The sequence below is a fragment of the Macaca mulatta genome, chromosome 1 (assembly GCF_049350105.2).
Source record: "Macaca mulatta isolate MMU2019108-1 chromosome 1, T2T-MMU8v2.0, whole genome shotgun sequence".
Taxonomy (NCBI): domain Eukaryota; kingdom Metazoa; phylum Chordata; class Mammalia; order Primates; family Cercopithecidae; genus Macaca; species Macaca mulatta.
The window spans coordinates 157802624-157874712 of record NC_133406.1 but is presented as its reverse complement, the minus strand read 5'-3'; positions in this window follow the sequence as shown (position 1 = coordinate 157874712).

Sequence of the window (72089 nt, the reverse complement as noted above, 5' to 3'; positions counted from 1 at the left end):
AAAAAGAAAGGAAAAAAAGAAAAATCTTCAACAAAGTGACCTTTGTGTTCAGTATTAACCATCAAATTATTTTCCTTCAAACTACAAAAATAGCAAATCGTATTGTATAGAACCTCACAAAGTTTGAGATAAATTGGATATGTGTTACCCTTCAAAATGCAACCATCAAATTCTGAAATTTGGGTGATTTCGTATCCAATCAAATTGTGATCTAGTGAAGGGCAGTGTTCTCCGCTAGAAAAGCTCATCCTGTTTAATATGACACTAAAAATAGTCTCATTGCTTTGACTTTTCTTTAGCGCATCCAATTATACACTTAATCTTCACCACCTTATAAAAACCAGTAAGAAAAATCAGGATTTTTTTTTCTAAGTACTTAACATAGGGCAGTAAGGTGCTAGTCATCTTATAAGATTACCTTGTTAGATTACATGGTCTAAACCTAACATCAGTCCTACAAACTTTAGGGATAAGAATCACAATTCCAAATTGACACATAGAGGGAAAAGATTCAGAGAAGTCAATCTGTGCTACTTTAGGAGGCAAAACTGAGAATCAACTTCATTTGTCCACTTCCATAGCCCATATACTTAGCAGCACACTCCACTGTATTTTATAATCAGGACAAAACAAGCTGGTGGATTTCTGGCTTCCAGAAATATTTGCTTTAGAAGGCAATCCTCTCTGTGATAGTACTGCAAGTATGGTGGCTCATTATAACTGCACAAGGTTCTTGCTATGAACTTTACAACTTAGTGCTCTCATAGTGATAATGACTGTTATCCATGATGGGGTGTTTGTTTAACTAGTTTTGTTAAAACTGAAAGGCCAAGGGTTATAATTTAATGCTGTCTATTTCTAAGACAACTGTGAGAAGAAAAAGAAAATCTGTTTCAAATACAAATCTAAATGAATAAGGATAGACTAAATTAAATATATTTACTAACCCATCTTGGATGAGGTCATTCCCAGAGATATTGTTGAAAAAGAAGCCATTTAACACTTAACTTCAGATGATATGCTAATTATTTTGTCCTGTTTTTAGAGCATACTTAGGGAAGGGGAAAAAGTTTATAAATCCTCAAGTGACCAAATAGAGGTTAGTGTTTTCAAATATTAATAGCAACTGGAAAAATATGACATCACCGTGTGGCACAGTTGATGTGCAAACTTCAGCATCACACTTAAAAAGTGCAGAACTAAAGTATCAGTTTGCATGCTCCCAAACTAAGTAGTCATGTGTCTTATCTCAAAATCCAGTTATATACAGCTTTCCGCTGTACTGACTGGGGAGGACAACAAAGCTGAAGGAATTTCCTGAATAAGAAAGAACAAATGGCAACCGTGTTATGATACCAAAAGTGAAAAATAATTATCTTAATAGGAGCTTTGATATTGTGGAAGATGAAAAAATATCAGGCTTGCTTTGAGCATGTTTGTGAAATTTTATTTGAATTAGTAATTTCCTGGCATTCTGCTAACATAGGTGGCATTTGCATATAGAACATTTTAAATGTCAATACAGTGCTTCACAGAAGGCATTAAACATAGAGTGCCCTCAACACATAATTTTTAAATAAATAAAAGGATAAAAACACTAATACAGTGAACTTTTCTTATTTTCTACTAAAATTACATTTCAGACTATGTTACATGGTTCTGAGAAGCTTTTTTTTTTTTTTTTTTTTTTTTTTTTTTTTTTTTTTTTTTTTTAACCATGGGACATGTTTTGAATGTTTTGCTCTCTTTTGTGGCAGAAAAGGCCCATTTTGTTTTGTTTTGTTTTGTTTCTGCAGTTTGCACATGTTGAACATCTGGATGTTATAGCATCAAAGTCAGTTGACACAGCAAGCCAATAGATACTATTTTTGCTCATAACCAAATGAGATGCATAATTGCCTTTTATCAAGCTTCTTCTTAACTCAGTGAGTAGAATCAGTCTCTGATCAATAAATAACAAATCATCTGTTTCATAAATCAGACCTGTCAAAGCAAAGCAGCTCCTTGTGCTGGGTATACTCTTCTGTGTTAGCGCAGGCCTGGTAGCATCTGGTTAATAAAAAGGACTTCTTATAGTTTTGACAGTTGTTTGGATATTCCATTTCAGCGCTGTTCAAGTTTACTAGCTGTGTTGACTTTCTATCTTTCCTCCCCTTTCTTCCTCTATACCTCTGAGCTGAGACTCTCACCTCATGTGAAGGGAAAAAAAAAACTGAAGTGGAGAAGGAAAGAGCACAAATGGGTTTTCAGTTGCCAGTTTGATTTTCTTTAACTAAAACCTTTGCCAAAATCACTGTATTTCTTCTAGCTACATACAGTTTCCTACTCCTGAAATTACTGACATGAATCAAGTGGTAATAACTTGTAAATCCATCTTATAATTTTTTATTTCACTTTCTTTCTCTGCAAATAAAAATAACAGCTAACATTTATGAGTGCCCTTCTTGCCAATCACAATTGGCTTTCAAAACTAAATTCATTTTTTAAAATTCTCATTAAAACTCTTTTGAAATAGGCCGGGCGCGGTGGCTCACGCCTGTAATCCCAGCACTTCGGGAGGCCGAGGCTGGTGGATCACCAGGACAGGAGACCGAGACCATCCTGGCTAACACGGTGAAACCCTGTCTCTAATAAAAATACAAAAAAAATTAGCCAGGCGTGGTGGTGGGCGCGTGTAGTCTCAGTTACTTGGGAAGCTGAGGTAGGAGAATGGCGTGAACCCGGGAGGTGGAGCGTGCAGTGAGCCGAGATCGTGCCACTGCCCTCCAGTCTGGGCAACAGAGCGAGACTCCACTTAAAAGATGAGAAACAGAGATTTACTTACTTGCTCAGGTTCATGTATGTAGCATTAGAATCCAGAAACTCAAATTCCAGAACCAATACTCTAAATCACTGTTTTTGCATATCCACTCTTTGTATCTACTGAGAAAAGTCTGCCTTCCCATCCTTTCCAATGCAAACCTACTCCTTCCTCCAATGCCCAGGCTATTTCTTTAAGGCATAATTCCTCACATTCTAGATTCATCCAACTTCCTTAGGTCTCTAGGGGTGTGATTTATGCCCAACTACATCTTATTTGTTCTTGAATTGTTCCCTAGTTTATTCATGCATGAATCCCAACATACATTGTATATTCTTTTTGGGCAAGAACCACATTTAACTTCCTCAGTAGCCCTGCAGCACCTGGAATAAAGCAATTGATCAAATTTATGATTAAAACGAATTTATGTGACATTTGTATTTCCTATTGCTGCTATGAAAGGCCTTGAATGTTGTAAGTAGTTTGGCTTTAGAGTATGTTATTTCTAGAATACTTAGCATTTTTTACTCTATATGCCAGGCTTTTCAAGCATTTCTGGACTAGAGTTATATTAATGAGTTACTAAATAAAATGATTTTAACAATATTAATTCAGTGGTTGAGAGTGGAAGTTAATGAAGCACTCTACCCACATCGCTAAATTTCTGTTATGATGAGTGTTTGATATTATTCATCATGACTGAAGATTAGCTAAGCTTTTCCCTCTTTTCCCCTCCTTTCAAGTCATGGCATACATTTTTAAGTCTCATATTCGAATATTTTAGGGATGACAGTTGCGTATCTTGTTTCCCTGCTTTACTTATTCTAGACCACAAGTAAAACTCTTGCAAATACTCAAAAAGGAAACAAAATCATTTCTTTTTTCTCCAGGGTGTCCGTCTTTTGTTTTTCTTCTCTCTATTACATCTCTATTCATTTCTCATTTCCATTTCATCCTTCATTTCATTTTTATCTAAAATCCTTTCTTACAACACTTCCTTGCCAGTTTTGAATATAAGTAGTGGATTTCCTATTAGCTATGTATATATATATATACATATACATATATGTGTGTGTGTGCATGTGTGTGTAGATAGATAGATAGATAGATAGATAGATAGATAGATAGATAGATAGTTAAATAGTAGCAGTTAAGGTCATGGACTTGAATCAGACTGCCTATTTAGCTGTGTGAATTTGGGTAAGTTATTTAGCCTTATTTTGCTCAGTTTTCTTCCTAAAGTAAGGATTGTAATACCCATCTAATAGGATTGTAATGAGAATTAAGCAAGCTAATATTTTTAAAGCATTTACATCAGAACCTGACACATTGTATGTGCTATAGAAGTGTTTGCTAAATGAATAAGTAATGTTAACTTTGTATTGAGAATTTATTCAAAGCCTTCTGTGCACTTATAATCTAAGCTTCATAATACCGGTACAAAATGATAATATTGCATTATATTTATTTCACAGTAAGTGACAAAGCATAAATCGAAAAAGAGACTTAGAAAAATTTCCGATTTTTCTCACTGTTTTTCCTCTACTCTAGTACTCTTACTGCACGATTAAAACACTATGTTTTTGAGGATATGAGGCAAATCATCTTTTCTTCGTAGTCTTATCCATTCTTTTACATCAAAACAAGCAATTAAGTTTGATAAGTCTGTGTTTATGTATCTTACTGTATTTATTGTGTATGAATCTGGATCCACCCAATGTTCTATTTGAGTACAGAGCACAGAAAGGCTTTGGGGTTCAACACTGTGTATTGTATGAACTCTGAGAGGCAGCTAATTGTACCTGGCTTATGCTTCTTTTCTTTTTAGCTTTCTGGTTTTGGCATTATTGGGATTGTCTATTCTTTTTCTCTTGAATGTAATCCGTCTTTGGGGAACAACACAGCACAACTATTTCCTACTACTTTATTGTATTCTTTGAACTTAATTTAATTCTGATTAAATCTGGCTTCTGCCTCATCCATTCCATTCATTGACTTCCCAAGTAATAAGTCACTTTAAGCAACATTATATTCACTGTGCTTAGATAATCAAAATCAATAGTTATCCTTTCTAAATCATAGAAGGTTTCAGGTATTTTTTTTTTTTTTAATTTGGAAAACTTCAGAGTTAAAGTTGATCTCAAATGGCATTCACCGGGCAGTTTCACACAAATAACTCATGGCAGGTGCATAAATATGGGCTCTCTTCATCCAGTTCAGTGTGCCAGGGCCCATTTTTCTTATCACTTACAGTGATGCTTTTCGACTGAGCCAATTTGTTTAGCATGTCTTCATTCAGTGAGACTGAAATTTCTTCACCCTCCAATTGTCTGGGTCAATGTCCTTCAAAACAGAATCCTTGGCTTTTAAAAATTCACCTCATAGGTATTACACATTTGTATCTACATTGAAAATTTTTAAAACATGTAATGAACCCTAGTAAACTATAAAAGGGACATATTATTATCATATTCCAGTTGTTTCAGGATGGTACATTTAATGATTAGAAAGCCAGATTGGGAACACTAAAAAAAAGTGTGAAAGTCTAGAATCTAATATAGATGCGAGAGTTGGAATCTTATTTGAAAAGGGAATATAATCAAAAAGAGTCATTATTTATCAGAACTAGAGGTCAAAGAAGGACAGTACAAACATTTTTAAATTTTTCGTCACTTTAAGATTTTTTGGGGGGTAGTTGATTATAAACCTAGTAACTTTCTTTTCTGGTGTTTTAAAATTCATTTTTTATCCATATTTCTGCTTTTACTCCTCACCACAAAGTCTCTAAGTTCACCTGATTTCTATTTTCATTATAGAACAATATCAAAATATCAAAAAATTAAAGAATAATTTAATAAATGCTGGGATACCAACAACAAGCTTTATAAAATTATAATGTTTATCATACTTTCTTCAGATTTTTTTTCTTCTTTCTTTTTTTGAGACAGAGTCTCGCTCTTGTCGCGCAGGTTGGAGTGCAGTGGTGCGATCTCGGCTCACCGCAACGTCTGCCTCCCGGGTTCAAATGATTCGCCTGCCTCAACCTCCCGAGTAGCTGGGATCACAGGCATGTGCTATCACGCCTGGCTAATTTTTGTATTTTTAGTGGAGATGGAGTTTCACCATGTTGGCCAGGCTGGTCTGGAACTCCTGACCTCAAGTGATCCACCTGCCTCAGCCCTCTAGAGTGCTGGGATTACAGTCATTAGCCACCGCGGCCAGCCTCTCCAGATCTTTATAAGAGATAAAACATTACAGATATATTTGGAATCTATTATGTGTCTCTCCACAATCCATTTCCCTTTCTTCCTTCCTCCAACATTGTCATCATCCTGAATTTGTTGAACACCATTCCCATGTGTATGTCTGGACTTTTACTATACATTTGTGTAGCCATCATAAGGTATATTATTGATTTGCATGTGCTCAAGTTTAGATAAATTGTATCATAATTACATAAATGTGTTATTTCACAAATTGATTTTTATTATTCAACATTTTATTTGTGAAACATCCATTTGGATATGTGTAGCTCTAATTTGTTCATTTTAATAGCTTTCTGATATTCAATTACATGCATTTACCACAGTTTACATATTCATTTTCCTGTTGTGAGATAATTCATTACAATTTGACCTTTGTATACAATGTTGTAAAAAATGTTCTTGATTGTGTTTCCCTGTAGAAATACAACAGTAAAGTTTTTCTAGGAGTGGGGTTATTGGGTTGAAGTGTATACCTTTGTTCTCCGGCAGATTGTCAAATTCCTCACTAATACATGTCCATTTATATGTTTATTTTCTGGCTATGTAAGTTTGTGCTTCTTAATATCCACACCATCTTATCTTTGTTATTTTCCAAGCTGATGAATATAATATTGTCTTTTCTAAATTTGCATTATTCTAATTACAAGAGAAGTTGACTGTAGCTGTGAAATGCCCTTCCTTTCAGCCTTTGCTCATTTTTTGATTGGATTTGTCTTTTGCTTTTGACTTGGAGAATTACTTTATATATTCTGGATATTATCCCTTGGTTGATTATATAATTTGCAAATATCTTTTCCCAGGCTATATCTTTGTTTCTGCTGCATTAATAAATACAACATTTCCTCTTGTATTCATATATATCAATCTTTTCCTTTATAGCTTGTGAATGTATTCTAATATATCCTCCCTTTTTGGCTTGTGGTTTCTGAGTCCTGTTGCAAAATCCTTCTCCATTACCAGTTTTTAAAATACTCTCCTAAGTTACTCTAAAAGTCTAAAATTTTGCTTTTTGCATTTACAAAGAAAATTTATTTTTCTTGTATGGTATGTAGTACAGAAAATCAAATCAGACTATTTACTGTTCTACTAATAATTCCCATGTTTAGCAGTCTCCAAAATCTTAAAATCTTAAGTCCCTCACCCCTTGGAATGGTTTTGTCTTCCTTATCTGCCTGTCAAAATTTATCTATCTTACAAAATCCTATGAAATACTACTCCCTTAAGGAAAATACTGCATTCTCAGAGAATTAGCCCATAATGCCCTTCCATTAGCCCTTTATTTGTATTTCACTTCAGTTTCTGATTCATTTTTATGTAGTGTTGATTATTGGGTATATTTTTAATCTTTGCTAATAGGGGAAAGAACTCAGCTCACATAGGGACCGCTTGTTCAGAGCAACTACACCGTGTGTGTGTGTGTGTGTGTGTGTGTGTGTGTGTGTGTGTGTACGTGTGTGTGCACGTGTTTAACAGCTTTATTGAGATAATTCATGTAACATAAAATTAATGTAATGGGTTTTTAAAAGAATATATCCGGAACTGTGCAATCATTGTGAAATCTAACTTTAGAACATTTGCCACCCAAAAAAAGAAATTCTATACCTATTGGCAGTCATTCTCCATCTTCCCAATCCCTAGGACCCAGGTAACTACAAATCCACTTTCTGATATAGGAGGGTATTGTTTAATTTTCACCCACTTTGTAAATTTCCCAGATTTCCTTAGAATAGTGATTTCTAGTTTAATTCCACTGTGTTCAATGAATATAGTCTACATGACTTCAGTTCTTTTAAATTTATTGAGGCTTGTTTTATGGTCAAATGTATGCTCATTCCTGGAAAATATTTAACGAGCATTTAGAAGAATGTATATTCCACTTTTGCTGGGTGGATTATTCTGTAGATGTCTGTTTGGTGACCTTGTGTATAATATCTCTGTTGATTTTCTGTCTTAGTTGTATTATTCATTTTTGAAAATGAGACATTTAATTCTTCAACAATTACTGTTAATTTTTGTATTTTTCTTTTCTATCTACTCAGTTATTTGCTTCAAATATTTTGGGGCTCTATTGAGATGTATATGATAAATTAATCATTTTATTATTATAAATGTCCTTTTTTGTCATTATTAAATATTTTCATCTATTTTGTTTTTTGTTTAGCCATTCCAGCTCTCTTTGGTTAGTGTTTGCATGATATATATTTTTGCATTTTTTATTTTCAACTTTTAAATTTTTTAATCTAAAGTATGTTTATCGTACATAGTAACTGTTGGATCATGTGTTTGGTTCAATCTGCCAGTGTTATTTTAATTGTAGTGTTTAATACATTTAAATTTAATATAGTTACTGATAAGTTTAGATTCACATCTATTATTTTGCTATTTGTTTTCAACATTTGATATATCTCTATATATTTATCTATTACTTCTTTATTTTGTGTTCGGTGGATGTTTTCCATTATGCCACTTAAATTACTTTATTTTTTTAATATATGTTTTTATTTATTGTTGTAGTCATTGCCTGGGGATTAAATTAGCATCTTAAAGTAAACTACTAGTACTAATGTATTTTCAACAGTATACAGAAACTCTGATCCCCACTCCTTCCTTTCTGCTATTATTGCCATATAAATTGCATCTTTATACATTAGGAGACCACCAACACAGTTTTATAATATTACTTGTATTATACTTGCATTTTAAATTAGGAGAAGAAAATAATTGCAAACAAAAATGTATTTATACTATTTTTCACATTTACCAATGTAGTTAACTTTATGATGTTCCTTATTTTTGTGTGTGGATTTGAGTTACAATTTAGCCTAAAAAGTTTCTTTTAGAATTTCTCATAAAACAGTTCTAGTTAGGACAAATTATCTATATTTCTCATTTTAAAGAGTTGTTGCTGGATATAGAATTCTAGGTTGCGAGTGTTTTTTTAAAAAATGTTTAGAATATTGAATGTGCCATTCTCTTGACTTATGACCTTTATATTTTCTGATGAGAAGTCAGCTATTAATCTTATTGAAGATCTTTTTAATGCAGTATGTCATTTTTTTTTTCCTTTCTGCTTTCAGGCTTTTCCATCTTTGGCACTGACAGTTTGACTATGATGTACCAAGGTGTGGATGTCCCTGAGTTTATCCCATTTGGAGTTTATTGAGCTTCTTAGAAATGTAGAATAATTTTTAAAAATCAAATTTGTAAAGTTGACCACCAGTGAATTTAAAAAATATATATATTTATTATACTTTTTAACTCTAGGACTTCTGTTTGTTTCTTCTTTTATAATTTCTGTCCCTTTATTGTTATACTATTTGGTGAGACATCACTGACATAATTTCTTTTAATTCTTTAGACACAGTTTCTTTTAGTTATTCGGTCGTATTTATAATAGCTAATGTGAAGTCTTTATGTAGTAAGTTGAACATATAAACCTATTCTGAGATACCATCTATGTATTTCTTTTTATTCCCATTGTATGGGTCTTACATTCTTATTTCTTAATGAGTTTTATATTTTTTGCTTAAAAACTGTACATTTTAAATATTTGAGATACTATAATCATAACCCTCCCCACCAACCAGCGTTTGATGCTGTGGCTGTTTTGTTGTTATTGCTGCTATTTTTTAGTTACTGACATTCTTGGACTAACTGTATATAGTTTGGGTTCCCTGTAGTGTGCATTCACTGAAGTCTCTACTGAGTCATCTTAGCGATCAAGTAATAATTGGTCAGATTTTCTTAGCTGCCTTAAACCAATAGTCTTTCACCTTTTGTTGAGGGATTCTGTTTGTTGAGCCCTGTCATTGCTCAAGGATTTTACAACCTCATGATTCTTTACTTCTTGCTTGGAAGGGCCTCAAAATCAGCCAGTGGTGAGAGATGGAGACTCTCTCCTTTCCTGAGCAACCATCCAGACAGGCATCTCTGCATAGACTTCTGGAACTCCAGGCATGTATCCCAACTTTGCAAAGCCCCTATGGACATCTTGTTCCCCAGATCTTTTAAAATTTTTAGTCAAGCTCTTATTCATCTGAACTGATAACTGCAGCCTTAGGCAGCTACAATGTTAAACATTTTTTCCTGAATATTTTCCACAAAGACTCTGAACATAGATCTTTTCCTATAGAGGTAGTTCCCAGACAGATCAAATAATGAGAAACTGCCATGAATGGGGCTTTTCCAGGGAACTGCTAGACAAGTCAAATAGAGACAATTTTCTATAGATGAACCTTTTTTTGAGGTCCAAACCTGGTTTACTAGCTCTGATAATTGTACAGCGTCTGGTTTTCACGGATACTATGATTGCAAGGCTGATAGTTTTCAAGAGTTCTGTAGAAGTATGAAGAGGAAGAAGGGAATATATAAAGTTAAAATGTTACAAATTCTATTGTTCTGACTAAATAGAATAAACATTTTCTTGAATAAACATTTCTCAGATCTTTTTCAAGTCTTTGGTTAATTTCTAGAATTTGAAAAAGTTATTTTTGGTAACGTTTTGTCAATGATTCTGTTACTTTTTTGGAGGGATGGGTTTGTGGAAGACCTCACTCCACCATTCCAGAAGTCCTATTTTCCTGTCTTGAAGTTTTAACAGCACTAAAGATTTTGTTTAACTCTACCATCTATATTTGGAATGAACTATATTTAAAAGCATTTGTTCAGAGACTAATAATGCAAAGAAGTATAAAAGCATAGTAATAGCTTTCAGCAAACTTAACTTTCTATGGGTATAAGTATGACCTAAATATAAATAGTTAAATATGAAAATAAGACAACATATGCCAAGTACACACACATACACACACACACCCCTTGTAAATTTAAACCGGACTAACATGAATATTAGTGTTCAGATTATACCAGCTCTTTAGAGTAAAAACCCAATCAAGGTCAAAGATAAATTTAGAAGAAAATAAAGGTCACAGAACACCTGAGGGAAATTATCCCTTGGTAAGGACTGGGATACCATAGCACTATAGTGTTAATGTAAATATGGCCATGTGTGGAACTTGTAACTATGGGTACTAGGGCTCAGAAATTAATACTCCAAAATGAAAGCTTCAGAAGCAAAGTCTCTGACATTCTCTTGCCCTCCTGGCTCTTGCCCCTCATTCTCCCTTGAAGCAAGCTATAGAAACTAGAATTCCTCTTTCCCAAGGCAAGTCATGGAAACCAGAACCCCTTTTCCCCAAAGCCAACCATAAAGCCTAAAATTATTACTCTGACTTTCCCTCACCTTTCTTTGTAACAGCTGGCCATAAAGAAATTAGGACTCCTTCTAGAGGGGTCCTGTCCCATACACAAGAGGGAGGAATGTTATACAGAGAAGCCAAGAAGAATCTGAACACACAGGCCTTGCTGGGTTCCCCACTCTATTTCCATTAGTTCATACTATTTGTCCAATCACATTTCTACAACAGCTGTCCCTGCTTTATAGAAGCTAAACATAAAAATTGATAGTTTCCCCTGTATCTTTAGAGTCTCTATTCTGAAGTCTCCTCTGTCCTGTAAAACTGTGATCAAATAAATTTGTTATGCTTTTCTCTTGCTAATCTGTCTTTTGTTATAGCCATAACCTTAATGATAGGGACAAAAGGAATTACCCTCTTTCTGCCCCTATACGAACATTCTGAATTATTCCTGAGTTTATATAATAAGTCATACAATTTCACCTCACATAGTTCCCTATTTCTATTTTGTAATATAACAGTCACTGGGCAACTCACAGAACATCAGGAAGTAAAGAAGTAATTTTTAATAGAAATCACAAAGGAATTTTGTTTCAGGATACAATATGTGGTTTTACCAAGTAGGCTAGAATTCTGTTTCAATACTATTATTCTTAGATATAACATTGGAATATTCTGCTATAAGAAGTAATCAAGACACTACTATTAGTCATTTTAAAATAATTTGAACAACATTTCTGCTAATATTATTCTTGTTAAAGACTAATGTGCTATATTCCTGGTGTCACCAGTACCTTGTTTATTACAAACTTCTCTTCCATCCAACACTAATTTTTTAAGCAATTACTTTCTAAACATAATGCTATATTTTAGCTTTCTTGGCAAATTGCCAGATAAAAACTTGTCTAAATTCATATTTTTCAAAGAACTAAAGGCCTAATCTAGATTCAAAATTTTGTTTCAAATGGTCCCTTACTTAAATGATGCTAACAAATGACTGGTCTTTATCGTATGTGAATAACTTAAACACAAGTTTGCTAAGTTTAGGTACGTATTGATTCTTTGGTTTTGAATTTATTTTCTTTATATCACAAGTCATTTGTGATCTTGAAAACATCTGGCTGTAGCTTTTAATTTTCATAGCTTTTAAGAGCTAATCATGTCAATGAAGTGACATGAATTTTATATAATTATAGAATTCACTTATTCAAAATTATAGAATTTTATAATTCAAGAGTTTGTAGAGATCACATAATCTAATTTACTCATTTCTTCTATGAGATACTGTTGCCTGGAGAGCTTAAGAGATTTGCCCCAGGGTACACAGTACATACAATTTCCAGGCTAAAACCAATTCTTCTCTCTCAACTGCATCCTAATAATATACTTGTTTTTCAGAGTAATAATATTTATTTATTATTATTGAAATTGAAAAAAGCTGAAAGCTAAAGCATTTAAATAATAGTGGTTTAGTTCCTTAAAGAGGCCTGGAATTATATTTGAAATAGTGGAAAGCTCTTAGTAAAATTGTAATCAAATAAGTTTTTTAATTATTAGGAATAAAGTGAGTTTCATACTCATTAGATTATATGACACTGTAGAGGATTTAAAAGATATAGACAAGTTTGACTTTTACTATGTGGTAGGCAGGATAATGAATGCCCAACGATATTGACACGTTAATCCCCAGGCCCTGTGTATGTGTTCCCTTACATAGCAAAAGAGAATTTGCAGATATGATTAAAATTAAGAAGCCTGGGATAGGGAGATTATTCTAGATTATCCAGGTGGTGGGCCCAATCCTTAAATGTGAGAAGCTTTTCTGGCAGATAACTCGAGATATGGTGTGGCAAGGGAAGAACTTGACTTGGTGTTGTTGGTTTTGAAGATGGAAGAAGAGGCCACAAACCAAGGAATGTTGGTGCCTTCTAGAAGCCACTGAAGGCAAGGTTAAGGATTCTCCCAGAGAGCCTCCAGAGAGAAATTCAGTTCTGTTGATACCTATATCTTAGTGCACTAAGACCTGTGTTGTTGAATTTCTGCCCTACCCAACTGTAAGAGAATACATTTCTGCTGTTTTAGCCATAAGTTTGTGACGATTTTTTACAGTAGCAATAAAAAACTAATATATACCACAAATCCTCATTCTATCAACATTGCAGGTACACTGACTGATTACATTTATTCCAGATTTAATTCTATTTATCAAATAAGAAATATTTTATTTGAAACCTAATTTCAGAATAATGCAGGAAGAAAAAGCAGTGTGGTTACTGTTGGGACAGCTGTAATTTACAAATCTGTTATATGAAACCAAGAAAAAAAAATAATGTGTACAGTTTGAGGTCATAATAGAACTAATCAAGTAATCAAGAAGGCTTAGACAACATGAAGAAATGTAAACTTTCACCTTTTTACTCTATTTCAGGCTTTTATAGAAAGTTCCAGTAAGCGAGGACTAAAACAGTGAAAGCTTGGAGAAATAATTCTTGGCTTGCAGTGAGGACTGTGACATGCCCTTGACCACATTCTCGGTAGACAGTTAAAGTCAAGAGATGTGCACATGTCTTGCTCTGAACTCCTGATTCAGAGTGTGTTTTACAGGTGAGCGGGGTCACAGCAACATTCTCAACCTTTAAGAGGTGACATTTTGAAATGTTTGAGTATAAGGGTCATTTTGTTTAAAGGGCTAATTTGTTCATTTGAAATTAAAATACTCATATTTTAATGAAAATTCATATTTCTTTCCATGAGGATGTGCAGAGTGAAGTTATGAAAGATGTGGATGTTCCAACATTTTCTAACTTGAAGTTTCTCTCTGTCTTCTTGTTTAACAAGAGGAATGAACACAACTATATTGACTCATGCCCTAAGTGGATAGCTGTGTGGCACTTTATGCCAAGCTATTGGCTTTCTTCAGTCTCTTTTGATCTATTTTTTCACCTCTCTTGTAACCTTTATGAACAGTTGAATGATGTGTGGAAATTGAGTTCATCCCCAAATCAATGCCATTGAGTATGCTATGTGATCTCTCAAATACTATATGAAAAGGGGAAAATCTCAGAGTTTCATTACTACTAGCTGTATATGTTCTATTTAGTAATATTCAGATTGAATTCCATTTTTACTGCAGATGTGAATGCAGCTAAAAAGTTGTGATTTAGCCTATCCTGCCAACTATTGCAGAAATGGGACAGATTGCACTGCTCTTTTTCTAATATCTACAATAATACTTTACACATTCAGTTCATTTTTCACCAAGAGATCTCAGAACTTTTTATAAATATTTATTTCCATATCACACTCCCTGTCCAGTGACTTTAAAATTTGTAAACAACTGATGAAATTGAGGCATTATTTTAATATTAAGATTCCATAGTGAGTTGGTGGACTGGGCTAAAACATAAAATGTCTCAATACTTTCACCTAAAGTTAGTCATAAATTCAATCTTAAGTTATAGAGATACTTTGTCACAAAGAAATGTGGTTTTTAATTTTTTAAAAATTTTGTGGGTACATAGTAGATGTATATATTTATGAAATACATGAAATGTTTTGATACAGACATGCAATGTGAAATGAGCACATCATGGAGAATACACTATCAAATAGTAGGTCTTACTCATTTTTTCTATTTTCTTGGTAATCATTACATCCCCACCTCCCTCCCAACCCCCACTACCCTTCCCAGCTTCTGGTAACCATCCTTCTACTCTCTACGTCCATGAGTTCAACTGTTTTGATTTTTAGATACCACAAATAAGTGTCTATTGAAATATTTTGCCAATTTTAAAAATTAGAGTATTAGATTTTTCCCCATTGAGTTGTTTGAGCTCCTTATATATTCTGGTTATTAAACCCTTGTCAAAAGGGTAGTTTGCAAATATTTCCTCCCATTCTGTGGGTTGTCTCTTCACTTTGTTGACTGTATCCTTTGCTGTGCAGAAACTTTTTATCTTGATGTGATCCCATTTGTCCATGTTTGCTTTGGTTGCCTGTGCTTATGAGGTATTGCTCAAGAAATCTTTGCCCAGACCAATGTCCTGGAGATTTTCCTCAATGTTTTCTTGTAGCAGTTTCATAGTTTGAGATCTTAGATTTAAGTCTTTAATCCATTTTTATTTGAATTTTCTATATGGCAAGATAGAGGAGTCTAGTTTCATTCTTTTGCATATGAATATGCAGTTTGCCCAGGATCATTTATTGAAGAGACTTTGTATTCTCCAGTGTATGTTCTTGTCATCTTTGTCAAAAATAAGTTCACTGTAGGTGTGTGGATTTGTTTCTGGGTTCTCTATTCTGTTTCATTTGTCTATGCGTCTGCTTTTATGCCTGTACCATGCTGCTTTGTTTACCATAGTTCTGTAGAGCAATTTGAAGTCAGTTAATGTGATTCCTCCAGTTGTGTTCTTTTTCTTAGGATAGCTATGGCTATATTGGGTCTTGCATGGTTCCATATGAATTTTAGAATTGGTTTTTCTATTTCTGTGAAGAATATAATTGGTATTCTCACAGGGAGAGAAATGAGTTTTAAATATTTGATTGTTTATTTTTAAATTGTTTTTCTCTTCTATGTCTCTGCATAGTAGAAAGATTGAATGGGCACTAGAATAACGTTGACCTATCCAAGTCAATTGGGCAAGAGGAAAATGGCTGACTTTCTAACATGGGTGAGATGTCAGCCATGAGATGGAGGTTGGCCAGGGTGCTAAGCAATTGGAAAGAGCCCTGTTTTGCATTTTTTAAATTAAAACTATCACTTTCCTTCCTCTCTCTCTCTCTAGCATTCTTCACATCTTTTATGATCTAAGGTCTAAAATTTGGATACAAGGTAACTCAACCACAGCGTGCACGTTCAGTGGCCTTGGCTATGTTCCCTGTATTTAACTTTCTCCCTACAGAGAGATTGACCATTTAGATTTGCTCAATTATGCACACACAAATGCTCAGATATATTTCTGTTTTTGAACTGCTGTTGAATTGATTTGCAGTCACAGAATGAAACTGTAGTTGAGAGCTTTCATAGAGAAAGTTTGAATAAACATGAGCTATTGACTGGATTTCCCCCAAAACTTGTTTAACACCGAAGTTCACATTCACATATTTTGGTGTATTTTTGTCTGTTTCTTTTTCTTTTTTTTTTTGCTTTGGCTTACTCTGAAGAGGGGCCCTATCAATATATGGAGCAAACGATACTGAGTATGTAGAAAATCACTGTGGTTTTGTCTGCCTCTTCCAGTTTTGTCTGCCTCTTCCAGTTTTGTTTTTATTTATTTGTTTTGTTTTGGTTATAAATACATGCCTCTCTTTACTGCATTGGTTCTGGTTTGGTTTGGAAACGTTGTCATGATGAACAGCCTATCTGAGTTTTAAATAGAAATCATTCAATTATCATATTTGAGAGTTTTTGTTTAATATTGGTCAAAAATAATTCTCGTGTTTTCCCCTATCCAAATTTGGTTTCTTAGAGAAATTACACCTTACAGAAAGTTGGTTTAGCATGTATTTATCCCCTGCTTATGCATTTTCATGGAGTCATCTATTTTCTAGGTATTGAAAAATGAATGGAACTCTGTTTTTGTAATCAACTTTTGATGACTAAGAAGATAAATATGGCAAGGCAATGAAATAAGCAAAATATTCTCCAAATCTATTTCTTAAAATAAATTGGTAAGCCAGAATCCAGTGTTTCTTTTACTTGCACATATGGAAAATTTCTCTCTTAAAGAGTATGAAGAAGGTATGCTAAGAACAAAGAATATTTCATACTTATTAAACATAGTCAAATCCAAAATCCCTATATGTCACAGAATATTATGGAAGAGGTGCTAGGACATTTTTAAATGATTTAGTCACCAAACATATGGTGTTTTATTGGTCTCCTTACTGCACACAACACAAGTTAATATTTTATGGGGTTCTAGTAAACTAATGGGCAAACTTTCAAGGAATGGCGCAAGTGTGAGTACCCAAATACTTTCATTACCAAAATTGGAAAAGTTACTAAGAATGAAGGGTTTTACAACAACGGAGTCAAAGTAATCCAAATCTCCCATTAGAAACTGATTTAAAGTGAATTCCAATAAAAATGAGTAAATCAACTTACAATGCTTATGCTTATCATCCTGTGTTAAATTGTGAAACCACACCTTGGGAACTAGAACTACCATATTTATCAGAATCTCTTTCATGATTTATTGTGATGACTTCATCATAAATATATTTTCACTTATGTCAGGTAAAATGCCACTGGACAAAGGTGTGTAGCACGATTGTTAGCTTTTCATTTCATGTCATAATATGCTTTTAGAAATGTGGCTTGAAATCCAGAATTCTTTTTCTCTCAAATGCCTTTTAAAATAGGAAATTAAATAAGTGGATCCACAGAAGAGACTTTTTAAGATGTTATTGGTAGTCGCTAAATATGCAAAAATGCTTATGGTTTGAGAAAGTAGGTATCATTCACATGATTCTAATCAAAATAAGTCTCAATGATATAGAAGTCTCAGGTAAAGAAAACTCTTTTCAATCTAAATTATCTATGCAATTATATTATTTCTTGATTTCACTTGAGAACCTTTTGTGACTGAAAATATTATTATTAAAATGGAAAATGGGAACACAGGGTAGTGGTATGATTGCTCTGTGGTCTTCATTGCGAGCTTCTACCAGTAGAAAACTAAGTTTGATATTTTACTTATGAAAGACTTCAAGCTAAAATTTGAAAAATAGTCTTTTACTTTTTTACTAAGTATTCAATCCTATTAAAGAGACTTTGTATATATATTTATACATATGCTCAGAATTCCCTCCAAACCTTACAAATGTTGTAATGAGATTTCTTTAATATTTCTGTGTTTGAATATCTGTCAGTGAATGTAAAAATGTACTTATGTTTTGAGTGACTTATTCCTACTGTAATACCAAAAATAAGCCTTGGCTTTGTCCACAACAAACACTGCAATATTTTTGTCTTTGTCACTCGCTGGGGAAGGGTTTGTACCTGGTTTGCTTTGGAAAACTTGTATTGAAGAGAAAAGTCTTGGATGCAGGTTTTCCCAATGTCTCATCATGTTCTTATTGTATTTATGAGTCTCTGAAAGTGGGTTGTGCTCCAGGATGAATGTTTTAGCATCCTCGAAGAAAGTTGGAGCATTCTCAGTGTCACCCTCCAATCCTGGAAATGTGATTTTTACAACTTTGTCATTCATAATAAAGCTTACAAGAAATCTTCTGGAGAACATTAAATATATATTACATGCCATGTCATCAGTGATCTATTTGTTTTCAATTTTGTTTTAACTTTTCAATTTGGCCAAAAAGTTTCCACATTTTGTCTGCCTTACACGTTCCTCTTGTGACTGAGAAATAGTCTTTAAGTTTGCATCTGTATTTGCTAACACATGCATGCTTATATCATGATTTCCATTCTACTAAAACTTTAAACACATTGAAGATACTTCTGTACTTTGTGGGGGAAATGCTTTAGCAGGAGTATAGACATGGACTCATTTTTCTCATATGAGAATTTCTCATGACCTACAAAGTACAGAGCAGTATAGGACAGACTGAGAGAGATGGCACTGCCAATAAGCTAATCACTTTCTACTCTTTCAAACTGATATTTCTTAAATATTTACTCACCACCAATTTAGTACAGTGGCTGAATTCTTTATGAAGGATAAGTAGCAAAGGAAGGCTAATGGTGAAACCTACTCCCTTGACCCACACGATTTAACCATGGTCCCACATGTGCACATCCTATTCTTGAAAGCACTGGAAGTGGCTTTTCAAATATTTCTTCCAACAATTGCAATCATTGACAATTTTTCTGTGAAATAGAATTTTCTCCATCTCAATATGTTCCCAATGTTACCTTAGCACCAAATTAACATTTTAAACCTCTTATAAATTGGCTCATAGACACAACTGGCCAAATTTTTGTCTCTTAATTACCCTGTGGCAGTGTAACAAAGTTTGAAGACCACGTGCTTTAGAATCAGATAACTTGATGGAAAGACAAGTTCTACCACATAAGAGCTAATTAATCTTAGAAAATTTCTAAACTTTTGTGGCCTCATATTGACAAATGTAGAAAAATCCTCAATAAGTTTTTATGGAGACATGACTCATCTGACAATTAATGACAAAGAAGAAGAAGAGGTCTGGAACACCTTGGGCTTGCACAGAAAATAAAGTATTTCTAGAGTAACAGAAATAACGGCAAGGTGAATAAACAAGAGTTAGCAGAAAAAAAAGTCAAGCATTAAAATGAATGTCTGATGATAAACCAAATCAAGGAATACTTAGTCTTGGTATAAATGTAATTTTAAAAATTTTACTTTCTCAAGTTAAGAAATGAAGAAGAGGGTTCCAAGATGACCGAATAGGAACAGCTCCAGGCTACAGCTCCCAGGCTACAGCTCCTACAGCTCCCCCACTATGTTGCTCCCTGTGAGCAACACAGAAGATGAGAGATTTCTGCATTTCCAACTGAGGAACGCAGCTCCTCACCAGAAATGGAACAAAGCTGGAGGGAGAATGACTTTGACGAGTTGAGAGAAGAAGGCTTCAGATGATCAAACTTCTCCAAGCTAAAGGAGGAAGTTTAAACCCATTGCAAAGAAGATAAAAACCTTGAAAAAAAGATTAGACGAATGGCTAGATATAATAACCAATGTAGAGAAGTCCTGAAATGACCAGATAGAGCTGAAAACTATGGCTCGAGAACTATGTGACAAAGCACAAGCTTCACTAACCGATTCAATCAACTAGAAGAAAGGGTATCAGTGATTGAAGATCAAATGAATAAAATGAAGCTACAAGAGAAGTTTAGAGAACAAAGAATAAAAAGAAATGAACAAAGCTTCCAAGAAATATGGGACTATGTGAAAACACCAAATCTACATCTGATTGGTGTACCTGAAAGTGATAGGGAGAATGGAACCAAGTTGGAAAACACTGCAGGATATTATCCAGGAGAACTTCCCCAATCTCGCAAGACAGGCCAACATTCAAATTCAGGAAACACAGAGAAGGCCACAAAGATACCTCTCGAGAAGAGAAACTCCAAGACTCATAATTATCAGATTCACCAACTTTGAAATGAAGGAAAAAATGTTAAGGGCAGCCAGAGAGAAAGGTCAGGTTACCCATAAAGGGAACCCATCAGACTAACAGCAGATCTCTCGGCAGAAACTCTACAAGCCAGAAGAGAGTGGGGACCAATATTCAACGTTCTTAAAGAAAAGAATTTCAACCCAGAATTTCAAATTTAGCCAAACTAGGTTTCATAAGTGAAGGAGAAATAAAATCCTTTTCAGGCAAGCAAATGCTGAGATATTTTGTCACCACCAGGCCTGCCCTACAAGAGCTCCTGAAGGAAGCACTAAACATGGAAAGGAACAACCGGTACCACTCACTGCAAAAACATGCCAAAATGTAAAGACCATCGATGCTAGGAAGAAACTGCATCAGCTAATGAGCAAAATAACCAGATAACATCATAATGACAGGATCAAATTCACACATAACAATATTAACCTTAAATGTAAATGGGCTAAATGCTCCAATTAAGAGACATAGACTGGCAAATTGGATAAAGAGTCAAGACCCATCAGTTTGCTGTATTCAGAAGACCCATCTCACATGCAGAGACACACATAGGCTCAAAATAAAGGGATGGAGGAAGACCTACCAAGCAAATGGAAAACAGAAAAAGTCAGGGGTTGCAATCCTAGTCTGTGATAAAACAAACTTTAAACCAACAAAGATCAAAAGAGACAAAGAAGGCCATTACATAATGGTAAAGGGATCAATTCAACAAGAGGAGCTAACTATCCTAAATATATATGCACTCAGTACAGGAGCACCCAGATTCATAAAGCAAGTCCTTAGAGACTTACAAAGAGACTTAGACTCCCACACAATAATGATGGGAAACTTTAACATCCCACTGTCAACATTAGACAGATCAATGAGACAGAAAGTTAATAAGGATATCCAGCAATTGAACTAAGCTCTGCACCAAGTGGACCTAATAGACATCTACAGAACTCTCCACCACAAATAAACAGAATATTCATTCTTCTCAGCACCACATCACACTTATTCCAAAACTGACCACATAGTTGGAAGCAAAGCACTCCTCAGCAAATGTAAAAGAACAGAAATTATAACAAACTTTCTCTCAGACCACAGTGCAATCAAACTAGAACTCAGGATTAAGAAACTCACTGAAAACTGCTCAACTACATGGAAACTGAACAACCTGCTCCTGAATGACTACTAGGTACATAACAAAATGAAGGCAGAAATGAAGATGTTCTTTGAAACCAATGAGAACAAAAATACAACATACCAGAATCTCTGGGACACATTTAAAGCAGTGTGTAGGGAAATTTATAGCACTAAATGCCCACAAGAGAAAGCAGGAAAGATCTAAAATGGACACCCTAACATCACAATTAAAAGAACTAGAGAAGCAAGAGCAAATACATTGAAAAGCCAGCAGAAGGCAAGAAATAACTAAGATCAGAGCAGAACTGAAGGAGATAGAGATACAGAAAACCCTTCAAAAAATTAATGAATCCAGGAGCTGGTTTTGTGAAGAGATCAACAAAGTTGATAGACCACTAGCAAGATTAATAAAGAAGAAAAGAGAGAAGAATCAAATAGACGCAATAAAAATAATAAAGGGGATATCACCACCAACTCCACAGAAATACAAACTACCATCAGAGAATACTATAAACACCTCTATGCAAATAAACTATAAAACCTAGAAGAAATGGATAAATTCCTGGACATATACTCTCTCCCAAGACTAAACCAGGAAGAAATTGAATCCCTGAATAGACCAATAACAGGCTCTGAAATTGAGGCAATAATTAATAGCCTACCAACCAAAAAAAGTCCAGGACCAGACGGATCCACAGTCGAATTCCACCAGAGGTACAAGGAGGAGTTGATACCATTCCTTCTGAAACTATTCCAATCAATAGAAAAAGAGGGAATCCTCCCTAACTCATTTTATGAGGCCAACATCATCCTGATACCAAAGCCCGGCAGAGACACAACAACAAAAAAAGTGAATTTTAGACAAATATCCCTGATGAACGTCAATGCAAAAATCCTCAATAAAATACTGGCAAACCGACTCCAGCAGCACATCAAAAAGCTTATCCACCATAATCAAGTGGGCTTCATCCCTGGGATGCAAGGCTGGTTCAACATATGAAAATCAATAAATGTCATCCAGCATATAAACAGAACCAAAGACAAAAACCACATGATTATCTCAATAGATGCAGAAAAGGCCTTTGACAAAATTCAACAGCCCTTCATGCTAAAAACTCTCAATAAATTCGGTATTGATGGAACATATCTCAAAATAATAAGAGCTATTTATAACAAACCCACATCCAATATCATACTGAAAGGGCAAAAACTGGAAGCATTCCCTCTGAAAACTGGCACAAGACAGGGATGCCCTCTCTCACCACTCTTATTCAACATAATGTTGGAAGTGCTAGCCAGGGCAATCAGGCAGGAGAAATAAATAAAGGGTATTCAATTAGGAAAAGAGGAAGTCAAATTGTCCCTGTTTGCAGAAGACATGATTGTATATTTAGAAAACCTCATCATCTCAGCCCAAAATCTCCTTAAGCTGATAAGCAAATTCAACAAGTCTCAGGATACAAAATCAATGTGCAAAAATCACAAGCATTCTTATACACCAATAACAGACAAACAGAGAGCCAAATCATGAGTGAACTCCCATTCACAATTGCTTCAAAGAGAATAAAATACCTAGGAATCCAACTTACAAGGGATGTGAAGGACTTCTTCAAGGAGAGCTACAAACCACTGCTCAATGAAATAAAAGAGGACACAAATAAATGGAAGAACATTTCATGCTCATGGATAGGAAGAATCAATATTGTGAAAATGACGATACTGCCCAAGGTAATATAGATTCAATGCCATCCCCATTAAACTAGCAATGACTTTCTTCACAGAATTGGAAAAAACTACTTTAAAGTTCATATGGAACCAAAGAAGAGCCCACATTGCAAAGACAATCCTAAGCCAAAACAACGAAGCTGGAGGCATCATGCTATACTATACTATACTACAAGGCTACAGTAAACAAACTATACTACAAGGCTACAGTAACCAAAACAGCATGGCACTGGTATCAAAACAGAGACATAGACCAATGGAACAGAACAGAGCCCTCAGAAATAATACCACACATCCACAACCATCTGATCTTTGACAAACCTGACAAAAACAAGAAATGGGGAAAGGATTCCCTATTTAATCAATGGTGCTGGGAAAACTGGGTAGCTATATGTAGAAAGCTGAAACTGGATCCCTTCCTTACACCTTATATGAAAAGTAATTCAAGATGGATTAGAGACTTAAATGTTAGACCTAAAACCATAAAAACCCTAGAAGAAAACCTAGGCAATACCATTCAGGACATAGGCATGGGCGAGGACTTCATGTCTAAAATACCAAAAGCAGTGGCAACAAAAGCCAAAATTGACAAATGGGATCTAATTAAACTGAAGAGCTTCTGCACAGCAAAAGAAACTACCATCAGAGTGAACAGGCAACCTACAGAATGGGAGAAAATTTTTTGCAATTTACTCATCTGACAAAGGGCTAATATCCGGAACCTACAATGAACTCAAACAAATTTACAAGAAAAAAACAAACAACCCCATCAAAAAGTGGGCAAATGATATGAACAGATACCTCTCAAAAGAAGACGTTTATGCAGCCAACAGACACATGGAAAACATGTTCATCATCACTTGCCATCAGAGAAATGCAAATCAAAACTCCAATGAGATACCATCTCACACCAGTTAGAATAGCGATCATTAAAAAGTCAGGAAACAACAGGTGCTGGAGAGGATGTGGAGAAATAGGAACACTTTTATACTGTTGGTGGGACTGTAAACTAGTTCAACCATTGTGGAAGACAGTGTGGTGATTCCTCAAGGATCTAGAACTAGAAATACCATTTGACCCAGCCATCCCATTACTGGGTATATACCCAAAGGAGTATAAATCATGCTGCTATAAAGACACATGCACATGTATGTTTATGGCGGCACTATTCACAATAGCAAAGACTTGGGACCAACCCAAATGTCCATCAATGACAGACTGGATTAAGAAAATGTGGCACATATACACTATGGAATACTATGCAGCCATAAAAAAGGATGAGTTCATGTTCTTTGTAGCAACATGGATGCAACTGGAAACTGTCATTCTCAGCAAACTATCACAAGAACAGAAAACCAAACACTGCATGTTCTCACTCATAGGTGGGAATTGAACAATGAGAACACTTGGACACAGGAAGGGGAACATCACACACTGGGGCCTGTCATGTGGTGGGGGAGTGGGGAGGGCTAGCATTAGGAGATATACCTAATGTAAATGACGAGTTAATGGGTACAGCACACCAACATGGCACATGTATACATATGTAACAAACCTGCACGTTGTGCACATGTACCCAAGAACTTAAAGTAATTTTTAAAAAAAATGAGGAAGAGTATAGTAAATATTGGAGAAAGGAGGAGAGTATAGCATAATAGAATAAGCAAAAGGAGCTTTTGATTCACCAAGGTCATGGGGAAAGAAGGTCATGAATAAAATAAAACCTGGATTAAAGGTGATCAAATATTAGGCAAGTAAATTTAGTGAAAACAGCAATAACATTTACTCCAATGCTGTCATTTTCCCTGAAGAGCTACACAAATTGTTCCAAAGACCATGTTTAAATAAGTAACGGTCATGATAATCAATATTTTCATTAATTTTGTCAAAATAGACCTTGTTATCTTTTTCCCAAGATCCCCAAGTGTTTCTGTTTTTCTACCTTAGTGAAAACAATTCATATTTAGACCCATGGAACCCAAGATGCAACTGAATATCAGCCAGGAGCTCAAGAGAGGCTCCTGGGACTCGTGGGCATGCAGCTCATTGTGAATTGACCATGGTATAAGACAATGTCCAAATGCTGCGTCACTGGAAATGATCATTCTTGCAGGCAGTTTTGGACCACTGATAAATAAAATCATGGATTATTTGATGAAGAGGGAATGTTGGGAAAAGATTTCTAAAGGTGATCATTTTTAGACAATGGGCTGAGGAACAGGTCATAAATGAAATGAAAGGAGAAGTTAGAAAACTGTATTGCAACATTTCAAGAAAACTTCAACTTAACGAACGGCATTAAATACAATTAAACAGTAATACTGTAAGAGTTTTAAATATTAAAGTACTGATTATCCTTAATGCCACCATAGTGAGTTAAACCACTATTAGTATTTTGGTTATAGGTACATTTTTCCTTCAAGAAACAAGTCCTGGGGATCCTTCAGTGGACTAAACTTACATGACCAAGTATAATTCTAGGACAATAACCAAACAAGGAAATCTCAGCAAGTGCTTTGGAGGAACTTGAAAAGTATCAGAAATAAAGCCTGCATGGATTGTTCCTTGGAAGCCTGAGAAGGTCTCCATGAAGCCGAGACACAAATATGAGGAAGCCGGCCATACACAGGGTTGAGTCCAGGCAGCAAGATAGCAGTTAGTGCAGAAGCTTTAAGGTTTGTTAAAAACTAGCAATTAAAAAAATCTTGTGTGGCAGGAGTTTGTATAGATACACATTTATCTAATCCATTATTGATAAGATAGACAATTCTGAGTATCAATATTATCACATGGAATGTGGAAAGCTGTGGTGCCTAGGACAAGTAAATTAAATACACAGAGGCTTGGTACAGTGGCTCACACCTGTAATTCCAACACTTTGGGAGGCTGAGGCAGGAGGATTGCTTGAGCCCAGGAGGTTGAAGCTTCAGTGAACCGTATTCATACTACTGCACTCCAGCCTAGGTGACAGAACAAGACCCTGTCTCAAAACAAGACCAAAAAACACGTTTAGAGATATAAAATGCATCTTCATGTGATGATTCAATCAAGTAGTGTATGTAAAATGCAGTGATTGGCACTTAGCTTTCAATAAATCTAAGCTATTGCAGCCCCAAAAATTCCTCTTTAGATACAAACCCCACAAACCACTTTTCAAGTTAAGATAGCATTGTAATACGTTAGTAATTTTGCTCTTAATTTCTGCATTTCCTTACTGTTGATCAAAGGACAAATGTGCCTGCATATGCACATGTATTTAGGTATACATTAACAGTTTGAAGTTTTAACCTGCACCCTTGATTCTTGAGCCTACTTACTCTATTCTATTTTCTTTCCTGTAGTATTTGTAACTTTCTAACATGCACTATACATTTACTGTGTTACTGTGTCTGTCATTTTCTTTGTCATAGTTATGGTCTAGCTAGATTGTAAGCTTCATAAGGGATGAGATGCATGTTTCATTCACTGATGCATCCCAAGTACCTAGAACAGGACCTGACATTTAGTTATGTACAGTATGTATTTGTTGAATGTAAAATAAACAATAGGTGATGAAACTTAAAAAAAAAACCTCAAAATTATAAAGCAAGCAAACAGTTAGAAAATGGACAAAAAACATGAACAGGTATTTCTCTGCAGAGAATATACGAATGGCAAATAAGCACGTGAAAAAATCTTCAACAAAATTAAATTCCCAATGAGGACAACACACCTATCACAATAACCAAAATTAAAATATAGGATAACACTATTCAATTCTTACTGGAAAGAATGCGGAGGAACTGGATCATTCATTCACTAGTGATGGAAATTTAAAATGTTAATGCAACTCTAGAAAGCATCTTGGCAGTATCTAAAATACTAAACATGAAGCTACAATATGACCCAACAATTGCACAACTGGACAAAAACTTATATTCACACAAATACCTATACACAAATGTTTATAGAAGCTTACTTCATAATAGCCAAATACAGTAATAACCCAGATCTTCTTCAGCAAACAGAGAACCATTAAACAAACAGTGGAATGTCACATCATAGAATACTACTCACAATAAAGCTGCATGCACTGTTGATACACGCAAGAATTTGGATAAATCTACAGAGAATTATGTTAAATTCTGTAAAAAAGCCAATTCCAAAAAGTTACTTACAGTGTGGTTGCATTTATATGGCAATATTGAAATGACTGAATTATAGCAATAAAAACAGATTAATGGGAGTCATGGGTTAAGGAAGGATTGGAAGTAGGTGTAGCTATAAAAGTGCAAAAGAGGAGTTCTTGTGATGATAGCAATACTCTGTGTTGTAATTGTACCGATATTAATATCCTGGTTATAATATTGTACTATAGTTGTACAAGATATTAACATTGGTGGAAACTGGGCAAATGGAGCAGGTGATTTCTCTGTATTATTTCTTAAAATTGTATGTGAATCTACAATGATCTCAAAATGAAGTTTAACTTAAGAAATGGACATGGAAAAAAGTGACATGGAATGCATAATATTTTTAAAAGGTAATATTTACACAGTACCTTCCATGATACAGACAATATTCTAAATGCATTATACTAATTAACTCATTTAGTTCTGAAAACAATCCTATGAGGCAGGCATCTCTTATTCTCTCTCAATTAAATGATAAACTGAGTATTAAGTAATTTGCCACAGGTCACAGAGCACTATATGATGAAACAAGTTTTGTTCTGTTTAATTTCAAAGTTCAAAAAGAAAAGAGAATATAGCATGAACTCCTCATCTGGTTTTAATAATTATCACTTCATGAATGGTCTTGTTTCATTCAAATCCCTGTACTCTACCCATCTTCTGGTTTATTTTGTAGCAAATTCCCCATATTAAATATTTTAACTATAAGTATTTTAGAATCCAACTCTATGAGATAAGGAGTCTTTTTAAAAACATAACCTCAAAGCCTTGACCACACCTAAAAAAATAAACAATAATTCCTTAATATTATCTAATATCCTGAACAGATGTTTTAACCCAGGCCATATGATTCCAGAATGTTTCAACCAATAGGTTTTCTCTGACGAAAGTACAGATCTAATACCTTATAGTCATCTAGAGCTAGGAAGAAAAATGAATGTTGGGTTTTAGAAAACAATACTGTGGCAAAGGATAGCCTTATACAAATACAAGGTTAACACATAATTTTATTGATAAGCTGGGGCATAGTGCTGATTTTAAATCCATTTCTGCTCTGATCTTTGTTTTCCTATGTGTTGCATTGAAGATTATTTTTTCCTAGTTAGCTTCAGATAGTTTTATTTAATAATTATTTCCCTTTCCAGGTGATCTCTTTGAGGTCTCTTTGTTGTCTGTCTTTTGAGGTTTCAAGCTGCCCCCTAGTTACTGATCTTGAAGCACATCACTCCAATATTTCATTTTTCTCTCAGATTTAGATCACTGTTAGGCCTCCTTATCTTATATGCTTAATAAATTAGTTAAGTGTCTGGTGTGCTTGTGCAGGGTAAGAGACTGACATTTTGAAAATTCATATCTTTTAAATTTTTGGTTTGTACTCACATTTATACATTCAGAAATAGCACCATATTCTGAAATACCAACAATAAAAATACAGAGAAACCCCACACAGGCATGGTGTTTTAAGACATGATCTGTTATTAAGAAAGTCAGAAAAAAAATTTTAAGGCATATTTCACAGCTACAGAAATTGAGGCTCAGAGCGTCAAGGAGAATGATTAGTTTCCTAGGTGACAGAATCCAACAGTGTTGTGTTTTAAAATATATTCTTAAAAATATTAAACTGAAAAATGGTAATGGTGATTGGAAACATTGAAATACAATTCAAAGAAGAATAAAAACTGGTACTTAAGATTTAGATATGATTTATTAGAGCTATACTAAAAAGTCCAGAAACTTCCTAGAGTCTAATAATATAAAATATCTACTTCTATTAAAGCCAACCATTGAACTGCACTTAGAGTGTACTTTCTAGTTAGTCTTTCTATAAAAAAGCTTTATTTATCAACAAATCATTGTCCAAAGGTGTGATTTGTATAACACATATATACTTGAAAATCACTTCATATTTCTTGCAATCTATAAATTTAGATTAAAGTACAATGTTATTTGTATTTAAGTAGTGAAGAAAGTAGTTAATTATTGGAGTATGTTCCAGACAGACAAATAAATACCATCTTTTGTTCGAGAATTACAACTGAGATTTCTCTTTCTAGAGAGTTCATGAGACATAATCCATTGCTAATTGCTTTGATTATGACTTACCTAACCTCTAATACTCCATGACCTTTTCCAAGTCCATTTTCAATTTAATGAGCCAAACTAGTAAAGTTTACACTGTCTTTTTGATAAGGGTTTCTAGGATGTCGTTTTGAATTAAATACTTTTTTGTTCAAACTCTGCTCCTTCATACTAAATGAGGTTGAAGAGCTGATGCCTTTTCCTTAAATTTTGCCATCTATTTACATAATTATGCCTTGAAATATGTTTATGTCTCTGAGGATTTAAAACTTTCAAATACTAAGGTTTTTTTTTTGTTCTTTCTTTATTAATTTTATATTGCATTTCACTGCTAACATTATAAAGATCCAGTGCTTAACAATTACTAGTTCAAATAACAACCAGAACTGACAGGTATAAAATTTACCCTCATACTTGAAAGAATTACAAAAACAGAATAAAGTATATGACACAATGAAGCCCAAGACATTGGCATTAGGCAATTAATAGCATTGATTCCTGAAACCTGAGAAACAAAGAAGGTGAATCCTAGGATTGCCTCACCTTGCTGCCTAGGGAAAGTTTCCAGATTGTGGTACAAGAAGAGGAGAATCTTGTGGTTTTCTTGAGTCAAGGAGACAACTGGAAATTCAAGGAAGACAAAACAGTGAGGTCACAGACCAGAGTCCCAGAGTAAAGAGCTGCACAGAGAAAGAACTCTGCAGATCTGCAGGGTTTTTTGTTGTTGTTGTTTGTTTTTTTTGTTTGTTTGTTTTGTTTTTTTGAGGATTCAGTTGACAGCTCATCAACACAATTAGGTGAGGAAATTATCATAGGATGGAAAATGAACCACTGCAAAGAGAACACTGCTCAGAGATCACACAGGGACAAGAATAGTGTGTGTTCCCAACAATCAGTAAGGAAAACCTCAGAATTCAAGAGGTATTGTTAAGAATATTAAGAATGGTCTTGCCTTCATAATATGGAAGCTGGAGATTAACCCCATATTAAACACAGTTCTAGTCCCACATAACAAAGCTTCAATGAAAGATCTGAAAGGATCACATTGATTCCAAGTAGCTTAACCACATCCCAAAACAAGGCTTGATAATATTTTTATGAATACAAGCAAGATAATATTCACAATGTCTGATATCTAATCAAAGATAACAAGAAATGCAAAGAAGCAGAAAAATACTAACAATATGAAGGAGAATAATCAATCAATAAAATGTGGGGCAGCTACAAGTGGCCAGCAATATATGTATTGCAATCTTAAAGGAAATGAGGCAAGACATTTGCAGGAATAATCCTTTAAAAATTTCCAAATTAGAAGAAAAATATAAAATCAAGACCCAAGAAGCTCAACACAGCCCGTGCACAAAATCATAGGGAGAAAGCTACACCAAGACACATCATTAAACAATTTCTTAAAATCTGTGATGAAAAGAAAATATTAAACCTTAAAAGCAGATGGAGGAAAAAATGTTATTTATAGAGGAAAAAAAAGATAAGGATGACAGCTGATTTCTTGTCAGAAATAATGCAAGCTAGAAAAAAGTGGAGAAACATCTTCAAAGTGTTGAATTAAAACAAAACAAAACAAAAGTCAACATAGAAATCTTTACAAGCAAAAATATCTTTCAAAAATAAAAATACATTTTCAGACACACAAATGCAAAAGTAATTTTTCACCAGCAAATCCGTGCTGCTACACATGTTCAAGAAAATTTTCAAACAGAAGGAAACTGACATAAGATAGAAACCTGGATCTGCACACAAATTTACTGAATTTCAGTAAATGTTGCCCTACCTTCTCAGTCTTCTTATCCAAGTTGGGGTTACCTATTAAATTTACTAAACTGTATTGACTGTTTCAAAAATGTGTCATAGTGTATCAAAGACCAGAATTCTCTTTGTAAATTAATCATTACTACATCCATTATGCCAAACAAAAATCCTAGTCCCTAACAGAAATCTAAAGCTTTCAGGTTGTTCATCATCTTTCTTATATTTATTTGTTAATCTCTTAACCAGTTGCAACCTGAAACATTGTGGAGTTCTTTTAACTTTTTATCTGCCATGAACCAACTCCCTATGTCATTAATCATATTCCTGAATAATCTCTTTGCCTCTTGCTATGACTAAATTTGTCTCTCTTCCAAGGATACTTACTCCCTTATAGTACTCAGGTAGTGGAGGCTGCTTTTTCTTTCTTACTCAGATATCCCTGGGCTGGTGATAAGTTCGATGCTCACTTTGCTCATATCACATTATAGAAGATTCTAATATTAAATTATACGGCTTGCTCCACTTAATGGTAACTTTCACATATCAATTTTCAAGATGTCAATCATCATGATTGGTGGTTTCAGTGCCTGCTTCATTCTTTTTATCTCTAACTTCACTGTTCCCACAGTCCACAGTGGATGATCCATCAAACCACTTGGACTCTTATTACTTCCAAAAAGTGAAAAGTAAAAATACAGTGAACTTGGTAAGCTCTGAGAGACCATATGCAAATTAACGATGCCATAATGAAAGAGCTGGCTAAGAATATAAGACAACTAATGACCAACGTGAAACTCAGTAAATGATTAAGTAGCCAGACTCCAAACTTAAGCAGTCTTCTGGTTTGAGATAATACAGTGGCCAGCTAATGTTATGTACTTCTTCCTCAAATGCTGTGGGAGCATAGAGGTGTATTGTTTAGATCTTCTTTCAGCAGAATCTGCTGTGAAGAGAATACTTTGGCTGTAGCTGCCAGATGCCACATCTGCATCTTTGAAATTGACTACAGGATTCATGCTAAGGCCATGTTCTCACTGGTCATTTTTATAGGCCAATAACTGAGCATGGAGTGTGGTACTAGAGCCAGGCACTTCATCCCTTTAATGAGAAATCTTTGTTGTAGGATCTCCATCAGCCTGGATGAGACTTTCTCAGAGCTGTGCTGCAGTTTGAGAGTCTTTCTTCCCAATTGCCTTTCTTACTTCTCTCTAATCCTTCACAGGTTAATAAATCTCTTGTAACTTTAATCTTGTCTTAATGTCTGCTTCTTACAGGACCTGAACAGACATAAATGCCTTTAAAAATCTAGTAACACATAGCAAAGTGTGCAAATTTTTATGAGAAAGAAATTGAGGGGGATCAACTGTCCAATTAGCGATTAAAGCACAACAATACAACAAAACGTATAGAAGACAGAGAACAGATAGAAGTAGCCACGGCCAAGAGTAAGAATGGACCGAACCATAGGAAGGAAGAATTTGGTCCATCCTCGGGATTCTCAGAGAGAGCAAGAGAGAGAGATAAGATGAAAAACAGAGATAAACACGTTCTTATGTAAAACCGTTGGCCCTCACCCTTACCCCATATTCAAAACATTAGCATTACCTTTTAATTAAATATATATTCATGTAACAGCACTCCTCAATATTTGTTGTTACAGTAAATATTATGTTGAGCTGTATTAAATTGCTATTTTTATAGATAAAGAAGTGAAATATTGTCCATTTCTTTTGGTTCAACAAGATAGTCAGAATGGTGTAAATAATGTATTAAGGGGTCAACTTTTATAAATAGCAGTTAGCCATAATGAGAATAATATATATGATTATAAGAATAATATTTGTATGATTATCTAATAGCATAACTTTAATTAACCTTGATGATATTAAAGTAAAAGTACAAGTGTCAAAATTTTAGAGTTGGCAGTCAAGGATGCCAGAAGATGGATAAGGTCAATTTTTTCTATTTTTCAATGTGCAACTTATGAAAGAGAAAATGGGGCTGGGCGCAGTGGCTTACACCTGTAATCACAACACTTTCGGAGGTCGAGATGGGAGGATTGCTTGAACCTAGGAGTTCAGGACCAGCCTGAAAACCTGGTAAAACCCCATCTCTACAAAAAATAGAAACATTAACCTGGTGGAGTGGCTCACCCCTTAGTCCCAGCTGTTTGGGAGGCTGAAGAGGAAGGATCCTGGGAGGTTGAGGCTGCAATGAGCAGAGTCACCTGGGTGACAGAGTGAGACCCTGTCTCAAATAAATAAATACATACATATACACATACATAAGTAAAGAGGAAATAAAAGTGAGACTGTATTATTTACAGATGCAAAGGTAATGATAATGGGACTAAGAAATGATGACATGACTATATTGCCATAGGGCAATAGAGACAGGGTGAACAAGCAAATTCTCATCTATATAGTAGGAAATCAAAATATCAAAAATTGATAATCTAGAGAAAGAAATGTTAGACTATGACTTTAATTGTTTTTTCTCCAAAAGGAGTAACAATAGGAGAAAAGAGATTGGAGGTTAGCACTTACTGACTTTGTAGTATAAGACTAAGAAATGACCACCCATGCTGAAATCGTGCAAGGCAATTTTCATAATTGTTGGTAAAAATTAGATAATTACATAATCTTTCAAAGGTTTTTCAAAAGATTAAAAAACGATTTTGGTCACTTACAAACGTTCAGAAAAATGAAAACAACCATGAAACTAATATTTATTTAGTATACTGTAATTTAAAATATTAGAAACATCGAAAATTAAAGTGTTTTATTTCTTTGTGAAAATGTTACCAGTAGTAGTTTGCATAATGCCCACCTTCTCTTCATATAATCTACAGAGCAAGTACCTTTTTCATGCCTTGGCAAATTGCCATACTCCTTTCTACATTTGTATCAATTTCCAACATTTTATCCTATGTGCTTTCAATGCCATAAAATATCTTTGAGAATTTTTCAGTTTGTTAGTTTTTGCTCATGTCACTTTGGACATCCACAACCTCTCGACAAAATCATTTATCTCATTTATGCCAATACATTTGCATTTACTAAATTTCTCTGACTACATACCTAGCAACGCTCAAATAGCAGCACTGCTAATGTAGTCAGCTATTTCTTCTGTAACTCTATTTGCATTCAATTTGAATTTCACTATCGGTTATATCACTTTGTCTTTCTTTGCTGCATATTCATTTCTTTTTCCTTCCTTCCCTCCCTTCCTTCCTTCCCTCCTTCCTTCCTTCCGTCCCTCCCCTTCCTCCCTCCCTCCCTCCCTCCCTCCCTTCCTTCCTTCCTTCCTTCCTTCCTTCCTTCCTTCACTTCCTTCCATCCTTCTCTTTTTAGAGATGGAGTCTTGCTCTGTGTCCCAGCTTGGCCTTAAACTCCTGAGCTCAAAGTATTCTCCCACCTCAGTCTCCCTAGTAGCTGGAACTACAGGCATTTGCCTCTGTTTTTTGTTTGTTTGGTTTTTTTTTCCTTCCTTCCTTCCTTCCTTCCTTCCTTCCTTCCTTCCTTCCTTCCTTCCTTCCTTCCTTCCTTCTCTCTTTCTTTCTTTCTTTCTTTCTTTCTTTCTTTCTTTCTTTCTTTCTTTCTTTCTTTCTTTCTTTCTTCCTTTCTTTTCTTTCTTTCTTTCTTTGAGGCAGGGTCCTCTTGACCAATTTGCTCTGTCATTTATCCATTTCTGTAAAATGTCATGTGAGTTTTATCACTGGGAGACAAGGAGGCAGCAAAACTAAAGACAGGCTGTAGTGTATGTATTTGAAGTGAATAACAGATGAGCAGTGATCAATCACAGACACACTTTGAAAGAAGTGACATGATTAGTCACTGATCATAATGTGCATCTGTTACTCATGTAGCAATTTGGGGACTAAAGGTTCAACAGCCAATTTTGTATTTCATGCAATTAATTAATATATTGTGGTAACTGAAATTTGAACCATGTTGTTGAGGGAATGGCTTTATTCAACTAAATTTCTGGAATGGAATTCGTGTATTCTGGTAATGTGCAAACTGAAGAGTGCCTTTTAATCAATGGTTTATTAATTGCCTTTTTCTTTATTGTATGTGTATTTGTTTACTTTTATTTCTTCATTCTTTTTAAGCGCCACTGGGCAAAAACTATACCTGTTTTATAAAACTATACCCTAGCACATCTGCATAAACATAGAATCCCAAATAACTGTTGAACCAATAAATGAATAGAAAAACCAAATTCTGTGTTTTTAGGAGAGTTACCAGTTGGCCTCTATCTTCTTGGAGGCAATGCAATTCAGTTGCCAAGTGTGACTTCTAAAGTTAAATTACCGCAATGAAAATGAAATTCTGGATGAAAATCCCAGCTCTGCTATTTATTAGCTATGTAACCCTGGACAAGTCATCTAAATATCCTGTGCCCCAGTTTTCTCATCCATAAAAAGGTAATAATGGTAGTGCCTATTGTAGAGGATGCTGTAATTATTCAATGAGTTAATGTACATAAAACAATTTGACAATGCCAAAATAGTAACCACTGTACACATCGTAGTCATTATATAGAAGACGACTGGTTTTTTGGAGAAATAGTATAAAATATTGCTACCCATAGGTAGAGTCATTAATTATTTCCATGTGCAAAATGTCTACAGAGAAATGATTAAAATACTAAGGAAAATCAAGCTGATGTTTCTGGGATTTTGTGTATGTGGTGTGTTTGTGTGTGTGTGTGTGTATGCATGCATGTGCACACACACACATGTGCAAAGAAAACTGGAGATATTTGCTTAACTTGATTGCATTATAAATGCCTTCCTGGAAATGAAAATCTGACATTGAATTAGCTAACATTCTTCCATTCTTTTAAAAAACGTTTTCATGAGGAAGGTGTAAACTATTTCTTTGTTTGGTAATAGAAACTTATTCCAGAGTTTCCTGTTATAAAATAACCGAAATGGAAAGTAGCAATAAACATGTTTTCTTTTTTCTTTTTTTCTAAAGAGATAGAAACAAATGTCAGGCTTCAGTTTTAATTAAGCAATTAACTAAAATGTTATATAAAAAAGACAAGAAAAAAGTTCAATTGTGTAATTTAATTTTAATTGAACAAAGTAAGTTAATGAAGGCTAGTTGCTGTTTCATGAGTCTTTTCATAGATAGAGAATGGATTTTGACAGCAGAGACAGGGGAAACATTGAGTCTAATTCTATTTAATAAGCAGTGTCCAACCTTTCTCAACAGAAAAGCAATACTAAATAATACCAAAAGTACAATGGATTTTGGCCCCAAATAATGAAAGTGACTTCTACAAATAAGTATTTTCCGACAGTGGATTCTGCATGCATCCAGAAAAGTATGTTCAAATTTTTCAAAAAGTAATTACATTACTTCTAGTTACTGTAGGATGAGAATAGCAGCATGGATCTCACTGACACATGCACAGATAAGATATACATTCTTTAAAAAAAATTAAACAGATTTCAACATTGAGCTATACTTTGCCCATAATCAGCTATCTGTTTACTGTTTATATTTTTAGATGAAGTTTTATTGAAATATAACTTACAGATTATAAGTATGTAGATTACTAAATATTCATAAAGTTAACATATGTTAAGTTATTAGTGCCAAGACCAAGAAAAAGAACATTGCCCAGCCCAGGCACTATTGCTCCTTTCAAAAAAGCAATCAAGATGCTGATTTACATTTACTTGTAGATTATGCTTACTAGTATTTGAGGTTTATTTAAATAGAATTATTATAGTATGTATTCTTTTACTCTGCCAGTTTTTGCCCAAAATTTTGTTTATGAGATTCTTCTACCATGTCATATGCATTCTAAATGATTCTTTACTACATTTTATTGTATTTATGTACCACAATAAGTGTGTTTATTTTAATATTGATGAACATTTGGTTACTTTCTGGTTTGAAAGCTATTAGGATTGGTGCTGCTATGAACATACTTGTGCAAATCATTTGTGAATGAAGAATGGGTTTCTGTTGGATACATACTTGGGAGGAGAACCACTGGCTATGCTTACATCCAGTTTTCTTTGAAACTTCCAGAGTTTTCAAATGCAATAATAACACCTTACATTTCTACTAGCAATGAGCATAAGTTCAGTTTTGCCATATTCTAGTTGACACTTGAAGGAATCTCTCATTCTAACCATTCTGCTGGGTGTGTAAAAGTATTGCACTACAGTTTTAATACACATTTTCCTGATGACTAATGAAGTTGAGCAGTTTTTCATGTTTACTGGCCTTACGGATATTCTCTTTTGAGAAGTGCCTGTTCTAAGTCTTTTAATCATTTTTCTGAGCTTATCTTCCTTTTTTATTGATTTGCAGAAGTGCTTCATATATTTTGGACGTTTGTCCTTTGTCAGATACATGAGTGTATTCCAATTATTTTCTCTTACTTCTTGGCTTGACTTTCAACTGTCTTGATGTCATTTTCTAATGAATGAAAATTCTTAATTTTAACGTAATACAGTTTATAAAATTTTATTTTATTTTAGAGTCAGTAGTTTTGTGTATCTTGAAAAAAAAATTGTATACCTAAAGTTGCATAGATGCATTCCTTCATTTCTTTCTGGAAGTTTTATTGCTTGAATTTTTGTATTGAGGTCAATATACCTGGAATTGAGTTTTTTAATATGGTGTGAGAGAGAAGAGGTAAACATTTATTTTTTACCCACATGGAAAGCACACAGTGACCTTAGAAAATTCTAGAAAACTATCTGATGCCAAAGGATAGAGCCTCATCTTGAGGGAAAATTGCTAAGAACCAAATCCAAATACAGTAGGGTAGGGAAGGAACCTTGGGAGTAAGGTAGAAAAAAGTTTTAGATAATTGAGGGGAGCTAATAGTGGTCCAGAGGAGATCAATTCTAGAAAGTATCTTAAAAGAAGAATACAAGGTATAAAGAAGAAAGCACTATATGGTGGTGCAAGTACTAGGAAGCACAACATTGAAATCAGAAAGCTTTTTTGACCCAGACATAGCTCTCAGAGATGGGACTACAGAGAGGCTATTGATTTTTTACTGTAGTCAGAACATTCAACATGAGACCTCTTAACAAATTTTTAAGTGTACAAAGCAACATTGCTGACTTTAGGTATGATGTTGTACAACAGATGTCTAAAAATTATTTATTTTATATAACTGAAATGCTAAACTTATATCCAACTGCCTACTTACATCTTTGCTTGGATGTCGAATAGACATTTCAAATTGGAGTGGTTCAGAGTATGTCATTCTAAAATATACCACATATTGATTATTTCAAGCTGAGGGCACTAGAGAAACAGCAGACGCAGGAAAGGCTCTCTGATCTTCCCCTTTCTACTTACAACAAGGTCATAAAATTTCCCGTGAGAAAGGTGTTCTCTCTGTACCAGGAAGAGAACATTCTTACCACTAGACACTGGGAGTTGGTGCCAAAATAGATTTGAAGAATAAACCCACTAAAATAACCCTTCTTGTTTCATTTTCCCCATATATTTCTTAATCACTGCCCCACAATTTATTGCCCTCAGCTCAAATCCCTTTGTCTTCTCACATCATTAAAATTTATCATTTTTTACTTAAAAAGGCATATGAGCTTTTGACCCTAATGGCTTCTTTGGGTCTTCATTTTTCTTTTGAAGATTCCCTCTGCAAGTAAAAACATTAAATAGCCTCGCATATTTTTCTCTTGTTACTCTGTCTTATGTCAGTTTAATTCTTAAGTTCAGTCACAAAAACTAAGAGGTAGAAAAAGTTTTTCCTCTCTCAAAGTTCATCATATTCAAAACTGAACACCTGCTCTACTGAATCCTGCCCTACCTTTAGTCTTCCCTGTCTCCACTAACTGGAAATGTCGTCTTCCACTTATTCAGGCCAAAAGCACTGAAGTCTTCCATCACTTCCTCTTTTCACTCATACGTGACAACCAATTTGTGGAGAAATTTAATGGCACTACCCTCATAACAAATCTAGAGTATGTCAACGTTTTATCAAGTACACTGCTACCCAGCTGAGGTTGTTACATCACACACACTGCTACCCAGCTGAGGTCGTTTCACCACATACAGTCTACCCAGCTGGGGTCGTTACACCACCACATGCATCGCTGTTCCAGCTGAGGTCATAACGCCACATATACTGCTTCCCAGCTGAGGTTGTTACAGCACATGCACTGCTATTCCAACTGAGCCACCACCATCTCCAGCCTGGAATACTGCAATGACCCCTAGGTGTTCTCACTGCCTTTACCTTTACTACCCACAGTATGATCTAACTCAGCAGCCAAAAGAATCCTCCTCTTAAAACATGACTCAGATCATGTCACTCCTTTTGTTAAGACCTGCTCATGGATTCTCATTTCACTTAGAGCAAAAGACCAAAGCTCTGGCCTGTCTGATTTCATCTCCTACTCCTCTCCTTGTCACTCCACTCCTGGAAAAATGTGGTTGTAAAATGAAGAAGGTAGTGTTAAAGTACAATATTAAAATTACACAGTACCTGATATTCGTATTTTAAAACTCATTTTCTTTGTTTAACCCGTTAGTTAGCATTTATGTTAGGATGGCTTTGAATAGGCACACGTTTATATAATAGTTTGCCTTTTCTTTCTCCCATTATGCTAATTTTATCATAATACATTGAGTAATTTGGGGGTCAATTTCAGCCACTTAAGAGTTAGAAAGAAACTCAAAGTTGAAGACTGTAAGGTATATAAAGTCTAAATACTTTAAATTTCTTATCATAGCCTATTTTTGATATCAGAAGGATGACGTCTTGATCTGATAGGAAGGATGAGATAACGAGAGGGCCTAGACTAGTTTGTTTTACCTTTATCCCGCTTTCTAATGTTCTAAAATTGCAAAGATAATCCTAATATTTTCTCTTCCTCCCTGTAGCAAATTGGGATAGGAGTTCAGGGCTTTGGAAATTCTACTAATGATATACTTACCTGTTCCTTACAAGTCAGGTTTAACATGTAATGTGAAATCTCTCTCTTGGCATTTTGAATGTTGTGTGCCCATGAACTCTACCAAAATTCTACCTCCCAAATATTTTTTATTAATTTATGTTTACCCATAACTCTAAGCATAACGCTTAACATACACAATCACCAACAGGAAGTAGATGTATCCCAAAATTACATGTAACAAAGGGAACAAATGATAGAAGACAATCAATGATGGCCTGCAAAGACAGAAGGGACAAAGAGGAATAGTCACCTCAGTTATGTTTTCCCAAGAAATTGTGCAAGCATCACTCTTATATTCCGCTTAATAGTTATAATTTCAATCTAAAAAGAGTACCAAGAGCAAACTGCATTACCATTATTGATGTTTCTTTTCTGCCGCTTTTTTGACCTGACCTCCCTAGTTTACATCTAGATACATCTTATCAATTTTCCTCTGTTGCTCTACACTGTTTAATGCCAAAGACCTGGAGTAGCCAGGTAACATTAAAGCAAACATGTGAAATTTATATCCTCTGTCTTCAGATATGTAAAATTGCTACCCTCTGTCTTAACAGAAATAAAAAGACTTTATTCCTTTTGCTCAGCTGACGATGAAATAAAATACCTTAAAAAGTAAACTCCAAGGTTCTTGGTTTTCAAAAATGGAAAGAAGAATTGAAAGTTAATTTCCTTAAAACTCTCTATACTCTTTGTACCTCAGAAAGTCTGAATGTACTCTAAGGTTACAAAAGTCCCAGTTTGAAAACCAATTAGAGAGAAATTGCAAATATCATTTTAACATGTAATTCCTTTTTTTCAGTGAAAGTTTTGAACTATTGACGTGTATTGCTTATTTAACATATCAAATGTATGTTCTGTACTTTCAAAGTGATTTACTATGTTAAAAACTCCATCATTTACTATTTACTTTATTAACATTCACAGTTGCAATAATTATAGTTTATCTTATAGTACTAAATGTGTTAAAGAATTATTCTAAGTGGCAAATTATTGTCTCTTTTAAATAATCAGTCTTTAAAACTATAATCTCCCATTTTGCTACATCTGTAACATCTGTAATTATTCAATAGTTGTATCTACTCCTTCTGTCCTTTCTTTGCCTTTATCTTTTTTCTTACTCCTCCTTCTTCACTTTGGTAAAATTTTTGCTTTCAAGTTACAATGTTAGAAGGGTTGCTACATATTTTACTTTATGTAAAGTAAATAATCCTTTGAAAACAGTAGCTGACTCTGCTTTAAAAATACATACTTTTCTACTTATTAGACATATTCCTTTAAATGTATGAAATCAATTATTGAATGCCCTCTAATGTTAAGTTTGGAATTATACTATTATTTACATTTCTAACAGTGTTGGGATTATGTTATTCAGTGCACAAGGGTAAAAAACAACTGATTTTACTAATGATGTATCTTGTTACCAGAATTATTTTCATCCTCAGTTTTAACTATTTCCTTTCTATTGTACTGAATTTTGTATTAAAATTACCATCATTAATTTGCTGAGTTTTTAAATCTGAAATATCTTTACTTATACCCAGTTTTCCTTTCTTGAATATTGTCTCAAATTGATTTTGGGGGATAGATCTCATATTGTTGTTTTAAAAAATATTTAGTAACTATCTTTTAAGAAAATATAAGGAAAATTAAGGTCTTCTGTAATATAATTTATGTAGTCACTTTTAATAGTTTAGTGCCTTTTCTTCATATTTTCAAATTTTATCTTTTTTTTGAAATATCTTATGCCTTGAATAAATGCCTTTCAATTGGTATAGGCATTTTAAGATCTATATAGTAATTGTCATATTGTTCTCCACTTTTAAATGTTATTTATGTGCTTGTTTCCTATGTCATTATTGTTTTATTTACCTTCAGTCTTTTCTGTACAGGTTATAGGTAGTTTGTTTTGATATTTTATAGTTATTTGTAACGCAGATAAAAATTGAAAACTAAAAAATTTTTTTACACTTTTTGTTTCTCTTTCTCTTTCCATCCAGGTCAATTTCATATATTTTGTAAATGTAATCTGGGATCATAGGGTGAGATTTTAAATCATAAACAGTATTCCAAAATAAATTGAAAATTTATTATTTTTCGATAATAAATTTTTATTCTATTACAATATTTTATACTTCTCTCTGTTTAACTGAATCTCAGTGTTAACCCATATTTCTTTTACTTTTGTAGAGAAAAAAAATCACCAAATCTTGAGTTATTCATTTTGATTCTTTTTCCCATTAGCTGAATTATATCTTTAAAAAAAGTTTTCTCAGCCCAGAGGATGAAAACAATGTGTTTCGTGGATCCTGTTATCTGAGATTATTTTCCTATCATATTACTGTAAGAACAACCCTTTAATTATATATTTGAATCTGTCTCTGGAATTTCTGTAGGAAATCATCCATTTAATTTCAGTGTTCAGAATTTCCCAAGGCTGGGCATGGTGGCTCACACCTGTAATTCCATCACTTTGGGAGGCAAAGGCAGGAGGATCTCTGGAAGCCAAGAGTTCAAGACCAGTCTGGGCAACAAAAGAAGATGCTGGCTCTAAACATAAATAAATAAATAATAATAATAATAATAATAATAATAATAATAATTAGCCAGGCATGGTGGTGCATGCTTGCATTCCCCCCAGCTACTCAGAAGACTGAGGAGGGAGGATTGCTTGAGCCCAGGAGTTTGAGGCTGCATTGAGCTGTAATCATGCCACTGCACTGGAGCGTGGGCACCAGAGTAAGATCCTACCTCTAAAACAACAAAACAAAAATAGAAAGAATTTCCCAACAAAACTCTAAAATCAACATTTTTGCCGGAGTATATATAATGTTTTCCTTTTACCTTTGGTTAGATGCATATAGAGTTATTTTCTTTGTCTTTTAAGGTCTAAATTGCTATCAGATTATATCTAAATAAGCGTTGGATTTATTAATTTTGCCAATTGACACCACTTAATTTGAAAATCTTATCTCATGAAAGTTTTCTTTAATCATGTCCCTCAGCATTTCTTTTCATTTTATTCTGATTTCTTCTTCAGGATCATTAGTTTTTACAAATTACAATCATTTAGTCCCTTCTTCCTGTTCTCAATCTATAATCTTTTCTTCTATTATTTTCATATTTTCTGTTCTCTTTTCAATGTATCAAGAATTTGTGAAAATCATTTAATTTCAGAAGGATCATTTCCACAGTCTGCAAATGTAGAATTAAGTTTTTAATGGATTTCTAGATCTCTTTATTGGATTTATTTTTATTGCTGTTGCTTATGTCAGACAAATTCGGTGTAATTTTAAATTGTTTGTTCTTTATTCATGACTATAAAAATCACCTTTTTCAGTAAATTTGAAGAAACTGATAGAAGAAACTATTTTCCTACATTTCTTATATTGCCTGTAATGCAGAGAAACATAGAAATTTCTTTACATCTTCCAGATAATGTCTGATTCCTATATCCTACAAAAATATTTAGAAAAGTGTCATTGTGTATAAGCTGTTTGTTTATTCCTACTTGAAAAAAAAAGAGACCTATCTAAATCCAACACATTTCTATAGAATCCATGATGCTTGTACTACCTCTAATCTTTCATTCTACTTTCTTTTTCTGTCTTTCCTACCCTCCTCTTCCTTTCTGTCCCTCCATAGAGCACTTTGGTCAAACCTAGAATCAAATCTAACTTAGTCAATCACAAGTTTTATGTTCCTCAGTTTCCTAATCTATACAATGAAGACACCAGTACTTTCTATCTTATAGTGTTAATGTGTCAATTACAATAGACTATAAGTGGCTAGAACTTTCCTAAAACATAGTACTTCCTGATTTTAAAAAAATTAAATCACAAGAGAATAGTAATTAATAACATTAAGTATTATTATTAAATTGAAATTAAATTATATGACAATATTAATAGTATTATTACTAAAATATATTTTTGCTATAGTATGGGTGTTCAACTTCAAACAGATGCATTAAAGAGATGGATAATGTGTCAAAAGGCACAAGCTGAACCACCACGGTTGGTTCAGTGATAATTTATATCAATGAGAATTTGGAGTAGAAAGTCCATGTCTGGTAAGTGACACTCTTATGTCTCAGCCAGTAAGATTAAATAAAATGTTATTCTTCTTTCCTTTACTACTTTGCAAAATCCAGAATATTACTTATTCACTCACATCAGTGTTCTAACTAGTGAATATCTGCACCACACTTTGACATTTGGTCTTCTCTTTTCACTAGTTCCAACACTTTAGTCCATTTGTTGTCATTATATTTAACGCTATGGGTTTTGTGCAGACCTTTTGGGTATTACTAATCTACTGTCATGTTAACAATAAAGTTCCATTCCAAATTTTAATTACTTTTCCCTCCTTCATTGATAATATAGTTGTTTCTGCAACGTAAGCATAGTTTAAGTGTGTGGAAATCTATGATTTTAATTTAGTTGGTCAATATGTGCCAATATATGGTTGCTTAACACACAAATACATATATGCAATATAAAGTAATCATTTTGTATACATAATTTCACGAATTTTATACATTTGAAAATATTTCTCTATGGTTTTGACTACAGAAAGTTAATATATGGTAACATATTCAACCTTTAAAGGAAAAAATGCCTTTGGAATTTGTTTTTGTAATATCTGCGATAGGCAATATCACCTTATTTGATGGTATACTCACTGAAATTACAGATAGTTTATTGATTGAGATTTTTCAATAATAAAGTCATGCCACAAATTTCTACAGTATTTTCATTCAATATGGTGTTTTACATACTTTAGTAAAAGTCTTGTGTTGAGTTTTATTACTTGCAGTTAAAATCGTATGCATTTGTCATCATTGCAATTTTCATTTCATTAAATTAAATATTCACATTAAAATAATTTATATTATGACTAAATACCTCAAGAAGAAAAGGACAATGGGAAATGATAGAAGAAGTCTTCTATTTTTCCTCTTCCTCTTAGTGAGTCACAACGGTAATTATTCAGAAGGAAATGTAAGATAAATTATTGTAATGCTATTCATTAAATCTTTTCAAAGATAATTAGCAGAAACTCTGTCATCTTTATGATAAGTCTGCTTGGCCATTGTGAATCCAAGATGATAAGGATATCCAAAATGAAATACTCACTTTTGTAGAATATGAAAGATTAAAGGTGATATAACCAAGTTTAATTGACTGGCTCTTGTCACAAAATACTGAATGAATGATGGTGTTATTTCTGAATAGTACTTTGTGTAAGGAGAGTTGAGAAGACTAATGCGTGCACTAGGAGAAAATCATAAGCACATTTGAGAATTAAATTATATTTCTACTTCTGATATGGAGAGTAATCACTGAATAAGGTGTAATACTTTGGTTCAAAGTCTGTCTCCACTCATGAGAATATAAGTTCCACTGGAGTAAGCATGATTTTAAAGTTAAAAACACTTTACAATATAAACTTACAATTAATTTCTTAGAAAAAATAACCTATGAAGTAGTTTCTAGCTTTGCTACTGAAAGGCTCAGGCCCATCATGTAGCACCAATAGCACTTGGAATGTGGTCTCTGAACACCACTTTCCAAAAAAAAGGAACCAGGGATTCCTGGAGAAATAGGTCACCCCAGACTTAGGTTAAATATTCCTCAAGATGAGTATGAAAAATTATATTCTACCAGATTGCATGATAGTATCTAAGACTTCTAAGGTCCTATTAAAAGTTTCCAGAAGCCAACTTCCAGCAATTAGACCATCACACAAAGCAGGGATTGCAATGGAGTTAAACACATCAAATATGTTAATGTTCCTGAGCTTATAATAATAGAGAAAGAAAACAAAACACCTTACCTTTGCTTTATATTTGGTTCTCCGTCTTGTGGTCAACTCATTATTCTACGAACGGGTAAATACAGGGTAAGAATAAAATATCTCACCTATGTTTTCTGAACAAACTTTTTTCATGTAAACACAGTAATTCATAAGAAAAGTTGTTCTTTACAAAACAATTCTGTAAAATGCAGGAGAATAAAAAAATCAATATATTATCATTTTATAACAACTAATAAATGCAAGGATTCTAGGAAATGATCATCAATGGCTAAAAAAAACCATGAGATAAAAGCCAGTGGGGAACTTTATAATTAATGAATCAGGCTGACAGCACCTCAATCTATTGGTCAATATTAACATTGCTAAAAGACAATAGATCTCCCAATACAATGTAAAAAATAGTATACAACAATTTACAAATTAGATATGCAAAGAAATAAGGGAATCAGGTACTTTGGATAATTTTGTTCACAATTATATCCCTCACACCTAGAATCATGCATGCCTAACACATAGGAGGCACCGAATAAGTATTTATTTAATGATTGATTAAAATTAGGCAGAAGCATTGTTGGAACTACAAACACAAAATTGTTTAATTGTTGTCACTGATAACTTTAAGTCACAAGATCTTACAAATGAAAGACTATCATAAATGTATAAATGGAAGCTCCAAATAGGGTTTTGGCGATTGTTCAGCTCTCGTGTTCTTTTGTTTGTTGTTTAGACTTAGTCTTAATTCTTGCAATAAAGTGGGTAGGACTTACAGTTTTTACTTATATGTTTGTTATCATTAATACTATTTAACATATTACAGTATTACAGATCTATTTTATTTACATCTTCCTTTTCCCCACCAAGGAATCTCATATTAATATCCTTGGAGAAACCTAATTGTCCCCAAAACACTTCCTCTTTCAGTGTTTTGTTGAATTTGAATTAAGATTCCCTATAGTAAATTGCAAAGTTGTTCAAAATTGACTCCAGGCATCGTAAGAACCCTAAAGCTTCCAAGGGACTTGGTAAAATCTAAAAACTCAATATCTCCTGAAGGAAAACCACATGTTAGACATATTATTCTGTGTTATTGTGGTTTCTGTTGTAATTCAATTTGAAATCAAAAAGAAAGCATATGTCCTAAAACTTGCGGTTATTTTTCTGTAATCTTCATTCTAGAAAAAAAAGTAAACAAAATAAGAATAACTAATGTAATTAAAATAATTTACAATTTGGCACATTTTATTTACAATACATATTGTGTTATTACATAGTCACATTTGCATGTGACAATCATGTTTGATTTTGTTGCTATGGCACTGAGACAGCTAAAATAATTTTACACTTAAAATGATTAAATTTTACAATACTATTCTTTAGATATATTTTTCTTTTTGCTTTTCATGCTTATTATTACATTGTTTTAGAAATGAGATGATGTTTATATTTGTAAAGATTAAAGTTAACATTTCAATTGCTTATGAACAAGATGGTTTTTAGCCTTTTTTACCTTAAGATTTAAAAAAACAACTATTATGACAAATTGAAGTGTTTAAGTGAATGAATGCAAAAATATGTTTTAGTCAAATGCTTACCCAATAGGTCTTACAAGTCACTATATTATATATTGCACTATATGCAAGGAGAATATAAAGCTAAAAGAGAATAAATATGTTTCCTATGATTATAAGTCACTAAGTGTAAGAAACAGAAATTGTCCCGAGACATGTCTGCCTCTACGATTCTTCCACAATATCTCACATTGCTCATTTCATTGACAGTGGATACCAAACTGATCTTTTATTTCTTCAATCATTCTACCCACTACCCTGCTTTGCTCATGCTGGTATCTGTGTCTGGAATGTTCATCTCTCCTCTTGCAGCATGTGGTGTATCTTCTTATTCTAGAGAGGCCTTTCCTGGCCACGCAATCCATTTTGGTTCTTTTGCCCCAGTATTCTCTATCATAATATCTTATTTGTTTCCTTCATATAGCATTCCGCTGTTTGTAGTTTTATAGTTTTTATGTGGTCTGTCTCTCCCATTGGACTAAAAACTCTCTAAAACAGAGAAGAGCCCACTAACACCCAGTACCTTGCACAGAGTCATTCAAATAGTTTCTAAAAAAAAAGAAAAGTCAATGAAAGCTTGACATCTCTGCTCTATTTTGCATATTCCTTTAAACGCCAGGACAATGGAAATTATTTAATGATTCTATTTCCTTCTAAGCATCAAATAATGGAAAGCTTAGAGCCTGTTCTTTTAGGGCTGAGTAGGGCATGGTAACCAGACAGAAACTCAGTAACTCAGGATAAATCTCAAGTTAGAACTGTGAAAATGTTTGTTAAAAACTACTGCTGTGATGGTGTGGACATACTTTGATGGTTTTCAAATTCATTGTGCTTACACAATTCAGTGAGGGATATAAACTGTGCATTGACTCTACCTTATGTACTAATGGCTCTTCTTTTTTCCAATACTTTGCACTTAAACATGTCTCACATATGTTTCTGAGTCGGTCCACTTAGAGTACACCATACAAACTTTCATGGGGAAAGAAACCAAAATTAAGTCTATGGCATTTCTCATTAGGCCCGTTGCCTGATTTTCATTAGGCTTGTTGCCTCTCTCTCATTAGGCCCACTGCCTGGTTTTCACTGCCTAAGCTTCATTAGGCCTGTTGCCTGACTTTTATTAGGTACATTACCTGATTCTTATTAGGCCTGATGCCTGATTTCTTTTGGACCCTCGGCACATGGGGCCAGCACTTATTGTCATGGCTGGTTTATTGGTTGTTGACTGTCTTTCCCCAAATTTGTGATAACCAGAATTCATAAGTTTCTTAAGCCCAATGAGAGGCATAAGTAAAGAGATATTTTCACAACAAAGGCATGTTTGAAACCCAGGCATCCCCCCATCCATTGATAATTAATTAGCCTTTCTAAAAATTTGAAGTTGATGTAAATTTTCAAATCAGTACATGCCACATGAAATAGCCTTGCAGCAGAATGAAAAAGAATGCCATTAATTTGAATTCATTTGAATTGGAAGAAAAATAATTTAAATTATGTTATTAGGTTAATTAAGTATTTTATTTTCTATTACATTTATTTATTATACATTGGGAAATCAGTGACCTTTGTCACAATGTCTCTTTTGTAATTACAAAACAGAATATAGTTTAGTGTCATTAATTTATTCACATGAACACTGGATTGATAGTTAAGCCATCTTAATCCAAATTCAATGTATTTATAAATAGAAAACAGTACATTATGCACATAAACTTATATGCTTTTCTTGAGACATCACACTACACAGTTCACATATTTAGCAGCCAGCAATAAAATAGTTTTTCATTTCATTGAAGGCAACTCTTTATATATTCTTAGATTGTTTTAAGTATAGTTTAGCAGCTTTAAACATTAAATAATCTCCATTCTCTTTGAAATATGAAAGACAACATATAGTTTCTGAAAGCAGTATGCTCCAAATATTAACCAATAAAATGTATATACATTTTATTAAAAAGTAGTACACATATCATTAAAAAATTAATTTATGTAATTAACTTCTAGATGGTACTAATGTTATAACTTACATATATAATATTGGTATACTTAAAAATGTTTTGAATTCAAAAATACATTCTCAAATTGTTTCAAGTTACTGACTACGTAATAACATTAAATAATGATATTCAAAATTTGAAAGTTGTTCACTTAAACATTTGGAAAATGTTGTCATTCATTCTTATCAAGGGAATATTAACATTTCTTTGACAATCTTTGAAACTTTACTTTTTGTGAAATTTCATATACTCAAAAAGTAAAATGTTTTTATTTACTTTAGAAGAATTCAGTGTGATAAATAGAAGAAATTATAGATAGATTGTGTTTATCAATGTGTTTGTAATACACTGCCATAGTTTTTGATTCAGGATCAAAAATTAGTCCTGAATTCCTTGGTGAATGCACATTTGAATCATCTTCTATTTTAGTCCAAGAAGCCTGGTGAAACACCATTTTCTCATTTCCACATATTACTCTCTAATATTTTAGGCAGTCTGCTGACAGAAAGGGAGCATATTATATATTGGACAGGATGTTGGCCTGATCATATCTGGAGGCTCCATCCCTATTCAAAGACCCATATCTTATACACTTACTGCTAAATCTGTCTAGGACTGCAAGAACTTTGATCTTGAAATTGTCACTCTATTAATCACTTGCATGTGAAAAGTTGACGACCAATAACATTCTCTCTTGACAGTAGTGTTTAGAAGAACTGTTCATTAAACATTTGGCTCAGGAATTATGACAGACGCATTGGTTTGAAAGACATATTTTGACGAAATGTTGTGTTGGGGAGATTCATACATCACCAGTGTCCACATGCACTGATGTATTCCTTGTCAAAACATTAGCTTGCCAACACATAGTCACAGGCTTGTCTGGATTAAGTTGTCTTTAAGCACTCTAGAAAAATAAGCACTCCCTTTAAAATTCTTCTGGGAAGAAAATGCCAAAAATGGGGTAATAACCTACTGACATTGACATCTACACCCACATTGAATTACATATTGTATACTTCATTGTCATATTGATTTAAAGAAGACAGTCTTGAAAAAATAGACCCCTTTATTCATTTATACAGAGCCATAAGGGGCCAAACTACACATTCCTTAAAAATGCCTTTACCCTAATAGGCAAGTGTGATTAGCATTACTTACTTTAAGAAAATCTGTCTCTTTTTGAGCAAAGATTAGTGCTTCTGTTTTATTTTTTCTATTTCTATAATGCTATAGCAGATAGACGTTGTTTTGTGATATTTAGTCATTGACTCCAAAATAGTTTGGGGTATGAAAAACGATGCTGACAATAAGTATTAAGAAGAAATGCGGCCGGGCGCGGTGGCTCAAGCCTGTAATCCCAGCACTTTGGGAGGCCGAGACGGGCGGATCACAAGGTCAGGAGATCGAGACCATCCTGGCTAAGACGGTGAAACCCTGTCTCTACTAAAAAATACAAAAAACTAGTCAGGCGCGGTGGCGGGCGCCTGTAGTCCCAGCTACTCGGGAGGCTGAGGCAGGAGAATGGCGTGAACCCGGGAGGCGGAGCTTGCAGTGAGCTGAGATCCGGCCACTGCACTCCAGCCTGGGCGGCAGAGCGAGACTCCGTCTCAAAAAAAAAAAAAAAAAAAGAAGAAATGCTTCTTGTACTACTATTTAATTCTGATAATAAAGAACGTGTTAATATCTAATCTTCATTGTTTCTAGAAAGACTTCCCTTTTATTTCATTCAGTCATTGATTTTAAAATATTGGTCAAGTATCATATTCAGGAAAGCTGTTGGCTGGGCTAGGAAATCGTGTATGCAAGCCAGCTATCAAAATCTAAGGTCAAAATCAATTGACTGAAATGCAAACCATCGGAGTTTAGATAATGTGAATTAGAAGGTGACCCCATCAACTGCACATGCACCTCCTTTGGTCTAACTGCATTAAAAGGAAAGCTATTCTTAGTTTATCTAAGGCAGTGAGTTCATGGATCATCCCAGAATGGCTTTTCACCTCTTTCTGATTCTTAGGGGTTGTTTTCAGGCTTATATACATAAAGATGTACAATGTTTCAAAAATTAAGGAGAAGAGAAAAAGAAAGCCCGAGATTCATATACTTGGTTAGACTTCCAGAGGTTGGAGATGGATTGTAGTACTAACAAAAGTATTTCTCTTAACCCACTTCAACATACGGATGTGGCATTTCAATCTTAAACTAAGACTGTGCCTGTATGACTTTGAAAGTGGGATGGTTTCATAGTTGTTGCTGCTGAGAAAATTTGAAGTACTGACTGAAGAAGGTAATTCTATTATAATTTCTATAAGTGGCAAAATGTATTGAGTAAACTGGCCATAGAATAAATTACTCTGTCCCTCAACCCTTTCCCCAAAGTCTGAGTTTCTACTTCTTGGAACATATCCCAACCTCTTATCTTTCAGGTTTCAAATCTGCTTAACAGCCCCTTCCTACATCCTCCTGTGTACTGGTGACTCCACCTCCCATCAAATCATCTATGAAGCTTTTTTCTCTCTTCTGTATCTTCATCATCATCTCAAACTTTGCCAGCAGCCAGTATTTCCTATTTACGTCACCCAACCAGACTTGTATCCATCAATACATTGCTGATGCCTCTGTCCACTACCAGTTTGTATAGGAAAATATGTTCAAATGCTTTGTGCTAAAAGTTTGTAAAACCAAAGAAATATTTTGGAGAAAAAAGAAATCAAATAAAAGTACAATTCATCTCTTTTGTTAGTTACCTTAATAAAATCCTTTTTCCCCCTTCTGTAAGATTTAAATAATCCTACTGTCAGTATATTGCAGTTACTGAAAATCTTTATTCTTCCATAACTATTTCTTTTTTGTTCTGTAACATCTACTGTTATCTTCTGAGGGAGGTGACACTTTCTTGGTTAAACCCAGTAGTGAGTTAAAAATTCCCCTTTCAACACTTCTTGCTCTCAGGATTATCTCTTTGCTCTTCATTTAAGTTCCATTGCTTATATGTTCCCAACAATCTATTGATGATTTTATATCATTGTATAGATGGCGGTCAGTGTCTGATTCACACTGGCTCTAACTTTCGGAATAATCCTGAAACTTCTTCTTCAATTTTGACCAGAGCTGTTTGGAAATGTTGACATAAGCTCTGCCATAGGCACAGTGGACATTCAACAATAGCCTGAAATTCAACTAATATTTGTTGTCCACTGTGGCAGACTTTATGAGAGATGCTGAGTGAACGCTAAGTAATGTATAAGAAGTTGTCTCTACAGTGAGAGAGCCCATACTTGTCAAGTAAAAGTGGAACAACCCCAGAAGGCACTCTTAAAAATCATAAACGTATTATATATGTTTTTGTGTTCAAAAGTAGTATTTATTGATAACCATCAATTCCCTAATAAGGTGAAATTATATCTACTGGGAGAATCCATTATAAAGACATATGTTTTCTAAAATGTTGTTTTACATTAAATATAATGTAAAGTTGTACATTTAACTCATAAAATAAATGAACCAGTGTTATATCCATGGAGCATTTCAGCATATCATCCTCCAACGCGTATCTCCTTCAGGCTGTCAAATACTAAGGGATGCTAGTGATCTGAAAATCCTCTTGATTTTCTAAATTCTAGAATATGAAATTAACTTCAGGGATCCTGGGCTATACAGTGTGACAGATAAAACTCAGCTTAAGTAAGAAACAGAAGTGTGACTTTAAGAAATTTGAACTTAGAACCTACGAACTGTTTTACAGTGTAATATAGAGTCTTCATGTGCTTCACTTATAATGCTTATTTGATTGTCTCACATTTTCTAATTTCATGTACGAGTCATATCTTTTTATGCCATTTTAACTGACTCAAATTCACCACTTTTGGAACTACTATTGTGTCCATACTGTAAGCCATGTGTGGTTTAAACACAGCTCTCTAATGACTTGATTCATGATGTTCAAGGCATTCTGTGAAAGCTCTTCACTGTAGTTGGCTTAAGTTACAACTTTAATATTGTCTTTTGAGTGTGCTTTTTTGTTTTTTATTAAAAGAAAAAAATGCAAGAAAAATATGTCATTGAGATTGATTGTAATGGCCAGCTGTTATGATCTCAATGGAAGTATTAGAGCCCCTGCCTAAGGTGCATTGAAGAGTGCCAAGCCTCATAGCAACTCAGCTCATCCTAAAAAGCATCATGGCCTGGAGTGAAAGCTGCAATTTAAAAATCTCCCAGAGACCCATTATTTGCAAATCATTGACACAACAAACTGTAACAACCCTGGTCCTCCTTGTCAATGCATGCTTAGGGAGCTTTTTACCCACAGAACCTTGCATGCTCAATAACTTTTCGTACTAAAAATCCTTATGAAATTTCTGAAGAAAATGAGCAACTGCGCATGGGCCAAAATCCACTTTCAACATTAAAAAGGAAAGTTACAATTGATTAGACTGATCGGTGGTATTATATATGGAAAATAACTCTCACAAGTCCAAGGTAAGCTTTCATGTAACTAGATTTTTAAAAAATAAAGCGAACTGGTTATTCAGGTTTTTAGTAATAAGAATCATCTGAAACATCTCTGTTGTCACTCTCTCCTGTTTCTTCTGCTAAAATCTTAAAAATAAACTAATGGCTTTCCCTATAAACTTGAGGAAACGAAAATATCACTCTGGAGTTTCAACTTTTTGCCAAGTTTAACCACAAAAAAGAAATTTCACAAAAAGAACCAACTTTTCTCCTTATTCTTTCCATTTTATTAATTTCCGCTCACATCCTTATCGTCTTCCATTTTTTTCTTACGTACATTCTGTTTTCTTTTACTGTCCCAAGTGAACACAATAATATTTTGGTTGACTTTTAATAAATGCATTTAATAAATAAAAACTGAGATATTAACTTTTAAAACAAAGGATTTATAGTGTAAACATGGAAACAGGTTTAGCTCTTACTAGTCACTGCAGGGATATTCCTCAAAGAAGGACATATTTAGGTTTGAGCTGTTAATATTTTAATACATTATTTCTGAGGACTCTGTTCTGTTCCATTGGTCTATATCTCTGTTTTGGTACCAGTACTATGCTGTTTTGGTTACTGTAGCCTTGTAGTATAGTTTAAAGTCAGGTAGCGTGATGCCTCCAGCTTTGTTCTTTTGACTTAGGATTGTCTTGGAGATGCGGGCTCTTTTTTGGTTCCATATGAACTTTAAAGCAGTTTTTTCCAATTCTGTGAAGAAACTCGTTGGTAGCTTGATGGGGATGGCATTGAATCTATAAATAACCTTGGGCAGTATGGCCATTTTCACGATATTGATTCTTCCTATCCATGAGCGTGGTATATTCTTCTATTTGTTTGTGTCCTCTTTTATTTCACTAAGGAGTGGTTTGTAGTTCTCCTTGAAGAGGTCCTTTACATCCCTTGTAAGTTGGATTCCTAGGTATTTTATTCTCTTTGAAGCAATTGTGAATGGAAGTTCATTCCTGATTTGGCTCTCTGTTTGTCTGTTATTGGTGTATAAGAATGCTTGTGATTTTTGCACATTAATTTTGTATCCTGAGACTTTGCTGAAGTTGCTTATCAGCTTAAGGAGATTTTGGGCTGAGACAATGGGATTTTCTAAATATACAATCATGTCATCTGCAAAGAGGGACAATTTGACTTCTTCTTTTCCTAACTGAATACCCTTGATTTCTTTCTCTTGCCTGATTGCCCTAGCCAGAACTTCCAACACTATGTTGAATAGGAGTGATGAGAGAGGGCATCCCTGTCATGTGTCAGTTTTCAAAGGGAATTTTTCCAGTTTTTGCCCATTCAGTATGATATTGGCTGTGGGTTTGTCATAAATAGCTCTTATTATTTTGAGGTACGTCACATCTACAGCCATCTGATCTTTGACAAACCTGAGAGAAACAAGAAATGGGGAAAGGATTCCCTATTTAATAAATGGCGCTGGGAAAATTGGCTAGCCATAAGTAGAAAGCTGAAACTGGATCCTTTCCTTACTCCTTATACGAAAATTAATTCAAGATGGATTAGAGACTTAAATGTTAGACCTAATACCATAAAAACCCTAGAGGAAAACCTAGGTAGTACCATTCAGGACATAGGCATGGGCAAAGACTTCATGTCTAAAACACCAAAAGCAACGGCAGCAAAAGCCAAAATTGACAAATGGGATCTCATTAAACTAAAGAGCTTCTGCACTGCAAAAGAAATTACCATCAGAGTGAACAGGCAACCTACAGAATGGGAGAAAATTTTTGCAATCTACTCATCTGACAAAGGGCTAATATCCAGAACCTACAAAGAACTCAAACAAATTTACAAGAAAAAACAAACAACCCCATCAAAAAGTGGGCAAAGGATATGAACAGACATTTCTCAAAAGAAGACATTCATACAGCCCACACACACATGAAAAAATGCTCATCATCACTGGCCATCAGAGAAATGCAAATCAAAACCACAATGAGATACCATCTCACACCAGTTAGAATGGCAATCATTAAAAAGTCAGGAAACAACAGGTGCTGCAGAGGTTGTGGAGAAACAGGAACACTTTTACACTGTTGGTGGGATTGTAAACTAGTTCAACCATTATGGAAAACAGTATGGCGATTCCTCAAGGATCTAGAACTAGATGTACCATATGACCCAGCCATCCCATTACTGGGTATATACCCAAAGGATTATAAATCATGCTGCTATAAAGACACATGCACACGTATGTTTATTGCGGCACTATTCACAATAGCAAAGACTTGGAATCAACCCAAATGTCCATCAGTGACAGACTGGATTAAGAAAATGTGGCACATATACACCATGGAATACTATGCAGCCATCAAAAAGGATGAGTTTGTGTCCTTTGTAGGGACATGGATGCAGCTGGAAACCATCATTCTTAGCAAACTATCGCAAGAACAGAAAACCAAACACCGCATGTTCTCACTCATAGGTGGGAACTGAACAATGAGATCACTTGGACTCGGGAAGGGGAACATCACACACCGGGGCCTATCATGGGGAGGGGGGAGGGGGGAGGGATTGCATTGGGAGTTATACTGATGTAAATGACTAGTTGATGGGTACTGACGAGTTGATGGGTGCAGCACAGCAACATGGCACAAGTATACATATGTAACAAACCTACATGTTATGCACACGTACCCTAGAACTTAAAGTACAATAATAAAAAATAATTTAAAAAAATATATTTTAATACATTATACTAGCTATTTACAGAAATGTGGTTTGGTTGAATCTTATTTCGTTGCTAGAGTTGATAGTACTTCTAAGTGTGGTGTCATTAGAAAGCCTTACCAAAATTTTGAAAATAAGAGAAATGTATAGGATGATAAAGGAGAAGTATCATTAATAGAGGATAGAAAATTAGAAGCATAGACAGAAAAATGAGTAGTGTTTTAGATTGCTAGGGAATGAGGACACTGGAATAGAGAAATCCCAAGATGTGTAACCAAAAGGCAAACTACCAAAAACAACAACAAAAATATCCAAGACTATTGCAAGAAAAAGGTATTGACTTGGATACTACAAGTGCTTCTTTCATACGTACTATATGGGACAGTATTCTTATCCATACACAAAGACAGGTCCCCAATAATTCTGCTAGGTTTGAGTTATAATCCCCATATTAACAGTTAATAACTGAAATTCTCAAACTATGAAAAAAGCAATTTTCTCAGTTGTAACTATCACCAAGTACCCAACTTATTCCATATGAAGCCTCCCGAATAGTTCTTTTTTAAACTATTTCAACATTTACCACTAACTTCTGTTAGTCCAATAATTATAGCATCAAAATGTTATTTAATCATTTCTACTATCTTTATCTTGTTAACACGTCTTGCTTTTTCAAAGACTTTCATACCTATTATCTCCTTTCAGCAGCTAAACAAATCACACAGAAGATAAGGTAGGAATTACAGTCTCCATTTTACAGAGAAATCCTAGTCTTAGGTGAATTGGATCATTCATTCAATACTGCACGTGGACTCCGGTTTTTTGGGTCTGGGATCTTTTTATTGAGAGATAAAAAGATAAAGACACAGATTACACATCTATAACTATAGATAATATAGTTAATATAGTGGTTCTCATTGGAGACTATTTTGCCCCCAAGAGGACATTTGGAGGTGTTTGGAGAAAGTTTTGTTTATCTTTCCTGGAATGAGAGAGAGTGCTATGGCATCTAGATGGTAGAGGCCAGGGATTCTACTAAACATCCCCCAGTGCACAGGATAGCCTCTTCCAACAAAGAACTGTCGGACTCAAAATTTCAATAATGCCAAGGTTAAGAAATCTTGCTATAGATGAAGTGGATATAGTTAATACAGCCACAGATGATAGAGATGTAGATATATAGACATAGATTTAGACCTAGGTAACATATATCTCTACCTAGATCTACCTCTAGGCTTTGTTCTGGTTCCTCTAAACAGGTGGAATCAACCTTACTATGTTTACCTATTTTACTGGTGTTTTAGAAGAACCAGCTTTTCTCCTTATTCTTTCCATTTTATTAATTTCTGCTCATATCTTTATCATCTTCCATTTTTTCTTACGTGCATTCTGTTTTCTTTTACTGTCCCAAGTGAACACAATAAGATTTTGGTTGACTTTTAATACATGCATTTGAGATTATAAATTTTCCTCTCATTTAAAAGCATCCCATGTATTTTGATACATTGTCCTTTTGCTTTCTTTGCCCAATAAGGTGTATTTTCAATTTCTGTCTTAAAATAATGAATTATATAAGAATGCATTTTTAATTTTCCAAATATACCACTGAAATAAACCAACTTTTTATTATTAATTTCTTGTTTAATTGCATTACAGTTAGAGTATAGTATTTGGATAATAACAATTCCTTTGAAAGTTATTTTGTTAGTGGCTATATTTTAAATTATTTTTTCTAAATATTATATATGAAAATGACCCTTGAATGCAGGGTTATATATATATATGTGTGTGTGTGTGTCTGTGTGTGTGTGTGTGTGTATTAGGTGAAGTTTGTTAATTTGCTGTTCAAATTTCTTATATTTTTATTTACATATTTTAGTTGATCCACTCTTTTCCAACATTGTATGTTAAAAACTGCAATCCAAATTGTGGATTTGGTGATTTCTCTTTGCAATTTTCTCCTTTTTTGTTTTATACAATTCAGATAATATAATTAGGATATATAATGATTTTTATATATTCCTACAGGGGTGGTTCCTTTAATTATGATGTATTCCTCTATATAGCTTGAGTGTGGCCCCTCCAAAATTCAGATGCTGCCAACGTGATAACATTAAGAGGTAGATTATTGAAGTGGTAATTAGGCCATGAGCACTTGTCGCCTGTGAATGGGATTAGGGCCCTAGACAAGACACTTCCGCTAGCTTGCTCTTTGGCTCTTCCGGCATGTAAGAACATGGTGTTCTGCCCTTCTGTAGGATGCAACCTCACCAGACAACTCAGCCTGATGGCACCTTAATCTTGGACTTCTCAGATTCTAGAACTGAGAAAAAATAAATTTCTGTTCTTTATAAATTACTTAGTCTAGGGTATTTTGTCATAGCAGCACAAAATATACTAAGACAATTTCTTATTGCTCTAAATGATACTCTGCTTGTTAAGGCAAATAATACTTTGCATTGCTAAGGCAGTCTTCTCTCAGCGTTTACAAAGTATTGTTATTTTCATTCCTTTATTTTTGCTTTTTTGGTGGAGTTTTGCTTTTAGATATGATTGAGAATATAGCATATAGCTAGATCCTCTTTTTTATAACCAATCGGATAATTGTGGTTTTTAATGTAAGTTTAATTTATTTGCATTATTTTTAGTTAGATAATTGGACTTTTTATAGCTACAATTAGCCCTTAAACAATACAGATTTGAACTACATGGGTCCACTTATACATGGATTTTTTTTCAAATAAATGCAGATTTGAGGCATCTGAAAGCTTGCATATTCAGAAGGCCAAATTTTCACATACCCGAGTTCTCCAGGACCAACTGTGGGACTTGAACACATGTGGACTCTGGCATATGCAGGGGTTCTGAAACCAATTTCCTGAGTATACCCAGAAACAGCCATATTTTGTGCTTTCAGTTCACTAGGCTTTTTATTCCCCTTCATCTTCTTCCTCTTTTTCCTCCCCCTCCTCCTCCTCTTCTTCTTCTTCGCTGCTTCCTCCTGTTTCTCTCCTTTTCTGTCTTCTACTAGGGTTGATAAGGTTTTCGTCACTCCTCCTCCGTTTCCTTCTGCTGGTTTGGACACTAAACATTGTATTTCTGGTCTTTTAGTGAGTAGTCTAAATTGTTCACATAGTAGATATTTCTTAAAGAATCTAAAGTTCACGTTACTGCACATATGCTCTCTGGGCCAGCAGGTGGCTTGGCTTAAATCTTGCTTGTATTCATGTTTTCCTTTTTCCCTCCAGCTGTAAGTTCCCTAGGGTACCATACAGCTGTTGTGTGGTCCACATTCTAATCCACAGCATCAAGCTTCAGTTCTGGTCTCCAGTTAGGCATGGTGTTCTATTGGTTCCCAATATTTAATACATGCCAAATTCCCAGCTCCCTCACATAATTCTAGACATGAAAATAAGGAGACATGTGGCTTTAGCTTTGATTTCTGTGTTTTATTTCTACTTTGTTTAGCATTTAGGGGAGTTGTGTCACAGCATAAATTTCTTGAGTCATCTTGCCCAACGTTTCTATGTTTATTTAGTTTGTCTCATATGCACAACATGGTGACAGACTAAGGTTGAGGCTGAGACACATAATAAAATAACTCTTCAGGAATCACTTGGATTTCTAATGGTAGCCAAAAAAAGAATAGGAATGCTCTAGGAGCTGTGACGTGGTTGTAGAATGATGAGCAACTGTCTCTGGGAATGAAAAAGAAGAAATAATGGGGCATGCAGTAACCATCTACTGAATGGAGAAGTAAATAAAAGATTATTTAGAAGTAAGGAGAGAATGTAGTAGTGGACAGCAACAAATAATTTTCTTTCTAATTGATTTTACATGTCATACTATTACTGTGGTATACCCACTTTGAGAAAATAGACTGGAAGTGCCTGTGAATCATTTTGATACGTTTCATTTTATTTGTTATAGACTACTTTTAAATTTAATATAGCTATAAAACAAATGTGAACCACTTTTGGTTTACAAAAAAATGAGCATATATGCAAATTTGAAGAAATATGATTTTCCTTCAAATTTGTCCGAAGAAAGTGAGGTGAGAATCGGGAGGAGGGAGGCTTGAGAAAATTTCCAGATGAAGAATCTGGATCTTATCAATTTCATAGCCCAGGAAAGTTCTTCACATTTAGGAGTTATATTTTATTATTGAGTTGAAACAAACAGTGAGAAGATAGATCACATCACAGAATATAAGAATTTTAAAACATCTCCCCATGCTTAAGATGACATTTTCCTCCCTAAAATTATAAGATGAATTTCATGCTCATAAAAGATGGCAAACTGATTTTTTTTTCCTTTTTCTTATGGTTTTTTCTTTATTATACTTTAAGTTCTAGGGTACATGTGCATAACGTGCAGGTTTGTTACGTATGTCTGCTTTCTATTTGTGGAACAGGTCTAATGTGACCAGCACCTACCTCTACTTCTTCACATAGAAACATTTTTCAGTGTTGGATTCTAGCACATTCAGAGGATATGATGAGCTCAAACAAAACATGATTAATTATCAGAAACTGCCACCCATCTACAGCAGGATGTGTTTGGCATGACAATAGCACAGCTGGCGTAGCAGGGGTCAATGACATTTTTTCTGTAAAAGGCCAGAGAGGTAAATAATTTGGGCTTTGTGGGCCACATGGGCTCTGTTGCAACTACTCAACTCTGTCACAGGCATGAAAGCTGCTGTAGACAATACATAAATAAATAGGTAGGGCTGTGTTCCTACAAAACTTTATTTATAAAATTGGGTTGTGGGCTGGATTTACTGCATTGCCTATTCTTTGCTGACCCTTGTCTTAGAGCTCTTGTGGACCACAAAATAAGACATTATGTGTCTTTAAGTAGACAGATTTATCATTACATCATTCTATTGGTTATGTGGCTGCACCTATGAGAAATTATAACTCTAGCAAGTGGTAAAACAGAGATATGAGAACCCAATTTTCCTGCCATCCAGTACAAACACCAGTATACAACCAAATCATGATATCCAATTGTTACCAATGCGAGAAAGATCAGAAAGTATTATTTTTTAAACCATCCATACCACATCGCTTGTGACCTTTAAAATATGTATTATCTTCACCACTCTCTGTTTAAAATTTCCCTTTTATCGAGATTTATAGAACCTGAATTAATGTGAAAAACTGGCAATCTTCTAGTACAAGTAACTGAGGGGGGAACCTATAGAGATCATTTAGATCCAAAGGTGACTGTATTGACCTTAAATTTCATTGCTTTCCCATGTGCATACTCCAAAATGCACAGAATAATTAGCAACTTCATTTTGTGTTTGCTACATTATGTATTTTGTACTTAAGAAAATAAAGGAATTCATTGAATTGTTCAAAGAATTTATGTCTACTAAACCACAGTAGAGTGTTAAAGAATTACACAGATTCATCTCTAAATATTATAATAAATATATCACCTCCAATCGCTATATTCAAATATTTGACCTAAAGGAATAGGAAAATATTAAAAATTCCAGGTTAACTACCTGATCATCAAAGTCTCAGCAAAGTTAAATATATCCAGCAGAAAACAGCAGCGTTTTGCCAGGTGACACACCACTTTATATGCATATTCTGTCATAATTCTCCCCAAAGTCCCAACTCCAAAGAAATAATATGTTTTGTAAAAGTCTAAAACATTAAAAAATATAAAATATGATTAAAATCACACATGATTTTGATGAAATCATTAAATATTAGGAAATATGATTAAAATACTATGCTGTGAAACCGAATTTTATTTTTTCTGTGATATTTGCTAATACGCAATTCTTAAAAAGACAAGAGGTCTGTGGTCTGATATCATATCTTTTTAGGCAAATAGGACTGAAAAGTCCTTATATAGTGCCTATCCCTTCCAGCATGAACCTCTGCTATAGAAACATATGAGGACTGTGCTCTAAAAAAAAAAAAAAAAAAATCAATAATGGTATGTTAGAGAAACAAAACTCAGAAACAGAAGTAATGGCAAAAATTTCCTTTTAATAGGATCTATTTAGAAAAATGTAAAAGTGGCTCCTTTTTTTAATACGACCAGATTGACTGACAATACCACCTCATATGATGATTGACTTTCCACTTCACATAATCTTACATAGATTTTGTTTTTTTGTATTAATTCTACTTTAAAAAGAAATAAGAACATAAATTCATTTGTATAGGTAATTCAGGTCAACACGTATTTTTAATAAAGTTATACAAGCAAAACCATTTAAAAGTTACCTGAGTTTCCCAGATGATTGGCATAATACCTTTGAGAGATGCCATTCCACATAAATAGAACGTGAGCTATTCATTTTCACAGACATCTACAGGTATCATATAAGGCATGTGAAGTAAAGCATGCACTGGCAAAATATGTTGGAAAATAAGGTGATTATATGGATGGTTAATAACCACTCAAATTTCCTAACGTCAGTAGTCCAGTGTTCCAGGTAACTCAGTCTGGGATAGCTAGGAGAGTTTATCTGTCTCCCTTTGCATGTAACTGATAGAGAATGTGGCTTGCTGTGTTATATAGTTTTGGTTAAAATTATTTTATTAGTTATCAATCAGGTCAACAGATAAGATGCAACATAATTATTTATAAGAAAATAATGTGTGTATAATATCGTCAAATTACCAACTTTGAGAACCTCACCCATTATGGTTTATCTTTATAAATAGGCACACATATATGTAAGCATTACTTTATAGATGCAGATATAACTATTACAATACAGTACAAATACAGTGTTAGAAACTGTACATGGTCCTTCATAATCTTTTCTCTCCTTTTTAAATATTAACACTTTTCATCAGGACTCATTGGTATCTTGAATAAAGACTTCATTTCTGAAAACACAGGTAGGTGTTGCCATGAAACTGTTCTAGCCCATTGATAACAAGAGTTCTTCTACAGCAACCTCTGTTTTAAAAGAAGAAAAGTATGTATCTTTGTTGATTGCCTTTCTTGATTGTCCCTTATTTTCTGCCAGCTGGATGGTAGATGTGATTTTAGGAGTTGCACAAGCCAGCCATCTTATCTTGACTTAACATTGTGGATGGAGGCCACATGACAGAGAGCCATGGCAAATGCTCATGGCAAATGCACACGAGAGCAATGCACAAACTACATCAGCCTGGAACTGATTACTAACTCAAGAGCTTCATGTGAAACCAAAATAAAATTCTGTTCTCTTTAAGTCATTATTTTCAGGTCCCACTTATAAATATATATATACACACATAATACATAATTGGAAACATAATCTAATGCGTTATAATCACTATAGATTAAATATAAGTGCATTCTTACTTTCTGAATAATGTAATCACTGTCAATAAGGTAATTAATGTTAATAGTAGATGTGTTGTCAGGGATCCTGAAGATTAGATTAACCTCATTGCCATCTGAGAGAGAAGCTGCTGGTTAATATATTTTAATTCCCTGGAGGCTCAGTGTCCTCCCTTAATTTGGAGTCTCTGCCAATTCATCGTCTTTTCCTTGCATCCAGCCTCCCCTCTTCCTCTGGTTTCCTTCTTTTGTTATCTTTCTTCTGGTCTTTGCTTTGAGATTGCTTCTTCTTCAAGCCCACCCTAAATTTAAATCAAAATTGCTTGTTCATTTGGTCCCCTGGCAGCATGAATTTCCTTTGACGCAGCAGATGCTGTAATATAGCAAAACTGCCTATTGATGTTAATGAGAGAAAACTTCCTGAAGGCAAGAACTGTCAGACACATAGCACAGTCTTGATAAATATTGTGGGATAAATTAATGGATGCTTTAACTTAGTCCTCTTTCTTATTTTCACTTCTGTCATCACATCAGAAAATATTCAGATTTTTAAAAAATAGGGTACAATTTAAATGTTGCTTTTATAATCTTATCTACTTCATAGAATAGCATTCCAAAGCCATTTTAACTTCCCTATCTTATTCAGCCTGAAGTGCATCTCTTTTCTCAATTTCCCAAATAACAATATTATTTTCAAATTAATTTTGCTGATGAATACATTCTTTTTTTCCATTGCTAAAAAATAGAGAGAAATGGAAAATTAAAGGTTAAATGCAAATATCTAAACATAGGCCAATATGTTGAATTGTGTAAATGAGCATCTCTTCTGATTCTTAGCATCCTGGCAGGTCAAATGCTAAGTTATAGCAGTGTGACAATGCACACTCAAGGAAATCTAGAAAATACACCATCCTCATTATTGGAAAGAAGAAACGAAATTCCTCAAGAAACATTTCTGGTCCTGAATCCTGAGGGAAGTTTTTAACATGATGTAATCTACAGAGGGCACTGTGCAATGCAGTGGGCAATATCATTCTGTAAGGTATACAGAAATTAAATTTCTATAGCCTATTCTTATGCTGCATTTCATAAAAGTGAAAGGTGTAATGATGAAGTGAAGCCCAGTGAAGGTGACTGGGTGACGGTGTCTAATTTGATCAAAAAAAAGAACATTTGATTTTCCAAAGAAATAGAGGGGTGGCAGGCACCTTGGAGAACTCTCCCTTGAGCTCGTCTTTGAAGAACTGTTACTAAGAGCCAAACAGCAATTAATTCAAGGTTTTCCTGTAGGACAAAAGGACTGAAGTCATTTTGTTCTTAACAGGTTTTTAAGAATAAATTTCTAAGCTTTGAAAAGCCATGTGAGTGCTATCATTTTTTCAAAGAGAATTAAGGATTCTCTATATTATTCTCCGCAAAATGGAGAAATTACCACCCCTTCAAGAATGTATCTATAGGAAAGACAAACAAAAAACTACTTTTTTTGGTTTTTTTTTTTTCACCTCAGAAGCCTTTGAACACAGTTCTTGAATAAAACCTGTGTAAAGGCTTTGAATTTTTACAACATGGCAACTCAGAGAGGAATATGGCTTGAAAAAGCACCCAGACCAGGTGATGCCAAGCTTCTACCAAGGCCACAGAAAGATCCAGCTGTAATCCTAAGAAACATTTATAGGAATGTGGTTTCACAAGAGTCAGAAGGAAAAATGGGAAAATGCATCTCTAATTGAACCGCTGTATTACACAGCTCTGTGGCATATTTGATCCTGAACATATAACTATTGGAGAATGTCTGGCAGAAATAACAACTTCTGTGTTGCCACAGTGCTTTTTCCCTAGCTAAAAGGTGGCTTCTAAGCGACATAGTTCTTAACACTACACCTACCTAGTTCACGATGAGATATTGGTGTCCTCAACACATAAGGACACATTTGTCTTCTTCTTTACTCTGGCAGACAAATGGTTACTGAGAGTCTACTCAGTATGGGCATCCTTAGGGGACAGGATACTAGCAAATTCAGTCTGTTTTCATGAGTGGAAGAGCTTTGGTCATTCCACTACAAGGATAAATAACTCCAATCCTGCGTGCCACATATGTATCTGATGCTCAACCAAAATTATTTGCCCTTTAAAATACACAAAGATTTTCTGCCATTTTGTGACCATATGAGCTGCATTTAGGAGTAAATCAACATACTGCAGTTTCCACAGTATGCTTTAGTACTTAATGGATTTTATACAATATACTTAACATTTCAGCAGTGATAGGAAAGTAAATATTAATCTCCCTAGTCAATTAATCTAAACAGAATTGTCATCCTAAAGTCGAAGCATTTTTACACAGCTGTGTTACCCTGTGTCCAAAGGAATGGCATAAACAAAATCTGCGATTAAGGATTTGGCACTGTGTCAAACATCTCAGAAACAGCACCTTTCTGACCTTTTAATTTTTTTTTTTTTTTTTTTGGCCAGATCCAAATTATTTTGTATTCAATACAAGTAGAAAGGAATCTAGGCACAGAACAATGTAAGCAAACATAGTATCTCCTGTCCGACAGAAAGCCAGTGGGTGATGTGTCTGAAAAACTCAGTAACTGCTTCTCTTTATGAGCTTATGGATAGCCTGGAATGGGTATCAGCACTTATACTTCTTCCCTGAGTATAACTTGAAGAAGATTGTGCTTAAAAACCTAAGCAATCTGGGAGCAGTGGGAAGCAGAAGCATAGGTGGGGAGCCCTGGGAAATGCGTGCAAGACCTAAGAACTTGAAGAGAAGGTAAGTAGATGGTAGAACATATTTATCAAAGATTAAAGTATATTTTAACACTGACGTTCAAAGCTTTCATGATATAATTATGAACTTAACCAGTTACACTAATTTCCTATTGCCATTATAACTACTGATCATAAATACAGTGACTGAAAGCAACACAAATGTATTATATTTGTATTATATTTCAGCTTCAGGGGCCAGAAGTCCAACTCCACTCTCAATGGTCTCAATAAAATAAGAGGAGGAGCAGGGCTACATTCTTTCTTGAGGCTCTAGGGGGAAATGAATCTGTTTATCTTTTTCCAGCTTCTAGAGGCCACTGGCATGCCTTCTTGGGGCCACATTTCTTCAACTCCAAAGCCAGAAACATGTGGCCAAGGTCTTTTCATACTGCCATTTTTCTGGTTCCTTTTCTTCTGCCTCCTTTTTCCACTTATAAGAACCAATGTGATTATATTAGGCCCACCTGTATAATTCAGTATCATCTTCTCATCTCAAAGCCAGCTAAATAGCAAGCTTAAATCATATGCAACCTTAATTTTCCTTTTCCTAACCTAATATAGTCAGATTCCAGAGACTAGGATGTGGAACATCTTTGTAAGGAAAGGGAATCATTATGCCCCTTACTACACGTATTATATGTGTTAAACATACCTTCTTGTAAAATCTCTTTACTCCATAAAACCTTTGATGGATTCACTCATTTCAACAGAATGTCATCTTACCTCTTGCATTGTACACCTATTCCTCCCTGTACTTTCAACCCCATCAAGCCCAATCCCAGTAATAGAAATCACTTACTCTTATAAAGAGATGTTGAAATATTATGGCTTCGTCTTTTTAATGTGCTATGAAGACTGCCATTCTCTACCCTCAGAGGAAGCCTAAATATTACCTATTCTGTTCTCATTTTTCTGTGTCACATTTTATTCTCCTCTGGATCCACAGGGTAGTTTACTCACATCAACATCTTGTACATCACTAGGTATATGACTATCTCCTCCCTTAGCTAAGAAGATACCAGAGGACAGAAATTGTCTAAACTTCACCTTTGCCTTTAGTAGGGGTCTTCACTTCAATAACGTTATTAGTAGAAAGATCTGTTCCATGAAAAGTGATCCAACCTATGTTTCTTATATTTGGACGAAACCCGTACTGCAGAATGTTATTCATCCCTGAGCCATCCTTCAAATGCATTTTATACTTTTTATCACCATAAGAAGCCAAATTGTATAATTGTCTCATTATCTCAGTGTTTTTCTTTCTACATTGCAGTAGAGACTCAACAGAGTTCATTGACAAATAAGATAATAAAAGAACATGAATTTCACCGATAGGCCAGAGATAGCAGAGGGCTAGGGGAACCAAAGCTTGACCAAGGAAGTGAACAGAAGAATGAAAAAAGAACATAAGTAAAAAGCCACTCCAGAAATTACAGAGCAAGAGTTAGAAGAAGGAAGTATACTTATTCCTATATCCTGCTTTATGGGAGACAGGGGGCAATTCTGACCTAAACCAGGATGAAGAAAGTGAGACAACTATTTCATCTGTTTCGCAGATGGACATGTTAATATTAACATCTTACTCAGTAAATTCTACTGCTTTCTTATAAAAGAGATCTTTAGCTTTTTTAAGATGTTGCCATACCCTTTGAGGTGTGTTTAAAGAAAGAAGTAGGAGTAGAAGGGATAAAACCTTAATGTTTACATTAATATTCTCAGCAAATATTTATATTTGTTGCAAAACATTAAATGACCAGATGCATAATTGAAAATAAAAAAAGAAAAAAGAAAAGTCTGGAGCCTATTTCAAAAATGATTATGAATTTTGAGACACATTAAAACAAACACAAGGCCCTTCTATGTACAGGGTCTGTGCAGCTGCACAGGTTCTATGGCTGGGAAGCCAAGCTTGCATTAATCTTTGATTTTTAAGTAAAACTACTACCTAGAATAATGAAAGAATTACTAAAGTTCAGGAATATTGCCTTAGATCTTTCATCATACTTACGGACTGAAGTAAAAGCATAATATCTATCAAATATTCATAGGTTTATTTTCATATTGAAGTAAACTTAATGTGTATCTCATCCAATACCACTTGACTATAGAATGCATAGATTTTGGAGTCCAAATTAGTGAGCTAAAATCTCATATCTGATCATTTAGTAGCTATGTGACTTTGAGAAGTTCACCTAGTCTCTGTTCTATGCAAATGTAATACAGAATAAGCATTCCTTAATCTGATAATTCAAAATCTGATATGCTCCAAAATCTGAAACATTTTAAGCCTCACATTATGCCACAAGTGGGACATTCTTCCTATGACCTCAACTGAGAGGTCACAGTAAAAACTTAGGCTCCCAAGACGCTGTTTATTTAGCATCCCCAAAGGAAAAAAGGCCCCTCCAGCACCCTCAGCTGTGATATATCTTTTCTGAACACACCCAGATTCCCTCACATAAGCATGATCACAAAAAGCAATAAAATGGCATGCGTGAAGGCTGGACACACCAAGGGCAGGTTCTCCATCATGCCCCACCAAAGGTCAAGACCTATATGAATTTTTTTTTTTTTTTTTTTTTTTTTTTTTTTTTTTTTTTTTTTTTTTACTTACTCTCTGCTCTGTGGTGTAAAGATATTGTTGCAAATGTCAAAAGGCCTGCAGATAACCCTATGGGTAACAGTGATAATAATAGAAAGCATTTATGTTTATATATTACAAGAAAATCAAGCTGTTGGTGAAACTGGACAATGGTATAAATGTGAAGCATCTCAAAGAAGAGTATGGTGTCAGAACAACCACCATAAATGACTTGAAGAAACAGAAAGATAACTGTTGAAGTTCTATGCTGAAAGTGATGAACAGATGTTTATTTTAAAAAATAGCAAAACCCTACATAAGGCTAAAAATGAAGATCTCAATTGTGTATTGAAAGAGTGGATCCATCAGCATCACAGTGAACACATGCCATTTAATGGAATGTTGATTATGAAACAAGCAAAGATCTATCATGATAAACTGAAAATTGAAGGGGACTGTGAATATTCAACAGGTAGGCTGCAGAAATTTAAGAAAAAAATACAGCATTAAATTTTTAAAGACTTTTGGTGACAAAGAATTTGTTGATCATGATGCAGCAAAGAAATTCATTGACAAGTTTGCCAAAGTCATCCTGGATGAAAATCTGATGCCACAACAAGTCTATAATGCTGATAAACCATCACTTTTCACATAATTGCTGAAGAAAACCGCTGACTACAGCTGGTGAGATAGTCCCAACAGGAATTGAGAATGCCAAGGATAGAATAACTATACTGGGCTGTGCTAATGCCACAGACACATTTAAGTGTAAACTGGCTATGACTGGTGAAAGCTTGTATCCTTGCTGTTTTCGGAGTTCATTTCTGACCAACCCATTATTACGCTTACAAAAATGTATGGATCGCCAGGGACATCTTTTTTGATTTGTTTCACATTTTGTACCAGTGTCTCATGTTCACTGCAGGGAAACTGGATTAGATGAAGACTGCATGTTTTGTTATTCCTTGACAACTGTTGTACTCATCCTTCAGCTGAAATTATCATCAAAAATATTTATGCCATGTACTTTTCCTCAAATATGACTTCATTAATACAGTCATATAACTAGGGTAGTTTTAGATCTATGAATAACTATAAAAGCACTTTCTTGAACCGTATACTAGCAGCACTGAACAGAGGCATGGGGTGTGGATGGTTATCAAAAGGACTTTAGCATGAAGGATGCCATATGTGCTGTTGCCAGTACTTGGAACACAGTGACTGGCACAACCACTGGCACAACCCACGGCCTGTGACTATGTTCCGTGAGGAAGATGAGCAAGGCAGCGACTTTGAAGGATTCCACATGTCAAGTGAGAGAAAGATGAAGTCTGAACTCCTTACACGTGAAAGAAATATGCCTAAAGAGTTTTTAACATAAATAATGAAGCTTCAGTTGTTCATTCCTTGATTGATGGTAAAATAGTTGAAAAGCTTTTGAATCAAGGTTTTTCTGATCATAGTGATCATGATGATGATGCAGTTAACACTGCAGAAAAAGTGCCTATAGACAACATGGTAAAAATGTGTGATGGGCTAATTGAAGGACTACAGCAGCATGCATTCGTAACAGAACAGGAAATCATGTCAGTTTACAAAATCAAAGACAGATTTCTGAGACAAAAACTTGTTGTTAATGAGGCAGGTGACTCTGGAGGAAACATTTTAAAAAGCCATCCAGCAGAATGCCTCCTCATCCCTAAAGAACTCACTCCATGGTGTCTCAACTGCTTCTGATGTTTCTTCTCACCTAAAAAAAAAAAAAATATATGGTATACAGTAATATTTCAATCAAATCAAAGCATCGTAGGTAGATACTGAAAGCTGGCTGTTGTTTGTTGTTGCTGTTAACAGCTAGTATAGGTATTCTGGAGATGCCACTGGGATGCTCAGTTACCCTGAACACATTATTTTTTCACCGTATCAACAGCACATCATATTTTTTACTGTTCAGTCGTTATGTGTGAGTAAGTGTAAGAAAATCATTGCTTATTGGTAGCATATAAATTCAAAGTTAGGAATGAAGATTATGCCACACAACCACAGATTTTCCCAATGGATGGCCGAGATAGTGACCCCTTTGCTTTCTGACAATTCAATGTACACAAACTTTGTTTCATGCACAAAATTATTTAAAGTATTCTATAAAATTACCTTGTATATTAAATATGAAAGAATTTTATGTTTAGGCTTAGGGCCCATCCCTAAATGATCTCTTTATGTATATGCAAATATTCCAAAATTTAAAATAATGCTTGTCTCAAGCATTTAGATTAAGGGATACTGAATATTTGATAACAGTATCTACCTTTTAGAATTTGGGTAGGATTAAATGAAATAAGAGAAATAAAGTATGAGAGTAGTCTCTGGCACACCATAAGGACACAGTAAGTAAATGTCAGTTATTATTATTATTCCAACTTATAGAAAGAATGTCCCAAGCTTTGTGTGACTTGCCTGCCACTTCCCAACTAGGAAGTAAGCAAGAATGAATGTGTCACTGACTAGAATTCTGTCCATAACACTAACATCATAAAGTAGCCCACTTCTAAAATTTTTTTAAAGGATACCTACTAGAGGAAGGGAGTCCTCAGTAGAACTCTAGAATGTAAACTAAAACTTAGAGGTATAAAATTTAACT